The sequence below is a fragment of the Nicotiana sylvestris genome, chromosome 12 (genome assembly GCF_000393655.2).
Source record: "Nicotiana sylvestris chromosome 12, ASM39365v2, whole genome shotgun sequence".
Lineage (NCBI taxonomy): Eukaryota > Viridiplantae > Streptophyta > Magnoliopsida > Solanales > Solanaceae > Nicotiana > Nicotiana sylvestris.
This window is the reverse complement of record NC_091068.1, coordinates 7854461-7926549: the sequence shown is the minus strand read 5'-3', so window position 1 is coordinate 7926549 and position 72089 is coordinate 7854461. Positions and strand designations below refer to the sequence as shown.

Genomic DNA, 72089 nt, shown 5'->3' with positions numbered 1-72089 from the left:
GAGTTGCGCTTGTTGTAAGCAAATATGGTTCCGAAGGTTGTAATTTTGAACCCCAAATTTATTTTGTTTTTTAGCCTTTAATACCCTTTCTTTCTAGCCCTATCCAAAACCCCACATTACGGTCCAAAGGAAGACCTTTTGACCAGTCTTCGAAAGATGCCAAGTCATGCAAACGGAAGTCGGGGATAACACCCCGATCCCCAACAGAGAAAAGGATCATGGATTGGACATGAATTGATAGCCGAAAAGAATCCCCAGCAGAAAAAATCATATCGGCAACACCCCAAATCCTCAGCTGGAAAGTGATACAAATGAGAGAGTCTTATCGGTAAAAATCTTTACGGACACTATAAGGCGATGAAAGCTAAGAGAAAACCAAAATGAGAGAGGCTTGATAGTGAAAACCCTTCGGGCACTACAAGTCGAATAAGATTGAGAATCAGATGGGGAATCGCCAAGGGAAGATCTTGAAAGACGACCGACGGCAGAGGATAGGCCACATGTGCATGTCATGATTATTAGAGTCGGTATCTGTGTCTGATAGGCTTTTATTTATAGTTTCTCTTGTTAAAGAGTCATCTTTTTCCTTTGTCTTTTATTCGGTTCCCTTTTTGTTTATCTTTCTCCTTTCGTAGAAAAATTCCCCGGTAGAGTCTGTTTGGTCAGAGCAAGTGAGAAATGACTTGAAAATCTGCCATCAGCTTTCCAATTATGCAAGACCAGATTCGATTAGAACATCCAAATGGTCTAAATCAAGAAAGAACAACGTGGAGAGCAATGGGCATGATCTGGGAAATTCATATGAGACTAAAAGGTCGGGGGAAATGCCAGTTTCACTTGCTATGCCGCAAAAGAAGAGGGATATCCCCTACAGAAAAGGTTGCTTTCAGTGACACGAATAAACAGAGATTTGGAGTGTTATCCCCAGCAGATCATCTCAATGAACATGCACGATCTTCAAGTTACATCAGCTGTCATGAAAATGCGTGAGGGACAGGGAATGCAACCGATGACGGAAAGATGCGTCGCAAGAAAGATTGTCAAAACTGGGGCAGAAAATTTTGTTCATTTCGAAAATTTTCGAGGAGTCCAACACAAGTTTGGTGAAAATCGGTATCCTCAGCGGTTCCTTTCGGGGAAAGGCAAAACGAGTCTTAAGGGAGGTAGTCTTCGAAGGAAGAAGCTAATAATAATTTTAAAAAAAAAACAGTTTTGCAAAAGGAAACAGTTTGCAGAGGAATGAAACATCCTACTTAAAAGGAAGTAGTTTTGGAAGGAGTAAGATAACATATTTTACTCAGCAGAGTTATCCTCAGCAGTGTTATCCCCAGCAGATCATCGAGATGTAGAAGCATCCTCGACAGATTTTCGACCAAGTTTCGAGAAGGTCGGACAACCCAGAGTGGGGAAGGAAGAAAAGGAAAATTCATCCCCAGCAAAATAATCCCCAACAAGTTTTGAGGTAAGACATTTTCAAGTTTGAGGATATTTTGGGTTCATCCGCCCTCGAATAGGACATTTTGGGCTCATCCGCCCTCGAATAGGATATGTTGGGTTCATCCCCCCTCAAATAGGATATGCCGGGTTCATCCGCCCTCCAATAGGATATGTCGGGTTCATCCGCCCTCGAATAGGATATTTTGGGTTCATCCGCCCTCGAATAGGATATGTTGGGTTCATCCGCCCTCGAATAGGATATGTTGGGTTCATCCGCCCTCAAATAGGATATGTTGGGTTCATCCGCCCTCAAATAGGATATGTTGGGTTAATCCGCCCTCAAATAGGATATGTTGGGTTCATCCGCCCTCAAATAGGGTATGTTGGGTTCATCCGCCCTCAAATATGATATGTTGGATTCATACGCCCTCAAATAAGATATGTTGGGTTCATACGCCCTCAAATAGGATATTAGGATATGTTGGGTTCATCCGCCCTCAAATAGGATATGTTGGGTTTATCCGACCTTAAATAGGATATGTTGGGTTCATCCGCTCTCAAATAGGATTTTATTTTCAAAGATGTTGTTGAAATCAGGAGCCCGCCTGAAGAGAGGAAAGGCGTTTAATTTTTAAAGTTATTTAAATCTCGCCAACCTAAAGAAAGGAATGGCATTTTATTTTCAAAGTTATTGTTGAAACCAGGCGCCCACCTGTATAACGAGAGGAATACATTTCAGTCTTTACATTTCATGTCCTAGGTCGCTCACCAGTATAATGAGGGTATACATTTCTGTTTTCATTTCATGTCCTAGGTCGCCCACCAGTATAATGAGGGTATACATTTCTGTTTTCATTTCATGTCCTAGGTCGCCCACCAGTATAATGAGGGTATACATTTCAGTCTATACATTTCATGTCCTAGGTCGCCCACCAGTATAATGAGGGTATACATTTCTGTTTTCATTTCATGTCCTAGGTCGCCCGCCAGTATAATGAGGGTATACATTTCTGTTTTCATTTCATGTCCTAGGTCGCCCACCAGTATAATGAGGGCATACATTTCTGTTTTTCATTTCACGTACTAGGCGCCCACCAGTATAACGAGGGAATACATTTCATATTTTTGCATTCAGGCGCCCACCTGTATAATGAGAGGAATACTTTTCAGTCTTATACTGCAGATCTTGAAATCAGTAACCCACCGGAAGGCAGAAGGTTACAACAGGAATCCCCAGTAGGAAATAATAAAAATCCCCAGCACCGTAAAGTAGAAGGTTGCAACAAGAGGTCCCAGCATAAATCCAAGCGCATGAGTCAAATGGAAGAAAAGACTCGTCTTGAAATAAGCGGCCTGTGAACATTAAATTATGCCCAGCATAACAAATCTGATGAAGAAAGCCGTATCCCCAGAGGAACAGCCGAAAAGCTTAATGAAGGAAGCCATGTCCCCAGCGGACCGAACAAAATGATGAAAACTGGTATTCGGAAAAGCAAAAGGACAGTGTCATCCCCAAATTCTCGGAAGAAAAGCACCGGAAGAAACACAAGCCGACAAGAAAGCAAGGCAACAAGAACAAGTTGAAGATAGATGAGATCTTATGATCCGTAGTCTAGCCTAGCTTCTTGTTTTCTTTTAAGCACGGTGTAACAAGGAGATCGGTAAGCAGTGATAACAGCATGCAACAACAGTAATACTGCAGTCCTATGGTAGTCCCAGCTACCAAAACTTCTCAAACTACATTAACCTGATTCCCCTTTAGTCAGGGATATGTAGGAAATCTTTGAAGCAAAGGTTCGGTTAAATCTTTTTCAAAAAATACTTCACACGGAGTACTCGGATGGGCAAAAAATTGCTCGCTTTATCTTTGCACGTAAACACTTCGTGTCTTCGGGCAAAGAAGGGCAGCTGTAAGCACGTGATTTTTGCCCTATGAAAGAATTACTCCCAAAAAATTAAAAATAAAATGATTATCCTTGGTGTGCAATTTTGAGAATTTTGTGACATTTTGAATAATTATTTGTATTTGTCTGTGCATGTTTATTTGTTAAAATTAATAAAACATACAAAAATATGTCGCATTTGCATGTAGGATTTAATTCTACAATTAGGAATAATTAAGCTTGTTTTACAAGAATGAAAATTACAAAAAATATGCATCGTTTGCATTTTTAGCATTTAATGTCTAATTGTACAATTTTATACTTAATTATTACTTAATTATGTGTTAATTGTTATTGGGAGTTAATTTGCGCTTTTATAAATTAATTTAGTTCTATACAATAATTTAAAGATTTTTAGAATTTAGTTTTAGAAAAATAAAAGAAGAAAAGAGAGCAAAAATATAAAGAAAAACGGAATTGGGCTCTTCTTCAAATTCAAGCCACAGGCCCAAAAAATACCCAACCTTCCCCATGACCCGGTCCACTTCAAACCGGGCCGACCCAGTCCATAACCCAAATACCCAACACCCCTATCTTCTTATCTTACACTTCACAAAACAAAACAAAAAAAAAAGAAAAAAATCCTAAACCTAACACTAACCAATCCGCCCCCCACCCACTCTTCTTCTTCTCCAAGACAACACCCCAAGCCCCTCCAATGGCTGCTCAAGCTCACTCCAAACAGCCCCTCCCTCGTCCGCCATTAAAGAGCAAACGACCCCCATTACTGTGCATCTTCTTCTTTGACCAGCTGCTGCCCCAAGCTTCGTCTTCATCAACGAACAACATCCGCTATTTACGAGCTCGTCAAGCTCCCATGGTTGCTGCGTTGCTGCGTCTTCTGCTACGTCCAAACAGAACCCGCTGCTTATGCCTTCATCTTCTTCGTCAAGATCGAGCTTGAGCTAGACACCCATGGCTGTCGCTGCGTCTTCGTCGTCAACCCGTCGCCATGGCTGCCATGGCTAGCTCCCTGCTGCTTCAAGACTGCTGCTTCGTCGTCGTCACGTTAGCTCCCTCCTGTAGCTTCCTCGTCTTCACGCATCGTCGACCACTCACTTCCAGCATCTGCTTCCTACTGCTTCTGCAACGTCCAAACAGACCACGCCTCTGCTTCTGCTTCATCTTCTTCGTCTCCGTCGAACTCGAGCCCGAGCTCCCATGGCTGCCCTTTGCTGCTTTGTCTTCCCCATGGCGAGCTCAAGCTCGTCCATGGACTGCCCTCCACCACAATCTCCTTTGAACCCACAAACAACCCAAACGACCACTCAGCTTCATCTCACGACGCCCATGGCTACTGCCCTTCCAGTTGGGCAGCATTTGTTGCCATTGCTTCGTTCTTCTTCTTGCTGAAACAAACAAACCAGCATCGCCACTGCTGCGGTCCTACTCGTCAAGTTATTTTCCGGGCAAATTCGAGTTATGTTGGTTTCAAAGTTTCTAGGCAGATTTGTTTTCGTTCAAGTTCTTCGTCGTTTCGATCCGGTTAGTGGGTTTGAGTTTCATTTTTTGTCCGTATTTTGTTTTGATATTCTCGAATCTAAAATCGGTAAATGTTTGATTCTTGTTTTGTTCGTGTTTGTCGTTTTGTTAATTTTTTGGTTTGTTCATGTGAAATTGTTAGTTTAATTTTAATGTTGTTAGATTCAAATTGAAATTTAATTAATGTTGTTAGTTTAATTTTAATGTTGTTTCTTCTTCGGTTTGTTTTTATTTATTTAAAAGAATTTAGTTGTAATATAGAAATATGTTGGTTTAATCATTTGAATCCGTCATGTTTGTTGTTTAATATAGATTTAATTCATGTTCATTCTTTGTTTGAAGTTCGTTTTTAATCCAGTGATTTAATGTGAGTTTGTTTTTGGTTTCTGATTTGTTGATTTAGTTTGAATCATGTATCTTTGTTGTTAATATTGTTGTCTCCTTGCTCATTCATTTTGTCTAAGTTAACCAGGATTGGTTCCCAATATGGTTAACTTATTCCCATTAATTTGAAGTTGTATGATTCAATCTGTGTTCATGAGATTTGTTGTTGAATTTGTTTAGAAATTGGTCATATTTGCTGTATTTTGGTTGAAATTGATTAGGTGAGTTGGTTATAGCTGATGGGGTAGTTTGGTAAATTACAGTACATTCAGGGGTAAAATGGTAATTTCAGTAAGGTCGGAGGGGTATTTTTGGAATTGAACACTTGAACAATTATTTAATCTGAATGCTTTGTCCACTAGGCACTAACAATATTAAAATAATACATTGTGGGGGACAAGACATAAATTAGTGGGAAGATGATATAATTGTTTAATATAGTGGGGGACAAGACATAATGTAGTGGGGGGAATAATATAATTATTTATGTTAAGCATGGGGGACAAGATGTAATGGGGTGGGGTTGATATATTTGTTTAATGTAGTGGGGGACAAAACATGTGGGCATGGGGGACAAGAGTTTAAAATAAAGAAAACATTAAGTAGTGGGGACAAAGCATGCAATTGGGGGAATATTTCGGGTTGGGGATTCAAGACAAGAGTCTTGTTATAAATAGAGTCATTGGACACATTTTTAGGGGGGAGACTTAGACTAGGACTTGAACTTGAAAGACTTACTTAGAGAGAGAGGAAGACATTCTGAAAATCCTAAGAGAGTGTTGGAAAGTTTAAAAAGAGAAAACAAAAACAAAGTGAGAAACGTATTTAGTTTCGGGTTTTTAATACACGTGTGGGTTGTTGCTGTTTAGTTTGTTTACAAACTTTTGGGTTTGTTCTATAGAGTTGTTAGGTTTTTCTTCAAAGTTTTCTGGGCCTTGAATCTGGGTCGAATTGCTGATGTTGGTTTGTTGTTGCGTTGCTGTGTATTTACACTACTGCTGCTTCTACTGATCTTCATCTTCTTTCCTTGCTTTCCAAATACCAGGTACACAAACTGATACACTGGTTCATCTTGTAAGCCACTCGAAGCATGAATACAAAAATGAGAAATATTTGAAGTTGTAGTTTAATGTAGTCTTTTTTTTTCTTTTACTGTCTGTATGTAGAATATTCTATGCGCTGCCCATTGTCACACCTCCTTTCTCCGCCCCCGCGAGGGGTGAAGGAGTTTTTTCCAATTAAAGGACAATCGAAACGGGATTTATTTATTTATTTCAGAGTCGCCACTTGGGAGATTTAGGGTGTCCCAAGTCACCAATTTTAATCCCGAATCGAGGAAAAGAATGACTCCATATTACAGTCTGCGTACCAGAAATCCGGATAAGGAATTCTGTTAACCCGGGAGAAGGTGTTAGGCATTCCCGAGTTCCGTGGTTCTAGCACGGTCGCTCAACTGTCATATTCGGCTTATTTATCTGATTTTAATACAATTATGAACCGATGTGCCAATTTTAACTTTTTACCACTTTATTATTATTATTTTTAAAAGAATGTGAACATCGCTTAAAACACGTCTTTGGACTGCGTCACATGAAATGCACCCACAATCCGGAACACATTTTATTTGATGTTTTGGGATTTGGATTTGGGTCGCATGAAATGCACACCCAAGCTTAAGAAAGTAAACTATTAAACACGCGCCTAAAGAGACTATCGCATTATTATTTTGGGAAGGCCATGAAATTCGCTAAACGGCCCTCCCAAATTCTAAGTAATTAACACATATATTTTTGTGAGGGCCTCGCAATTTGTGTGTTTTATTTGGCGAGGCTCGTCTCGTTTTATTTAAAAGGATAAACCTAGAGTGACTACATTTCTTCTATTAAGTTCGTCTCTAAAAATAAAAGGAAATCCCTCAATTAATTACATGCTGAAAAAGTCGAACTTATTAGTTATTAGTTTACGGCTAATGCAAATGGAAAATTGCAATCGAGTTTGTACAAAGAGAGATTGCTTCCGTTCTATATTCTATTATTTAATAACACTGGAACATGAGATTTACGCACAATAATATCAAAACAGATTACTTGTTCTTTGATTAATTTAAACTAACATTATTAGATGAAGAAGTTATGCAACCTCGTTACTCATTAATCAGTCAACTACATTTTTATGCAAAGAAAGAAAAATTATATTCAAACACAAATCTAAACAGGAGGAATTCAACAGGAATAAAGCCGAATTAATATTTCATTTCACTTCAACCCGAGAGTGTACAAATGTGTACCTGGAAATGGCAGTACAAAAAACAAAAGAAGGAGGGATCAGCAGCAGTAATAACACAGCAACAGCAGATTCCACAACACCGCAAAACCAGTAACAACCAGTAGAATAACCCAGCAACGGATTAAAAAATCAGCAATACCAAAGTGCAATCGCAGTCAAAGCAGAAGAGAGACGGATACAAGATGCAGTAGTTTACTTATTTTTGAATAACACTCCAGAAAAGACAAACAGAATTTATTCAAGTAGAAGTTCAAGTTGTCTTTCTCTTTTTCAGTCTAAAAGCTCTCTCAAGTGTAAAAGTCTGTCTTTTAATGTTCAAGTCCTAAAACTCTCTCTCAAAAATCTTTTGTCCGTTCAAATTCCCGTCCCCAATTTTTTCAGTCCTCTAAATATGTCAAATGACCCTATATATATATAGCAAGACAAGTCTTGAATCCCCAACCCGAAATTATTCCCCCAATGGTATGTTTTGTCCCCACTACTTAATGTTTTCTTTATTTTAAACCTTGTCCCTCATGCCTACATTAAATAAATACATCAACCCCAACCCATTACAATTTGTCCCCCATGCCTACATTAAATAAATACATCATCCCCAACCTATTACAATTTGTCCCTCATGTCTAACATAAATAAATGCAATATTCCCCTCCACTACATTATGTTTTGTCCCCCATTATGTTAAACAATTATATCAAACACCACCCCATTATATTTTGTCCCCCATGCTTAACATAAAGAATTAATCAAAATGTTCAATTACCAAACTACTCATCCGACCTTATTGCAATTACCATTTTACCCCTGAATATAATACAATTTACCAAACTACCCCCATCAGCTCTAAACAATCAATTAATCATAACTTAACCAAAATATAGCCAAGATGACCAATTTCTCAACAATCTTTAACAATAAATCGCATGAACACGATGAACAACACAACTCGAAATTAATGGAATAAATTAACCATATCGGGAACTAATCCTGGTTAACTTAGTTCAAAAATGAATGAGCAAAGAAACAACAAAATACATGATTCAAACTAAATCAACAAATCAAAAACATAAACTCACATTAAATCACTGGATTAAAAATGAACTTCAAACAAAGATGAACACGAACTAAATATATTTTTAAACAACAAACATGACGGATTAAATGATTCAAACAACATTAATAATTTCTGGAAAAATACATAACACATGAAACAAATTGAAGAAATAATTAATTAGATTTCAATTTGAATCTAACAAACATTAAACTAACAAATATTTACCTAAACAATAAAACAAATATGAAATAAACATGAAAAACAACTAATTAAATTTCCATTTGAAATCTGAAAATTAATTCAACAAAACATATGAACAAACTAAAAAATTAATTTAAACGATAGACATGAACAAAACAAACATTTGCCGATTTTAGATTCGAGAATATCAAAATGAAATACGGACAAAATAAAACTCAAAATCTACTAACCGGATCGAAACGAAATATGTACGGACTGTTTTGACGACCCTCGACCAAACTCGAACAAACGACGACGAACATGAACCTACGAAGCAACTGAAGCAACAGCAACAGTCGACGCGGCAGAAGCAATACTCGAGTAGCAACAACATCCATGGATGACGACGAGGAAGGGTTAGCCATGGAGTCAGCAGCGACGGGCTGCTGTGTCGACGAAACATGAAGAAGAAAGCAGTGGTCGGACTGTTGTTCATTGGACGAAGAAGATGAAGCAGAAACATAACGTGACGGGTCTGTTTGGACACAACAAAAGCAGCAAGAAACAGCTGGTCGTTGGCGAGGCCGAAGGAGATGAAGTGAAGCAGCAGCGCGGCAGCAGCAGCTCGGAGGAAGGCAGCCATGGCGATGAGCCTCGATGAAGAACAAAGAAGACGAAGCAGCCATTACTGGTTCCTTGGGCCGTAGCAGAAGCAACAAGAAGCAGAAGGGTCGTTTGGGTCGTAGCAGAAACAGAAGAAACGAGGTGGAGGAGGGCATCCATGGACGTCGAGCTCAAGCTCGAGCTTGACGAAGAACGAAGGAGGAGGAGTAGCCATGAACGTTGGTGAAGCTGAAGACGCAGCTGGGTCTTCCATGGTGAAGATGCAGGGCAGCCATGGGAGGTCATTATTTTGGAGATGGAGAAGAAGAAGCAAGAGTTGGGGGGGATCTCTTTCTTAGTTTTAGGGTTTTTGTGAAAAAATGAAAAATGAAGATTAGGAAGGGTTAGGTCATTTTGGGGTTAATGGGGCGGACCGGGTCGACCCGTGTGAAGATGGACCGGGTCATGGGGAAGGTTGGTCAATTATTTGGGCCTGTGGTTTGAAAATTGAAGAAGTGGCCCAATCCGATTTTCTTTGTATTTTGTTCTCTTTTCTTCTTTTATTTTTCTAAAACTAAATTATAAAAATACTTAAATTATTATTAAGAACTAAATCAAGTTATAAAAGTGCAAATTAACTCCCAATAACAATTAACGCACAATTAAGTAATAATTAAGCATAAAATTGTATATTTGGACATTAAATGCTAAAAATGCAAAAGATGCCTATTTTTGTAATTTTCATTTTTTGTAAACAAACTTAATTACTAACAAATTGTAGAATTAAATCCTACATGCAAAATGTGACATATTTTTATATTTTTTTATTAATTTAACAAATAAACATGCACAGACAAATACAAATAATTATCCAAAAATGTCACAAAAATAATCAAAATTGCACACCAAGGAAAATCATTTTATTTTGAATTTTTTGGGAGTAATTCTCATATAGGGAAATAATCACGTGCTTACAGCTGCCCCTCTTTGCTCGAAGACACGAAGGATTTTCGTGCAAAGATAAAGTGAGCGATTTTTGCCCATCCGAGTACTCCGTGTGAAGCATTTTTTGAAAAAGATTTGACTGAACCTTTGCTTCAGAGGTTTCCTACATATCCTGGGCTAAACAGGAATCAGGTCAATGTAGTTCGGGAAGTTTTGGTAGCTGGGACTACCGTGGAACTGCAATGTTACTGCTGTTGCATGCTGTTATCACTGCTTACCAATCTCCTTGTTACACCGTTCTTAAAAGAAAATAAGAAGCTAGACTAGACTGAAATTTGGGAATGATACTGGCCCTTTGCTTTTCTGAATACCAGTTTTCATCGCTTTGCTCGGTCCGCTAGGGACATGGCTTTCTTCGTTAAGCTTTTCAACGGTTCCTCTGGGGGTACGGCTCTCTTCATCAGATTTGTTATGCTGAGAATGATTTAATGTTCACAAGCCGCTTCTTTCAAGACGCGTCTTTTTTTCCTTTTGACTCATGCGCCTGAATTTGTGCTGGGACCTCTCGTTGCAACCTTTTGCTTCCCGGTGCTGGAGATTTTTATTGTTTCCTGCTGGGGATTCCTGTTGTAACCTTCTACCTTCCGGTGGGGTTACTAATTTCAAAATCTGCAGTATAAGACTAAAAAGTATTCCTCTTGTTATACAGGTGGGCGCCTGAAACATGCAATGTAAAGACTGAAATGTATTCCTCTCGTTATGTAGGTGGGCGCCTGACATGAAATGTAAAGACTGAAAAGTATTCCTCTCGTTATGTTGGTGGGCGCCTGACATGAAATGTAAAGGCTGAAATGTATTCCTCTCATTATGTAGGTGGGCGTCTGACAAGAAATTTAAAGACTGAAATGTATTCCTCTCGTTATGTAGGTGGGCGCCTGACAAGAAATTTAAAGAGTGAAAAGTATTCCTCTCGTTATGTAGGTGGGCGCCTGACATGAAATTTAAAGACTGAAATGTATTCCTCTCGTTATGTAGGTGGGCGCCTGACATGAAATTTAAAGACTGAAATGTATTCCTCTCGTTATGTAGGTGGGCGCCTGATTTCAAACAAACAACTTTAAAATAAATGTCATTTCTCTCTTCAGGCGGGCTCCTGACTTTAACAACAACTTTTAAAATAAACGTCATTCCTCTCTTCAGGCGGGCTCCTGATTTCAACAACAACTTTTTCAAAATAAACGTCATTCCTCTCTTCAGGTGGGCTCCTGATTCCAACAACAACTTTGAAAATAAACGTCATTCCTCTCTTCAGGCGGGCTCCTAATTCAACAACTTTGAAAATAAAATGTCATTCATTTCTTTAGGTTGGCGAGATTTAAACAACTTTAAAAATAAACGCTATTCCTCTCTTCAGGCGGGCTCCTGACTTTAACAACAACTTTAAAAATAAACGTCATTCCTCTCTTCAGGCGGGCTCCTGATTTCAACAACTTTGAAAATAAAATGTCATTCCTTTCTTTAGGTTGGCGAGATTTAAACAACTTTAAAAATAAACGTCATTCCTCTCTTCAGTCGGGCTCCTGACTTTAACAACAACTTTGAAAACAAAATGCCACCTTTCTTCAGGCTGGCGAGATTTAAACAACTTTAAAAATAAACGCCATTCCTCTCTTCAGGCGGGCTCCTGATTTTAACAACAACTTTTAAAATAAACGCCATCCCTCTCTTCAGGCGGGCTCCTGATTCCAACAACTTTGAAAATAAACACCATTCCTCTCTTCAGGCGGGCTCCTGATTTTAACAACAACTTTGAAAACAAAATGTCATTCCTTTCTTTATGTTGGCGAGATTTAAACAACTTTAAAAATAAACGTCATTCCTCTCTTCAGGCGGGCTCCTGATTTCAACAACTTTGAAAATAAAATGCCATTCCTTTCTTTAGGTTGGCGAGATTTAAACAACTTTAAAAATAAATGTCATTCCTCTCTTCAGGCGGGCTCCTGATTTCAACAACAACTTAGGAGGAAATGCCTCTCCTATAGGTAAAACTAAACTTAGGAGGAAATGCCTCTCCTATGGGTAAAACTAAACTTAGGAGGAAATGCCTCTCCTATAGGTAAAACTAAACTTAGGAGGAAATGTCTCTCCTATGGGTAAAACTTTAATGATTTCAAACTAGGAAGTGCGTCTCCTATTAATGAAATCTTCACTTAGGAAGTGTGTCTCCTATGTGTGAACCATTTCCTTCTTCCTGAACTATTTATTTACCTGTGTTGTCTTCCCTTGAAACTGCTGGGGATTATTTTGATGGGGATGACTTTTCCTTTTTTTTTCCTTACCCACTCTGGGTTGCCCTAAACTCTGTCGAGGATGCTTCTATATCTCGATGATCCGCTGAGGATAACACTGCTGAGGATAACTCTGCTGAGTAAATATGTTATCTTACTCCTTCCAAAATTACTTCCTTTTAAGTAGGATGTTTCATTCTTCTGCAAACTGCTTCCCTTTTTTTTCTTTTTTTTTCTTTTTTTTCTTTTTTTATTCTTTTTTTTATTATTCTTTTTTATTCTTTTTTTTTTTGCATAGCTTCTTCCTTCGAAGACTACCTCCCTTAAGACTCGTTTTGTCTTTCCCCGAAAGGAACCGCTGAGGATACCGATTTTCACCAAACTTGTGTTGGACTCCTCGAAACTGCTGGGGATAACACTGTTGGGGAATTATTTACTTACCTGTTGGGGGATAAAATGTTATCAGCTGGGGATAACGCTGTCGAGGATAACTGATTCCTTTAGAACTAGCGCTTCATTCTTCGGAAGGATGTTGGGAATGATGCTGGCCTCTTGCTTTTTCTGAGCTCAAGTTTCATCCCTTTGCTGGGGAACAACTTCCTCCATTGAAACTTATTATGTTGGGGGCAACACTGGTTCTAAGACCACTTCCCTTGAGACTGGCGTTATCTTTATTCTTCCCCGAATGGGTACCTGACTTCCAGAAAATTTTTCTAAATGGAAGGAAAATTTTCTGCCCCAGTTTGATAATATCCCTTGTGCATGCATTTCTGGCATCAATGCCATTTCCTTTACCTGTTTCAAATCAAACAAAATTTGTTAGTTTAAAACATGGTGGTTAGTTGTGATACTCCTATTGGGATCGTTTTCCCTTTCTCCTTCCTTGCTCTGCGCTCCACAACTTGTTGGGGATGATATTATTTGCTGGGAATAGTCCCTTTCTTCTGAGGATATCCCTCTTCTTTTGTGGCATAGCTCGGAAACTAGCATTTCCCCGACCTTTTAGTCTCGTATGAATTTCCCACACCATGTTCACTGCTTTCCTTGCTTTGTTCACGGGCCTTGGCCTTGAGGCTTATAACCTTTGATTTCGGCAAGGGTATCCCTCTTGACACTTGTCAATCCTTTTGTCAATTCCCTTTTGCTGGGGATATATTTCTTGACACTGGCCTCGCGCTTGTTCCTTGCTGACTACACTACTTGGATGTATTAGTCAGATCTCATCTTGGAAAGCTGATGGCATATTTTGAAGTCATTTCTCACTTGTTCTGACCAAACAGACTCTATTGGGGATTTTTCTATGAAAGGAAAAAGATAAAAGGGAACAGAATAAAAAGACAAAAGGAAAAATGACTCTTTAACAAAAGAAACTATAAATAAATAAAAAACTTATCAAATGCAGATACCGACTCTAATGGTCATGACATGCATATGTGGTATATCCTCCACCGTCAATCACCTTTCAAGACCCTCAATTGGCGATTCCCCATCTAATTCTCCAATATTATTCGACTTGTAGTGCCCGAAGGGTTTTTACTATCAAGCCTCTCTCATTTTGGTTTTTCTCTCAACTTTCATCGCCTTATGGTGCCTGTGAAGGTTTTCACCAATAAGACTCTCTCGTTTTATATCTCTCTCCAGCTGGGGATTTGGAGTGTTGCCGGTATGACTCTTTCTGTTGGAGATTAGAGTCCTTTCTGCTGTGGAACAGAATGTTATGTTCGTCGGTAAGACTCTTCATTTGTCTGACTTGGCATCTTTTGAAGACTGATCAGAATGTCTTTCTTTGGACCGTAATGTGGGTTTTGGATAGGGCTAGAAAGAAAGGGTATAAAAGGCTCAAAAGTGCATCGATTCTGGGTTATTAATTACAACCTTCGGAACCAGATTTATTTACAACGAACGCAACCTCTTCCCCAGTTTCTTGCTTGGGGATATCTTAATTGATTGATTTTTTTTTCATTTTTCAAAACTATGACCGAGCCGTGAAGCACCTACGTATCCTCTTTGAGGAATCAGGTCAAACGTAGTTCCCAATTTCTCTGCTTTCTTCTGACTTTCTTTTGTTTTTGTTATCATTTTTCTCTTCTTTTTTTTCGTTTTTTTTTACATTCCAGGCTCGTATTTCCTAATCGTTGGTATTGATTCCGAACGAGGGGTATGAAAGAAAATAAATGAAGCTCAAAAGGGGTAACGAAGGATAAAGTGTTTAGGTAGCAGAACAAAATGCCTTCGTCATTCCAGTCTTCAAAACATGCCAAACGCAAACAACACATTTGAACATAGATTTATAGTCTCCTCCGATGGTGCTGGACTTGACAATTATGTTAAACACTTGCGTTTTCATCTGTCATTTCTAAAGCACTATTGGGCGACACTCTTACTCTCATGAACGACCCTCATGCCAATTTGGCGAATCTTGCATTTAAGAGTTTTCTTTATCTTTTACTTGCCCCAGTTCCACATGACTCGGGCTTCAAATAATCTCAAACCGTTCTTATTTCCTTTAAATGCTTTGATCACCTTCCCAGGGTCTTATGATTAACTTTTAAAATTAGGCCCAAACTGTGTGCGCATGTCATGTCACGAGAATCGGCGCTGAACAAAAATGATAAAAGGACTAAACAAAAAGATGACTGGAAACAATAAAAGACCGGCTTTTGTATTAGACTACTGGCGAAATGGTTTGAATAATAAAACAAACAAAACAAACCAGAATAAAATCCTAAAACAAACTGGACAAAATTTAAACAACCGCTATGACAAAACGGAAAGTTAAGACAGTTTGACACAAGACAATATCCGAATTATAACCCTAATAATCCGAACAACAGAAATGACAACAAAATAAGCCACCACAAGCTTCTCTCTTGCTAACCAAGGAATGGAGTGTCCTCCCATTTTATCAAAAATTGGCATCTTAGCCACTGAGCTTTGCATCAATACTGCCAAGACCATTACCAGCTTCAACATCATCAATCTCCGTCGGCAAGTTCTCAATGGGGTTCGAGTGCTCCATGTCACTGTTATCGATCACAATCCGCCCTTTTTGGATCATTTTTTCTACTTCCCTTTTCAGATTACGACAACTCTCAATGTTGTGCCCTCTGACATTGGAGTGGTATGCACATCGTGCTGCCGGATCAAAGTTTCTTGCACGTGGATCTGGAGTATATGCGGGGAGTGGCTCAATCAGGCCAACATGCCTTAGCCTTTCGAACAGACTTGCATAAGATACTCCGATAGGGGTGAGAGCCTTTTCTTGTTTCAGTAACCTCTCATTCCTAAATGCTTGATTGGGCCGGAAACCTGATCCAGGGGGCTTCCGGTAGGCTTGTGAGGGTGGATAGGCCTTTTGTGGTGCTGGGTATTTGGTCAGTGAAGTCCGTCCTTGGGAATCTCGTGGAGAATAGTAGCGTTGGGGAGGGGAGTAGTGCTGACGAGTGAAGGAGCTACTCGGGTAGCTGGGAAAGCTGCCATAAGTGGGTTGGGATGGAGAGTATGGGGGATCTTCCGTTATGGTGTTGGGTGCTTGGGTAATGACAGAGTTCAAGAGGCTTGGCGGTGGAGGGGGTGGTGCTCTTCCAGTTATCCATGCCTGATACATGTCTGCCACATGCTGTCTCAGTATTTTCACTTCTTCTACCAACTCGTTGTTCCGTTCGACCAATTGTTGTCGGTCATCAGTACCGACCCACTCTGTTATGAGGTTCTGTGTCATTTGCTTTGCAGGGAGGAGTTACCACAACCAACCACTTTTCTATATATGAACACAGCAAGGGAAGCCATCACGTTAGGGCATTTGATAGACAATCATGTATCAGAGATGCAATACACCTAAGCAGTTAAACAATTGTGCCCCTCTGAAAATCTCCCACACTTTCCTTTATTTATATATATATATATATATATATATATATATATATATATATATATATATATATATATATATATATATATATATATATATTTTAGTGGTGGTCGAATCTTATGGAGATTGCCTACGTATCATGACCCCACATGAATCAGACCGAGCGTAGTTCGTTACCAATAAAAGATAAACAAAACTCAACATTTTTTTTAATTTTCATATTAAAACAAATTGGGTTTCAAAGGTTTGAAGATGACCTACAAACTCGAAAATCAAACAACCCACGTATTCTAATTAAAAGATTTACAAACTCCAAAGCAAATGGCCAGCTTCCTTTCTCCGTTTGACAAATGCAACCGAACGGTTATTTTTGCAAACGTGGCCCCTTCCAAATCTCACATGAATTTTGAGGCCGGGGAGGATTATTTTGACACTTTACCAACTTGCCCATTCTTTTACGAAAATAGCCTTTCGACAATTGAAAGATACTCTAAGGCTATTTCGGCAAGAACGGTTTAAGACGCGGCCGAAGCTGGCTCGGCTTATTATGACAAAATTCAAACGGTATTCACCTAACCGCCGACTCTTTATTTTTTTTTCAAATTACAATAAAAACCTGGTGTTGCAAACACGGTCCTTCAGCGCCTCGGGGACGAAAATTTTCAAGGTTGTGTGGATCAACTGGATCAAAATCCTAAAAAAATGACCCAAAGGTGGCTGTTTATGCAAAGTCAGCCTTCCGGCATCCCTTTCGGGAACATTTCGCTATTTATGACAAAACAACATCATCTGACTTATTCATGATTCTTTTTATCGTTTTTCAAATTAGCAAACTCAATATTGCAATCACGACCTTTCAACGTCTCGGGTACGAAGATTTTTAAGGCTGTGTGGGTCAACTGGACCAAATCTTAAAAATGACCCAAAGGTGGCTGTTTATGCAAAGTCAGCCTTCCGGCGTCCCTTTCGGGAACATTCGGCTATGTCTTGATAAAACAGCGTCACCCGACTTCTTTATGACAAAATTAAAATTTGACATGTTTTTTATTGGCTATTTTTAGCAAAAGGGGAGGTTGGACACCACTAGACTTATTTATGACAAAATGGGGGGGTTGGACCCGATGAGGTTTGCCTACGTATCTCACATCCGGTGAGAATCAAACCCGCGTAGTTCGGGCAATCATGAATAAAGTAAATAAACTAATCCTTTTTCTTTTTATTATTATTATTGTTTTTATTTATTTTTGAAGGAAAGACTTATAAAGAAGAGCTTCTTTTTTTTAAAATTTTGAAAGAGAAACTTCTAAACAAGAAAGAAAATATTTTTGGAATTTTATTTTTAATGAAAGAAATGCTTCTAAAAATATTTTTAAATTTTGACTTTTCTTTTCAATTTTGAAAGAAGAATGAAAATATTTTCGGATTTTTTTTTTGGAAGAAATTAAAAGAAAATATTTTTTTATTCATTTAAAACAATTAAAAAGAATTTCTAAAGACATTAATAATGGAAAATATTTTTTGGATTTGTTTCTAGAAAATTGGTGTCTCAAAAAAACTTTTCTAGAAAGAAAATAAAGAAAAACAGTATATATATATATTGCAACAAATAATAAAACCACGACGCAAGACTCTTTTTATTTTTATTTTTATTTTTGGCGTTTTCATAAACAACTAAATAAAAAAAACCATTTTAAAAACAAGACTTTTTTTCATTTTCATTTTTCAGGAAAGACAAACTATTTTCTTTTTCTTCTTTTTCATTTTTATTTTGAAGACAAGACAAAGTGAAGATTTTTTTTAGTTTTAACAAAATGACCAACCTATTCTTCAACCTAAAAATAAGGGACTCTTTTCTATATTTTTTCTTTTGCTTTTTTGAGCGAAACAAACTATATATAAAAATATTTTTTTTTGTTTTCTTTTCATTTTTCCCAAAATTTCAACAGAATTTCGCCAGTATTTGGACATTGTTATTTTTTTCAAAACAGAAGAGTAACCCTATACACTGCTATTTTCCTTTCTTCCTCTTTTTTTTTTTTAATTTTTTCCCCATACTCAAAACCGGTCATCATGCAAGTTCAAAGCAAATAAATGTACAAGCAGTGAGTAGGATGCATCAGGATGGTCTTTTCTATTTCAGGTTGCTATTCCTAGACGGACTCAACCCCTGTGTTGAGTCCCCTAAGTCAAAAAATGCACATGATGCAGATAAGCGTTCCTACTAGGGATCCGGCATGAAGTTGAGTTATTCTAGGTTCAGAACCTAAGTATTTGTTCTAGACCTAGCTTACCCGAGCGGACAGCTCGAGTCGAGGAGGAGGCGGCAGTCCGGGAATACAGAAGCTTCACCGGCTTTGCGACTTATCCAAATCTCGTTCTAAATTGGGACTTGACACTATACATAAAATAAGTCGTACGAAGTACACCCTTCTTCATGATTCAGAAGACTCAGAGAGAAGATGGGTTTCGGCACAGTTTATATACAGTTCACAAAATATCAAAGCGGTAAAAGCAATTAGTTAGCACATTAAGCACAGATCATGTAACAAAATCAGATAAAGCTGAACATAACAATTTATTCTAAGCTCGATTTCTAACCCTGAACCAGTGGTTCTGGGTTGTTGTCCCCAGCAGAGTCGCCAGAGCTGTCAGACCTCCTTTTTCGCCCCCGCGATGGGGTGCAAGGGAGTTTTTTCCAATTAAAGGACAATCGAAACGGGATTGGTTTAATTATTTCAGAGTCGCCACTTGGGAGATTTAGGGTGTCCCAAGTCACCAATTTTAATCCCGAATCGAGGAAAAGAATGACTCCATATTACAGTCTGCGTACCAGAAATCCGGATAAGGAATTCTGTTAACCCGGGAGAAGGTGTTAGGCATTCCCGAGTTCCGTGGTTCTAGCACGGTCGCTCAACTGTCATATTCGGCTTATTTATCTGATTTTAATACAATTATGAACCGATGTGGCAATTTTAACTTTTTACCACTTTATTATTATTATTTTTAAAAGAATGTGAACATCGCTTAAAACACGTCTTTGGACTGCGTCACATGAAATGCACCCACAATCCGGAACACATTTTATTTGATGTTTTGGGATTTGGATTTGGGTCGCATGAAATGCACACCCAAGCTTAAGAAAGTAAACTATTAAACACGCGCCTAAAGAGACTATCGCGTTATTATTTTGGGAAGGCCGTGAAATTCGCTAAACGACCCTCCCGAATTCTAAGTAATTAACACATATATTTTTGTGAGGGCCTCGCAATCTGTGTGTTTTATTTGGCGAGGCTCGTCTCGTTTTATTTAAAAGGATAAACCTATAGTGACTACATTTCTTCTATTAAGTTCGTCTCTAAAAATAAAAGGAAATCCCTCAATTAATTACATGCTGAAAAGTCGAACTTATCAGTTATTAGTTTACGGCTAATGCAAATGGAAAATGGCAATCGAGTTTGTACAAAGAGAGATTGCTTCCGTTCTATATTTTATTATTTAATAACGCTGGAACATGAGATTTACACACAATAATATCAAAACAGATTACTTGTTCTTTGATTAATTTAAACTAACATTATTAGATGAAGAAGTTATGCAACCTCGTTACTCATTAATCAGTCAACTACATTTTTATGCAAAGAAAGAAAAATTATATTCAAACACAAATCTAAACAGGAGGAATTCAACAGGAATAAAGCCGAATTAATATTTCATTTCGCTTCAAGCCGAGAGTGTACAAATGTGTACCTGGAAATGGCAGTACAAAAAAACAAAAGAAGGAGGGATCAACAGCAGTAATAGCACAGCAACAGCAGATTCCACAACACCGCAAAACCAGTAACAACCAGTAGAATAACCCAGCAACGGATTGAAAAATCAGCAATACCAAAGTGCAATCGCAGTCAAAGCAGAAGAGAGACGGATACAAGATGCAGTAGTTTACTGATTTTTGAATAACACTCCAGAAAAGACAAACAGAATTTATTCAAGTAGAAGTTCAAGTTGTCTTTCTCTTTTTCAGTCTAAAAGCTCTCTCAAGTGTAAAAGTCTGTCTTTTAATGTTCAAGTCCTAAAACTTTCTCTCAAAAATCTTTTGTCCATTCAAGTTCCCGTCCCCAATTTTTTCAGTCCTCTAAATATGTCAAATGACCCTATATATATAGCAAGACAAGTCTTGAATCCCCAACCCGAAATTATTCCCCCAATGACATGCTTTGTCCCCACTACTTAATGTTTTCTTTATTTTAAACTTTGTCCCTCATGCCTACATTAAATAAATACATCAACCCCCAACCCATTACAATTTGTCCCCCATGCCTACATTAAATAAATACATCATCCCCAACCCATTACAATTTGTCCCCCATGCCTAACATAAACAAATGCAATATTCCTCTCCACTACATTATGTTTGGTCCCCCATTATGTTAAACAATTATATCAAACACCACCCCATTATATTTTGTCCCACATGCTTAACATAAAGAATTAATCAAAATGTTCAATTACCAAACTACCCCTCCGACCTTATTGCAATTACCATTTTACCCCTGAATATAATACAATTTACCAAACTACCCCCATCAGCTCTAAACAATCAATTAATCATAACTTAACCAAAATATAGCCAAGATGACCAATTTCTCAACAATCTTTAACAACAAATCACATGAACACGATGAACAACACAACTCGAAATTAATGGAATAAATTAACCATATCGGGAACCAATCCTGGTTAACTTAGTCCAAAAATGAATGAGCAAAGAAACAACAAAATACATGATTCAAACTAAATCAACAAATCAAAAACATAAACTCACATTAAATCACTGGATTAAAAATGAACTTCAAACAAAGATGAACATGAACTAAATATATTTTAAACAACAAACATGACGGATTAAATGATTCAAACAACATTAATAATTTCTGGAAAAATACATAACACATGAAACAAATTGAAGAAATAATTAATTATATTTCAATTTGAATCTAACAAACATTAAACTAACAAATTTTTACCTAAACAATAAAACAAACATGAAAAACAACTAATTAAATTTCCATTTGAAATCTGAAAATTAATTCAACCAAACATATGAACAAACTAAAAAATTAATTCAAACGATAGACATGAACAAAACAAACATTTGCCGATTTTAGATTCGAGAATATCAAAACGAAATACGGACAAAATAAAACTCAAAATCTACTAGCCGGATCGAAACGAAATATGTACGGACTGTTTTAACGACCCTCGACCAAACTCGAACAAACGACGACGAACATGAACCTACGAAGCAACTGAAGCAACAACAACAGTCGACGCGGCAGAAGCGATACTCGAGCAGCAACAACATCCATGGACGACGACGAGGAAGGGTCAGCCATGGAGTCAGCAGCGACGGGCTGCTGTGTCGACGAAACATGAAGAAGAAAGCAGTGGTCGGACTGTTGTTCATTGGACGAAGAAGATGAAGCAGAAACATAACGTGACGGGTCTGTTTGGACACAACAAAAGCAGCAAGAAACAGCTGGTCGTTGGCGAGGCCGAAGGAGATGAAGTGAAGCAGCAGCGCGGCAACAGCAGCTCGGAGGAAGGCAGCCATGGCGATGAGCCTCGATGAAGAATGAAGAAGACGAAGCAGCCATTACTGGTTCCTTGGGCCGTAGCAGAAGCAACAAGAAGCAGAAGGGTCGTTTGGGTCGTAGCAGAAACAGAAGAAACGAGGTGGAGGAGGGCAGCCATGGACGTCGAGCTCAAGCTCGAGCTTGACGAAGAACGAAGGAGGAGGAGTAGCCATGAACGTTGGTGAAGCTGAAGACGCAGCTGGGTCTTCCATGGTGAAGATGCAGGGCAGCCATGGGAGGTCATTATTTTGGAGATGGAGAAGAAGAAGCAAGAGTTGGGGGGGATCGATCTCTTTCTTAGTTTTAGGGTTTTTGTGAAAAAATGAAAAATGAAGATTAGGAAGGGTTTGGTCATTTTGGGGTTAATGGGGCGGACCGGGTCAACCCGTGTGAAGATGGACCGGGTCATGGGGAAGGTTGGGCAATTATTTGGGCATGTGGTTTGAAAATTGAAGAAGTGGCCCAAACCGATTTTCTTTGTATTTTTGTTCTCTTTTCTTCTTTTATTTTTCTAAAACTAAATTATAAAAATACTTAAAATATTATTAAGAACTAAATCAAGTTATAAAAGCGTAAATTAACTCCCAATAACAATTAACGCACAATTAAGTAATAATTAAGCATAAAATTGTATATTTGGACATTAAATGCTAAAAATGCAAAAGATGCCTATTTTTGTAATTTTCATTTTTTGTAAACAAACTTAATTACTAACAAATTATAGAATTAAATCCTACATGCAAAATGTGACATATTTTTATATTTTTTATTAATTTAACAAATAAACATGCACAGACAAATACAAATAATTATCCAAAAATGTCACAAAAATACTCAAAATTGCACACCAAGGAAAATCATTTTATTTTGAATTTTTTGGGAGTAATTCTCATATAGGGCAAAAATCATGTGCTTACACCCATGCAAACTCTTTAAACGACTCACTTTCGAAACTTAACTATAATAACTCGAAAGTATATAAATAAAGTAGGACCTTTTCTTCATTTACTTTAGAAAACGAAAAATAGAAAATATATTCATGCTAAGATTATCCTTTTAAAAATAATGAGACGAGCCTCGTCAAATAAAAAGATGCAAATTGCGGGGCCCTCAATAGTTGGTCATAATAAATACTTAGAATTTGGGATGGACTGTTTAGTGAATTTCACTGCCTTCCCCAAAGATAATAACGCGTTAGACTCTTTAGACGCGATTTAATTAAATTACAATCTTAAACTCGGGTGCACGTTTAGGTGACCCAAATCCAAATCTCAGCGGAGTTGAAATATGCCAACAACCACGGGTGCATTGATTGTAACGTGGTTCGAGATGTGTTTCCACGATGTTGCAATCTTGATAATAATAATAATAATAATGACAAAAGCGGTTAAAAATTAAAATTCGCACATAGGTTCAAAAATGTATTAAATCAGATAATCAAGCCGAATATGACACTGGAGCGACCGTGCTAGAACCACGGAACTCGGGAATGTCTAACACCTTCTCCCGGATTAATAGAATTCCTTATCCGAATTTCTAGTTCGCAGACTGTAATACAGAATCATTCTTTTCCTCGATTCGGGATTAAATTGGTGACTTGGGACACCCTAAATCTCCCAAGTGGCGACTCTGAAACAAATAAACAAATCTCGTTTCGATTGTCCTTTAATTGGAAAAACTCCTTCACCCCTCGCGGGGACGGAAAAAGGAGGTGTGAAATATGTATTTCTGATTTCTTCAATACAATTTGAGAGGAATGAGGAGGGAATTATGTTTAAATGGAAGTAACAATCGAGATAAGAATTACCCTAACCTTTGGAGTCTGTATACAAACTTTTTTTTAGGCAAATATATGTGTACAAACTTAGAGCCCGTTTGGTCTTTTTTTTTTTTTTTTTTTTTTTTACTTCGAAATATTTACTTTTTTTTTTAAAATTATTATTTGATCATAAAATTTTCAATTTATCACTTGAAAGTGAATTTTAGAATTCTTCAAAAGTTTTAAAAATTTTAAAAAATTATTTTTCAAAATTTTCATGCAGATCATTCAAAAAATTCAAATTTATATTTATATCCAAACACAACTCTAATTTCAAATATTATTTTCAGTTAAACAAAATTAATTTTTTTCCACGCCGAGTTAGGTATTTACAATATTCTATAATAAACTACTCCTATAGTAAACTAATTGGAAATCGAGTTCAGTGCTAGTATTTATTTGCTCTTGGAATTGACCCGTTACTTTACTTTTCCCTCTTCCCTATCTCACCCTTTAAAATGGAGCATTCTACATTATTCCTTTATCATTTCCTTTCTCTTCTTTCCTTTCAATCAACAAAATACACAGATCCACTCTTAGATTCAACGGGCTGTGGATTTCTCTCTTCGATTAACCTGCTCATGATTATGCTCGAGTTTTTTGTTCAGATCTTTATAGATTCATCGGCTTTGGTAAGATTTAGCACTCTTTATTTCTGAAATCCTGTATATTCTAGATCTGGTTGGTTCAGATCTTTTGTATCTGACTCGACCCTTCCGATTGAGCTGAGTTTTTACTGAAGCTGAAACAAAGTGTCGTGATTGTTCCATTTTAGCTGTGAACAGCAGCGTCTTGATTTCTTCACTCCATTTGATCACTATTTGACTACAAAGTATATGACTTCTCACTCTGTTTAAAATTTGTAGATATAAAGTATAGGGTTATTTCTTCTTCAGCAAAGTACCGAATACACAAATTTTCTGTTTCGGTACGGTAATTCGATATTTACCAAATTATGCATAGCCCTAGTTGAACACTCCAACTTATCTAACGATCATTTAGACACCTTTCGTTTCCGTAAGTGTACCGTGTGCACACCTAGATCTGATAGACCTCAAGCGTGAGTTGCACTCGCCAATGACATGGTAAAGTAACAAATAGAAAAATGATACGTGTAATTTTGAGGAAAAAATAAAATTTAACTGATCACTTCATGGACTTCAAAATTTTTGTCCTATGTGGGAAGGCTACAACTGATAAAAGTGTTCTTTTTCTCTATGTAAACGTTTCGGTGCCAGATATTTATCATGCCAAAAAAATCATACAACAAATTGATACAACAAATTGAAGTTGTGTGTAAAAGATTTCTCTGGACTGGAGGAAATGAGATAACCAGGAAGGCATTAGTTTCACGGAACAAAATATGTTATCCCAAATCAATTGGAGGTTTTAATGTGATTGATATCTATATATGGAATAAGGCTTCTATATGCAAACACTTTTGGGATTTATACAAGAAAAAAGACAGATTATGGATCAAGTGAATCCATAACTACTATGTGAAGATCAATCACTTGTGAGAGGTTAAACATCGAAATGCTTCTTGGATGGTGATCAAGATGTTTAAGGCAAATGAGACTGTCAAAACTGCTGGCTATACATATGAAGTTAAGAAGTTCTATCACAGGTTATGAGGTGACTTCCACAAGATTAGCTGGAGAAGACTAGTGTGTAATAATCCCGGATGCAACTAATGGACTTTTATCTTGCAACTGGTAGCTCTTGGGAGAATATATACGACAGACATGCTACTTAAGTGGGGTGTACTAACAAACTTAGAGTGTCCTCTATGCAACACTAAAGATAAATCCATAGAACATATGTTCTTCAACTTCAAGTTCTCTACAGAATTGTGGACCAAACTCAACTGCCAAGGCATCAACAGATTACCTATGGGATGGAGTCAAGAAGTTAACTGCGCAATCAATTATGCTAAAGGAAAAAATGCCAAAGCTGTCATATTTAGGATGGTGATGGCTGGTTGTATATACTATCTGTGGCAAGAGAGGAACCAAAGGACTTTCTTGGGCAAATAAAGAAGTGTTGCATGCCTCTGCAAATTGATAATACAAGACTTACATGGAAGCGGACAATGGAATAGTAGGATAGCTGAAGTTTTGAGAAAAATGAACTATTACCCCTAGGTCTGCTTGGAAACATGTTGTAAAAAGCGATGGGGGAGGTTAAGGAGATAGTTGTGCTAAAGTTGGGGCTGTCCAGCTTTAAGGGTTTTGATTTTTTTAACATATTTTTCCCCTTGGTAAATAAAATTTGACTAATTACCAACCAAAAAAAAAATGTTAAAAGAGACCTCTCCCCTGTGGCCCATTTTCTACTTCTTCTTACGCCGAATTCCAAACAAATAGAAAAATGATATGTGTACAAAAATATATATACTTATTAAAAAAGCCCTTGCTTCAATTCTTTCCACTCCCTCCTCCTCCTTTCTAATTCATCCAAACCTCTCCCTCTTTTACTGTTATCTAAAGCCTAATGTTCTATAAATTTCTATCCTGATATATAAAATACAACTAATTGGATTGAGTGGATTGTATTATATTTTTTGGAAGAGAGAGAGAGAATAAAATTGGGTTAAGAGATAGTGGGGTTCCTGTGAAAAAAATAAGTATAATTATAAGGGCCTTCATGTTGCAGGGAAAATAAATATTTTGCCATGTCAGCGGAGAGGTTCACGAGATGCACTAGCGTCAAGTTGAGATCAATGATCATTAGGTAAGTTGGAGTGTTCAAGACAGTTGGAGCCCAACTTCAAATATTTGTTTATGTATTTTTGCCATTTTATAAAGGTAACATAATTTTGCGCTGACATCAATGAGACATAGTTGAAGAAGAGAAATATTAAACTTTGTGACATCATGGGCAATGTGGTTACTAAACTTCCCTTAAATTAAAAGAAGAATATGTAGTTAGAGCTGTCAGTTAAAAGAAATTGACAAATTGTTTTAACGCATAATCACAGAAAAGCAGAAGCCACACATACTTGCTGAAAATTTTCGTTGCACGCTATAGGAATTAGGGGCAGCCTCTGCTGAAACCATACTATAACATGGAGCAAAAGGTGTCACAAAAGTTAAAGGAAAGAAAAAGAACATAACCCAATAACAAATTAACAAAGTAACAATTCACTGTAGGCCTCTATATTGAAGATTTATGGGAATCAACTGAAGACCCTTAGTTGGACAGAATTGAGATAAGAGAGGAAAAATGAGCTTAGCTCTGTATTTCTGAAATTAATGAAGAAGAAGTATTGTTACATTGCCTAACTAATCCCCTATATACGCATCTCCCTTCTAAGTAACAAACTAACTCCCATGTGTACAAATACATATCTCATTTAATAAAATGTAATAACAAATATTCTACTCCTATTCTATTTCTATTAACAGATATTGACAACTCATGTAATCCCCATTTCATCACTCCCCCTCAAGCTGGTAGGTGCAAAGACATTGAGCACTCCCAGCTTGCCAATTAGACACTCATGTTGTGGTCTTCCTAATCCCTTCGTTAGAACATCTGCCAACTGGTCCCTTGAAGGTACGTATTGAGTTTTCACTAGTCCCTCGTGTATCTTCTGTCTAATGAAATGACAGTCGATCTCTATATGCTTTATTCATTCGTGAAACACTGGATTTGCTGCTATTTGCATTGTAGCTCTGCTATCACTATGTACATTTACTGGGAGTTTCACCTCTGTTCCCAGCTCCTTTAGTAATGTTGCTAGCCAAACAACCTTTGAAACTGCACTTGCCATGCTTCTGTATTCAGCTTCAGCTGAGCTTTTTGAAACTGTGTTTTGCTTCTTTGACTTCGATGAAACTGGTGATTCTCCAAGCTTGATTAGGTATCTTGACACTGACTTTCTAGTGTTAGGACATGAGGCCCAATCAACATCACAAAAAACATTGATTTCACTTGAATTTTGACTGCTCAACAAGATTCCCAGTCCTGGTTCCATTTTAATATATTTCACTACTCTTATGGCTGCATCCCAATGAAACTTCTTTGGCTACTGCATAAATTGGCTGAGGGTTTGTACTGAGAATGCAATATCTAGTCTGGACATAGTTAGGTACAATAAATTCTCAATAAGCTTCTAATATTGACCTACATCTGCCAACATTTGATCTTTTGTTATGCCCATCAGCTTGTCCAGTTCCGGAACTGCCAGCTTGATATTTGTCTCTAAAGGTGTCCAGGCTGATTTTACTCCACTTAGTCCCATGTTTGAAATTATTTCCAATGCATACTTTCTCTGATTTATCAGAATACCCTTGTTGGATCTGTTGAACTCCATGCCAAGAAAAAACTTCAGTTCACCCAAGTCTTTGATCTTAAAAGCCTGCTGCAAGAAAGCTTTGGTGGTTTCAATCAGCTCCAAATTATTTCGTGTAACCAACATGTCATCAACATATATTAGTATCACCACTATATCTGCTCCTTATTTCTTGATGAATAATGAATGGTCTAAATTGCTTTGCTTGAACTCAGCCTGCACCAATGCCTCTGTCAGCTTTAAGTTCCATTGTCTGCTTGCTTGTATTAGACCATATAGAGATTTTACAAGTCGACGAACCAATCTAGAGTCCCCCTGACTTGTAAAACCCTGTGGTAGATGCATATAGACCTCATCATGTAAGTCTCCTTGCAAGAAGGCATTGTAGACATCTAATTGTTGGACTGGCCAATTATGCATAGCCACCAAAGAAAGGATTGTTCTCACAGTGGTAATTTTCACTACAGGTGAGAAGCTCTCATTGTAGTCAAGACCCTCTCTCTGATTGTAGGCTTTGGCTACCAACCTTGTCTTTAATCTCTCCACATCACCATTAGCCTTAATCTTGACTTTGTAGACCCATTTACAACCTATAGCTATTTTCCCTTGAGGCAGTGGAACTAGTTCCCAAGTGTTGTTGGCCTGTAGAGCTTGAATTTCATCTGCATAGCTTCTACTCATCTTGGATCCCTAGAAGCTTCCTGAAAAGTCCTAGGCTCAACAACCGAGGAGAATATACCCAAGTATGCCTGATAAGAAGTAGAAAGATTAGCATATGTAACATAATTGTGGATATGGTATAAGGCAGTGTTGCATGTCTTCCTTGTGGTTACATAATCTGTCAACCAAACTGGTTCTTTAGGTTCCCTCTGTGATTTTTTTAGAGTGTTAGGATGTGTCTGTGCCGCATGAGAATCAAGAATCTCTGAGGTGATGGCCTCTGAGTCTTGGACTTCAGTGGCATTGTATTGATTTGCAGCATGCAAGATGTTGTCTAAACTTTGCAAATCTTGTGTAAAACTGTCTGAATTCTGTAAATCCGTTGCATATTGTATAATGTATTCTGCATTGCCATTAGAGACATCTAGCTGTTCTGTGGCTGTAGCAGCAGGGCCATCTATATTTCCACCTTCAAAACTATAAGCATCATTAGCAGTACTAGGAATACAAGGCCTGATTTAGTCCCTAGGACCATCAGCTATATCTTGAAAAAGAAATATAGACTCCTTGAACACCACATCCCTGTAGATAAAGAACTTGTCCTTATCCAAATCATACAGTATGTACCCTTTATTGACACTAGAATATCCCATAAACAAAGCTCTACTGGCAAACTTGTCTGCTTTGGGTAGTGCACTTGCAAAGCAAAGACATCCTAGTGTGTTCAAATGAGAAATGAAAGGTTTCCTACCAAAGAACAATTCTTATGGTGACTTACCACTGAGTGTTTGTGATAGTAGCCTGTTAATAACATAGGCTGCAACCAGAACACAATGGTCCAAAAACTTTATAGGGATATGACCTTGAAATTTGAAAGCTCTTGCAACTTCAAGCAAGTGTCTATGCTTTCTTTCAGCCACACCATTTTGTTGTGGTGTGTAGACACATGTTCTCTGGTGAACTATCCCTATAGATGTGTGTAAGTCCTGCATAGCTGAGTTTACAAACTCTCCACCATTATTACTTCTAATTGTTTGTACTATTCCATTAAACTATGTCTGTATTAGCTTAAGGAATGATTTAAAAACAATCATAACATCATTCTCAAATTGCAAGAGAAAGATCCAAGTTATACGAGAGTAATCATCTAAACTGTGAGAAAGAACTTATTACCATCAAAGGTTGGAAAAGTACAAGGTCCTCATATATCTAAATGCAACAGTTGAAAGATTTTAGTAGTTCTAGTACTGCTCAATAGAAATAACTGCCTCACATGTCTAGCCATTGGATAAATATTACAACTATCTATTACACACTTGCAATCCTCCAATTTATATCCCAGAAGCTCCTTCAATGATCCTCCAGATGCATGTCCTAATCTTTTGTGCCACAGAGATATATCCTCCTTAGTAATCTGAACATTCAATCCTTTGACTGTTGGTACATTGTTATCAGTATTTAAGGAAGCTCTTGGTACTAGCAAAAAGAGTCCATCTTTCTTTTTACCAATCCCCCTCACTTTCCCATTTGAGAGGTCTTGGAACAAGCACAAGTCAGGATAGAAAGAGGCAAAACAATGTAAGTCCCTTGTTATCTTTAATACTGAAAGAAGATTGTATGCAAACTCTGGGACATACAATACATCTTGCATTTCCCCTATTTCTGTGATTTTACAATTCCCAACATGTGACACAATTGTACATTCTCCATTAGGTAAATGAACTATTTTGTCTCTAGTAGGACTAATGTTTTTAACATTTGTTAACATCCCTAAATTTGCTACCATATGGTTTGTTGCTCCTGTATCAACTATCCAACTGCCTTTTGACATATTAGCCATAAAGGAATAAGTTGTACCTGCCATGTTTGCCATCACATCCTTTGGAGTGTCTTTGTTGAGTAACTTCATGATCTGATCATACTAATCTGATTTGAGTTGTGGTGCTCTTTGCCAATTTCTTCCTTTATGCTTCTGGTATCTCTCCTCTTTTATCATCAACACCTGCAAGATTAGGATTAAAATTTTCAACCTGGACATTATATGCAGTGTTTGTGCTCCCTTTCTTCTTAGTTTTGAAATCTTGAGGATAACCAATTATCTTGTAGCATCCTTCTTTTGTATGACCTTTCATGTGACAAAAATCACATTGCACATTCCAGTTTCTCTTTTGTTTTTGATAATTCTGATAATTTCCTCCTTTACCAGCTAGCAGTTCAGCTAAATCTACTCCTTCACCCACAGTAGAAGTATTAGCCACTGATCTTTGAGTTTCCCTCTCAATAAACATTGAATATGCCTTATTGATACTTGGCGTTGGGCTAGTCATAAAAATTTGACTACGAGCCTGCTCATAACTGTCATTTAGACCCATTAGGAACTTCGGCACCTTATGCTTTTCCATAAACTCAATGAAGTTCTTCGATCTAGCACATCCACATGGAGGAGGAACCATACTGTCAAATTCATCCCATATATTTTTGAGTTTGGAAAAATACATTGAGACACTGTCTGTTCCTTGAGTTATTGTTGATATGGCCTTTTGCAATTGCTAGACTCGCGATGTGTTTAACTTATCGAATCGTTCTTTCAGATCTTCCCACACCTTTCTCGCATTCCTCGCATATGGTATGCCAGTAATCAATTCTCTTGATACTGAGCTCATAATCCACCCTAAGGATAATTGCATTGCACCTATGCCATTGATGACCTAGTCTTGCATCAAAATCCCCCTTTTTCAGAGTGTCGTCGATCAAACCTAGCTTGTTCTTTCCTAACAGTTGGATCTCCATCGCACGACTCCAGGTGGAGTAATTTTCTGAACCAGTCAACTGAATCGAGATAATCGGAGCTCCGGTGGTATCCGATGGGTGAAGAAATAGAGGGTGATTGTGGTCAAGATTTGTTTGTGCCGCCATGGTTGACTCTTACTCTCAAGCTGTGATTCAAGGTTGAGGTTACTGTGGATTCACCAGGATCTTTAGATTCGATTCGCAATCGGGATTTGAAGCTCTGATACCATGACGATTTATGTGAATCAACTGAAGAACCCTAGTTTGACAGAATTGAGAGAAGAGAGGAAAAATGAGCTTAGCTCTGTATTTCTGAAATTAATGAAGAAGAAGTATTGTTACATTGCCTAACTAATTCCCTATATACACATCTCCCTTTTAACTAACAAACTAACTCCTACGTGTACAAATACATATCCCATTTAACAAAATATAATAACAAATATTCTACTCCTATTCTATTTCAATTAACAGATATTGACAACTCATGTAATCCCCGTTTCATCATATATCACAATTTAGTTTCACAAAACCACAAACTATTCAAACTTCCTTAATCAACTTCCTATTGTAATTCCACGCCAGCAAAACGCAAGCCTAATAATAATAATAATAATAATAATAATAATAATAATTGAATTACATTATGGTATTAGGCTCTTGGCACTAGAGGCGGGGTAGGATTTCAAGGTAGCTAGCGGGGCACCACTGCCAAATAAAGTTTGAGAAAAGCTAGAGTGGGAACCAAGTCGGCAGCGCACTTTAATCTAGTTATGCCTCAAATCGATCAATGCAACTGTCTTATATATATATATATATATATATATATATATATATTACTCCCTCAGGTCCATAATAAGTAATTTTTTGGCTTTTTTCTTGTGGTCCAAAATAAGTGATTTTTTAGTTGTTTTCATACATATTGAGAAATTCACCTCTTAACATTAATTAGCAATGAAATTGACCATATTAATCTTTATTGTCTCTTCACATAAACACTCCTAATACATATTTCAACATTAATTACTCCAAGGGCAATGTAGGAAACATAAAAATTACTGCGGTGTTTTGGCCAAACGGTTACTACTATGTGAAACCTTGAAATTAAAAGATTAAAACGTTGTTGAACTTCTATATTCATAGACTTAGAGGGTGTTTGGCTAAGCTTATAAGCTGGTCAAACTAGCTTATAAGTATTTTTCGGCTTATCTACGCGTTTGGTAAAGTTAAAAGTGCTTATAAGTCAAAAATAAGCCAAAAGTCATAAGCTAGTCATCCCCAGCTTATGAATTTTTAGCTTATAAGCACTTTAAGTTTGATCAAGATTTTTACTATTTTATCCTTAAAATATTCCTTTTTAGAACAAAACTCCCACATCGATACTTATCGCCTCAAGTATTTTTTTTCAACCTTTCAAGTCCTCAATTCTCATTGACTATTTAAGATAAGCAAATCTCTCTTCCTTTGCATATTTATATCTATGTGATTGTGTATTAATCTTTGAACTGTATGTAATAAATGAGGACATATCAAATTTTTGATGTATTGCTTTTAAGTGTTGTGGTGATGAAAACAATATTTGTTTCTCTTCAAATATTTTATCCTATTTATGTTTATTTTTAGTGAGAAATTTTTGTCAATTTATTAATTATTATGACTTATGATTATATGCTTATCATAAAATAAATTATATTTATTATAAAAATTATCTTATCTAAGCACAATTGTATTTAAAATAAAATGATAAATAGAATATTTTGTATTTGAATTGATCTGGAATCTAAAATTTTAAAGAAATTACGCCCTTATAAACAGTTCTAAGGTTATTTAAGTTATTTTAATAGAAAAAGAGCTTATCAACACTTTTTATCAACGTAAAAGTGCTAGATATGCCCCTCTACTATCAGAAATTAGTCATAAGTAGCATCCGTTATACTATTCGAAGGTTTTTGTCCCTGCCGTTTCGAATAGTATAATGGAGGCTACTTATAACTAATTTCTGATAGTAGAGGGACACATCTAGCCCTTATCCGTTTTATCAAATATTGCAATAACTTATTATCAATTTTAGCATTTGTACCCAAACACGTAACTGCTTATTTATTAAATTAATTTCAGCACTTAATGCCTATCAGCTACTTCAAATCAGCTAATCCAAACAAGTTCTTATTACTCACCTCTTTTGTGAAGAAAAAAAACAAACAATTTTTTTTTATCTTAACTTAGAAGAGTGATTACATTGCCTCTTCCTTCAACCAACTAAATTAGAAAAACTATAAGAGCTTCACATTTTCAAAGTTACAGATTATAAAGTTAGAAATGGTAGAGCAATATAATTCCAACCCTTTAGTGATTGAATATCAAATTGAGATAAGGTAAAATATATAACTTTTATAACAAGTGATATTTAACGTCACACGAATCTATCTATATTATATTAAAAGCAGGAAGGCCTTTAGCAAAATATCGTTCGCATTTTTTACCTTTTAAAATATAAAGTTCCCATAGGACAATATAGTAATTTAAGTATTTCATAAATATTTAAAAATATTCACTTAATTAATTTAGTTTTCAGATTTTTTGGTAAATATTTCTTCAATATTTGTTATTAAACTTTGCCTTAATTAATTGGTTGAATTTTGTCACGTTTCTTACCCAAGGAAACTTAACAAAAAAAAAAATTCATAAACTTTCACTCTCATATTTTGTCACGTTTCTTACCCAAGGAAACTTAACAAAACCTAAACTTTCACTCTCATTAAATAATAGATTCTCTTTACTCTTTGGAATATTAAATGAGTTATTATGTTGCCTTAATTATTTGGTAATAAAAAATTTCTACTGTTGCACAAGAAAAGTTTATTGTGAAATTGCTCAAGGAAAGTTTAATGCACGGGTAAAATGGAACCATCATTATTGTGGTTCCGTTGCACAAGGAAAGTGTTTAAAGAATTTGACTTGCTGGACGACACAAGAAAATATTTTGGTAGAAGTTTTTATTATTTGGTAAATTTTTCTTATATCTTTGACCTGCACACAAATTTACTTTATATAATTCCTTTCATGTGTCAAATTGTGTACCATGATACTTCTATAAAAGGAGCTATAATGTCACAATTTAATCATCAAAATTCTCCCTATTCCAACATCGCAATTTCAGGTGTTGTTTCTTTTACTAATATCAACATCTTTTGCTACTTCGTATTTTGCAAGCACATTTGCATGCACCAGTTTGTAGTGTTGCATCAATAATTTTTTATTATATAGTTTTTGTTTCATGTTTTTGACTTGGCTAATTTCACATCTCGCTTAATTTACAAATTTAGTACAGGTTATTGAAGAATTGCAATTCATCACAGAAAATCGGTTAAACATTCGTTCTGAGTCTTATCACTTAAATATTAGTATTATTTATTTCCTTTGTTGTATAATTAATAATACTTATAATTGCTATGCCAGCTCAAGTTGCTTGTTTTAAAAAGGCAAAATACATAAGTTACCCCCCGAACTATGACCCAAATCCCTGTTACATACTTTCTAGGAACGAATATTACTTTACACACCCAACCTTTCCAAAGTGTAGCTAAGACACACCACTTTTTTCTTGACCAGTTTTTCAGAATATGTGCAATATCATGCACTAATCAAACAGTGACAAGTGTCATTTAAAAAAATATAAAAAATTAAAATTACAATTATACCCCTCATCTTCCTCATCTAAACTACCATGGCCGTCTTCCTCCTCTCTTACCATCAAACACTATAGCTTCTTCCTCCACCTTTTACTTAATAACAAAGTCACCATTAACTAACAAAAATCACCAGAAAATACACCCAAAACTCCATCTTTTTCGCTGAAATTGAATCAAAATTTTTGAGCCCAGATCCAACTCATTTTTCATTTCACTTCTGTAAAAGTTCGACCACCATTAACTGTCATCGCCACAAGTCAACTATTTAAAAAATCATCCATTAATATAATTAAAGAATGTGCAAAATCTTGAGCTAAGCTTTAATGGTTGGAAAAAATTTCGAAAAATTCTCGCTTATTGAAAATTTGACTTCGCCATGGGTAAAGCTCAAGTTAAGCTTCTCTACAACAAGAAGAGATATAAGAAATCGTGGTATATCTATTTGAGAAGAAGGAGATCGGGTGGTGGAGCTCAAGGAGTAGCTATGACAGAATTTTAAAGTAGGAAGAAGATGACTCAATTTAAAATTTTAAAAAACTAAAAAAATAGACATTTGACACAAAATTCTTCTGTTCACGCGACTTATTTGTTGGGAAAAATACGCACTATCCACGTGGGCAAGTAGTATGTATTAGATACACTTTAGAAAGGTTGGGTGTGTAAAGTAATATTCGTTCCTAGAAAGTGTGTAACAGGGATTTGGGTCATAGTACGGGGGGTAACTTATGTATTTTGCCTTTTAAAAATAATTAAAAATTAGATTATCTGCTTTAATTCTGTGTTATATTAATACTACATGATTTGCGTTATTGCAATTTCCATACTTGAATCACTCATATTCCAACAATTACATCCGTTTAGGTAAACAATCTTCCTTATATCATAAAAATAATCAATTATTGAATTAGTCACTTTGATAACTTGTAAAATTCTTATGCATGCTTTATTTTTGGTACACTTGTAATGGCCAGTGAAAAGGAATTGTTATACCAATGTGTCCCAATTAATAGTCTAAGAGTATCTGTTTCATGTTGGGTAATACGAGTGTTAGTGTTTGGGAGTGGAATAGTAAAAGAGTTTAACAATAAAACAAATCAAAGCACCCGAAAAATTGTGACATTAGTTGACAAAGAGGTAATTGTTATTTTATATCAATATTTTATTTCATGTCTTTTCATAATATAGTTTTAACCATCAGATTAACTTACAGTGAAATTTTTTGCAGGGAAAAAAAATTAACGCTACACATTTCAATGGTTATATTGAGTTGTAGAAAAACTATTTACAACAAAACAAGATCTGTTATATCATAAACGGACGCATCAATAGTGCTAATCCTAATTTTCAATCAGTGCACAAGGAGCTTGAGATTAGATTTAAGAAAAATACGTTAGTTGAAGAAAGCAATAGTCACTTTTCGACCATTGGTTTTTCAAATAATTTTATTTCATTCGATGAGGCATCAAAGTGCACCAATGAAACAATTTTTGGTAAGTAGTTTAGATTTCATCCCGTAATCTTTCACTAAATATACAAACAATATTTTATTTCTATTCTCCTTATTAATTTTTGGGTAATATACATATAATTGTTTTGATATTCTTTCTAGATATAGTTGGAATTTTAGTGGATGTTAAACCCTCTACGGGAGAAGGTTCAAAGAAACGAAGGGAGATAGTGCTTGTCAACGAGATGTAAGTTGGTAGTTTTAGTTCAATATGTTAAATGTTTCTTCGTAATTAAGATATTAATGGTTTAATATATTTAATTATAAATTTCAGAGTTGATAGAAAGGTTGTAACCTTATGAAATGATTTCTCAGAGATAGACGGTCAAGTGCTACAAAAATTGATTGATGAAAAATCTGTTGTTGCGGCATGTGATGTTTGGAAAACATCATATAGAGGTAATATATCAAGAACTTTGGTAATTTTTATAAATTGCAAAATCTTTTATTATATTTAACCTCTTTTTTATCTGTGAAGGAAATTTTTCAATATCTACTACATACGTTACTAGTATAATGATAAATCCAAAGTTTGAAGAGGCGGTAGCTCTCCAAAACTGATAATATTTGCTTAGTTTTTTTTTAAGTTTAAGCAATCATAGTAAAATATAGTTATTATTATTTACTAATTACACAATATGCATACATGACTACAAGAAGGCAAAAAACATAGATAATAGTTTATTGCCAAGTACACAACTGAAAAATGCTCGGGAAGTAAAGATTGAGGACATCAAAGATGATTCATTTGACAATAAAGAGGTAAATTCTTCCAACTACTTAATATTTATACTTTTTAAAAGTGTCCTATCTAACCTATTTTTTATATATTTATTTGCAGGATACATATTTTAAATTTAATACAAGAATAAAAGATATAATGAATAAAGACGAACCATGGTATTCTTCTTGCAAGAAATGTTACAAGAAAGTGGACGTTATAAATAATATTGCAAAATGTCATCATTGTGGCGTCGAGAATGTTGATTACCAGGAAAGGTAAAACACATAAAAAAATTCAATTCTTTCTCTATATTTTCACATATCAATAAATGAGCTAATTGTTTGATTATGTATGAATTTGTAGATATATTCTAAAGCTTGAGGTGTTTGATAAGAAAGAATATTGTTATGTTACACTGTTTGAATCTACAAGATACTTGCTTGGTTGTGATGTTACAACGTATATACAATCAATATCTCAAAAGGCCATATTATCTCTTGATTTCACCATCACAAAATATACAAATTAATGATATTTATGTGGTTTGAATACCTTATCCAATCTTAACTAATTTACTCTTTTTTGTACAGAAAGAAGAATCCAAATTTTATCGCAAATTGGCGTTGAGTCGGGGAAAAGAGTTCACCTTTCTTGTCAAAAATTGATTCCAAAAATGGCAGCGATCGAGATGGAAGACGATTTATTGCGAAGGAGATCCAGGAAGTTAAAAAAAATTGCTGCAATTGAAATAGATGAACATAATTAACAAATTATGTTCTTTATAATTTTGTTAATTGCGGCATTAATTTTAAAAAAAAATATTTCTTTCTATATGTATAGATCAAGGCAATGTTTCTTATGTCATTTGGAGATTTAGCAAATATAATGCTTTACATGGGTCAAAATCAAATCATAGAAATAATAATATATATGAAGAAGAAAATTCAGGTAAAATTACTATTAGCCTGTAGTAGTTTCCTTGGCAAAATTCACTTCAAGCTGCATATTTTAACATATTACAACAGATCAATAATCACTTTTATTTATGTATGTGTATTAATTGTTTTTAAATAATTTTGGCTCCACTAAGACATTATAGGCTAAAAATGTTTATTTACTGCAACTTCTGCAAATGAAATTCTATTTCATTATAGCATAAATAGAATTTAAAGATTTATCATTTTCTGTGTCTATTTTAGGATAAAATTAGTTAGGTTAGTTATTAATTAGTTACTCTTTTTTAATTTGAATTAAAAATAATTGGATATCTATATATATTTTGGAAAATTATTAGAAAAAGAGAAAAATATATATAAATTAATAACTTCAATGTATAGATATATAAAATCATAAAACTGATTTGTTTTCTGAGATGAGATAGTTTTTGAATAATAATTCATATGATTATGTTATATGAATAAGGTCATGTAACTAAATATATTATAATAAACTAAAGATAAAAACATAAATAATAAATTATTTATGATGCCAAGTGTAACAACAAAAATTCAGCAAGTGACTATTTTATGAGAAAAATAGTTAGGCTAGTTATTAATTAGTTACTCTCTTTTAATTTGAATTAAAAATAATTAAATATCTATGTATTTTTGGAAAATCTATCTATATAAGAACAAGAGAAGTAAATCAATGTTATGATGCCAAGTGTAACAACAAAAATTCAACAAGTGTCAATTTTAGGATAAAATTAGTTAGGTTAGTTATTAATTAGTTACTTTTTTTAATTTGAATTAAAAATAATTAAATATCTATCAACTCTGTTTATTTATAGAGACTATGTGACTATGGCCCGAGGATAACCACATAATACCAGAGACTAGCATATGTCTTTATGGTGGTTATGTCTATTTAAATATGTTATGTTTAGGTTTGAATAATCTATGCATATTCAAAAGCTATTGAATATTATTTTCATCATTTAAACAAATATCACATTTTATATTAACGTCAATGTATATATTTTTAATTAATAGACACTATACACACGTGCAACACACGTATACTAATACTAGTTACTTTAATGTTGTGTGTATCGTTCACTAAAAAAAACAATTATGGAACTCTATTTATACGGTGTAATTTTTTACACAGCTTTCGAGCCGTGGAAACGTTTTCTTTCAGAAATGTAGGGTAAGGCTGCGTACGATAGACCCTTGTGGTCCGGCCCTTCCCCGGACCCATGGGCGAAGCTACATGTTATAAAGGGTGGTCAACTAATCACCCTTCGTCGGAAAATTATACTGCACATATAGGTAAAATATTAGATTTTAGAGATATATGACATATATTGAACACTTTTTCTCGGCGATTTTTTTTTACTTCTTTCAAGTTTGAACACCCTTGAATAAATTCTGGCTTCGCCACTATTCGGACTCCGCGCAAAGCGAGAGCTTAGTGCACCCGGATTGTCCTTTTTAATTTTTGAACATAAAAGATTCAATTGAATCTCCTTCCCTGGATAGGTAGCTCTGCCACTGATGATAACCCGACCCGTTTTGTCACAAACCATATCGACCACTGTCTAGAATCTAACTTTTGTGTTGGTAAATCTTAAAATTTCAATTTGCATTTATGTAAAAAATTATAAATATCTTAAGTTCTGTGACAAAAAAAGTTTAATATTCAAACTTTACACATATCTTTCCTTTGACCACTCAGTGGACACAAAACCGGACAAATCACCATCTTAACCTGTACCCGTATGGTGACCCGTTTGAATTTACCTTTACTGGTCATATTTTTCAACAAATGATTTATTCAATAATCAAAAAACACCCACAAAGTATGGCAAAATGCTAAAATTCCATCCATATGTTGACACATTACCAATAAAACAGTATATATATATATGGTCGATTGCTAGTAAGTTTCAAAATTGAGCTTATAATACATAAATCTAATACGTAGTATTTTTAAAATTACAAGTTGCAAAATTCTTTCTTTTTAAAAAAAATATATATGATCAAATACAGTCATTTAAATTGAAACGAAGGAAATAGCTATTAGATATTCTGAATTGAAAAGAAAAAAAAATAAGGAGAGCATCACAAGCCGACAGACTATCATGACAATAACATTGGGATGTGACTTGACTACCGGATTTTCCTTGAGCCGAAAGTCTATTGGAAATAACTTTTTTTACCACTACAAAGTAGGGATAAAATACACATATACATTATCCTTACCAAATCGCACTTCTGACATTTTATTGGTATGTTATTATTGTTATTAACGTAACATTGGAATGTTACCAAGTAATTTTTTTTACAATAACAAGAATGCTTCCAAAAATCAGAACAATAAAAAAAGACTATAAATTATTTACAATACTAAAATACCATCTATGTATAGACATAATGTTAAAATATCCTGGCAATATTACAGTATATCTACAATTTTGATACAAAATTTAAAAAGAAAAAGTCAAACACACAAAACCTATGTAACCACTCTAAAAGCCAAGAGCCATCATATCTGATATTTCATCATCCTATATACTATAGCATTATTATCTAATCCCAACTTCTAACTTATCCCATTTAGTCCTTGCATTTTTTCTTATTTCAACTCTCACCCTCTAACTTTTCAACTTGCCAACACTATATACATTATATTGTTCTTATAGACAAAGCTATCAAACACTAGCCTTCTTTGGAGAAAAGCACAAGTGTTTGGTATATGTGGGGGAATTATGCTAATTTTTTGGTGTATAAAAGGACTTAATATTCTATAAGTAGTCCTCCCATTGGGGATCTATGTGGAATTCCCTTTCTTCGCTTGGCCATTTTGTAATTAACTGAAGTTGGAGGGGGTGTCGACGGAGTAAAACTTTGGACCTTGTTGTTGTGGCTCTTGTACCTACCATGGCTGCTGCTGCTGTAAGAGTCATCGGAGTCCGATGCCATCGCCACCGACCGCCGCCTTTTCACAGACAATTGCTTCGGTTTCTTAACGAAATTCTTTGAGGACCCGACAACCTGCGATGATCAAGTTGGAATCGACTATATAAATCATCTATATTCGTTATGTTCTATTCGGACCAATTCAATAATTCACATAATATCTATTGTATATCAAAGATTGCTAATAATCAAGATTTGAATGTCATTTCCATTTGGGGTACTAAATAAATGCAAGAGAGTCATTGATAATTACAATGTCTAACAACTTTGAAATTTCCAATTAAAAAAAGTTGATTATGCCAAAGTTTTCCTATCAATAGACTAGTAAATATGAGTGAAATTTCCACGCCCCATTTAATTGCTTCACATTTGTCAAACCACACTATCAACGACCATTAAACCAAAATATACCTTGAAATACACGCAATTCAAGATTTTTGGACACGCCCAATTCAATTCAATGCCATTAAAAGTCAAAATTAATGCAAGGAAATTTGGTCAAGATGAAAAAAAAAATGGTACAATTTAATGAAACTGTAAGAGAATTTTTTTCAAAACAATTAACCTAAATAGCATTCACCCACACGTTTAAACTAAAAATTGCAGTTAGATGTATAATATATGCAAAATCCATGTATAATATGTGCATAACCGTGTATAAAAGGCAGACCGGTGAACTAAGCTCCCGTTATGCGCGGGATCCGGTGAAGGGCCGGACCACAAGGATCTATTGTACGCAGCTTTACCCTGCATTTCGGCAAGAGGTTGTTTCCACGCTTGAACCCATAACCTCCTGATCACTGTGTATAATCAATGTATATCGACTAGAAAAAGTAAACAGTAATGTACCTTGCAACCAAGAGAGCAGAATTTGAAGGAATCAAGAAGGCTCCTTTCACAAACTTGACAAGTATTTGTTACACCTTTGCCTGGCCTAGGTTGTGGCCTTTCATTCAAAAAGACAACCTTAGCACTGTTGATAATGTATGTTTGGACTGAAGAAATGTCCAAATACTTTTGAATTTCATTTACCCTTATCACATCATGGTATGATGACCTCCTTATCTGTCCAACCAAACAAAAACAGAGCACTCAAAATCAATCATTCATAATTTCAAGACTTATCCTTTGAAATATCATAGCTATACACTATGTAAAATGACAATTTAGGGATTCAATTGAATCACTCGTCGAAAAATTATACTGAAAAGTGGGACAAAAATATACTTTTTTTGACATTTTGAATATCTTTTACATAAAAAAGATTTTAGTATAGCGGTAAAGGTAGGTTAAAAATTGCTTAAAATAACATGATCAAAAAGTGTGACACATTAGCATTTTCTTGAACCCCATTGTTAGAATTTCTGGTTTCTGTCACCATATACAATGTGTAGCTATAAACCCTCGTTAAAATTTCTGGTTCCGCCATTGTATACACTGTGTAGCAAAAAACCAACTCGGTACACAAAATATCTTGCACTCACATAGGGTCTGGGGAAGGGCCGTACCCCTAGGAACGTGATATATCATAATACAAGCATTAGTGGATGCTAAACGGGGAGAGCTAAAGGGTGTGGAAACAATAAACCAAATACTAAATTTCTTACAAATTGACACAAAAAGTCCATTTTTTTTATTAAGGAAAAAGAAGATACCTGAATGGCAATATGGTCTTTGTGATGTGCTAAACAAAGAGAACAAAGAGGACCATTTATACAATCAAGACAATACATATTGCATTCACTCTTGTGAGAATCAGCATGTAATTTGCAATGACCAAAGAATTTTTCTTTAAGCAATGGCTTTAACCATAGTGGCCAATTATTTTCCTCTTCATCAGGTATTCCAGCTCCCTAATACCAAAAAAGAGACAGAATTTTAAAATAAATGAACAAAAAAGAGAGTTGAAAGCAATCAAATTGATGAAAAAATTATTGAAAAACACTAAAGGAGTTTTTGGGGTTGTTGGAAATTTACCATTATTCTTCTGTTCTTAGGCTTGAGTTCTAAGACTGTGGAATCTTGATTATCAATCGCCAGTTTGAAAGACTTTAGTAGTAAAGCTCTGGTTTTTGTACACCAATTTTTTTAGAGAGAGAGATGTTTGGTTTTTGGAAAGTTTAGGAAGTAAGGAGAGAGAGAGAAAGGAGGGTACTTGTAATGGAATGGAAAAAAAAGAGGTGGGGTTGGGTTTGTTTTGGGGGGTGGGTAGGAAAAAAAGTCAATAATATCTCCAAGACAAAGAAAAAAGAAATATCTCCAAGAAAATGAGAATGCTTTCATAAAATAATTTTCACTATATTATGTGGGCGTTTGGATAAGAATTGTAAAATTTCGAGAAAAAAGAATTAAAAAAATTTTTAAGTAAAAATGTTATTTTAAAATTAAAGTTGTGTTTGGACATGAATATAATTTTAGTTTTTTTTAAAAAAAAAAATTGTGATGGATTTGAAGTAAATTTTGAAAAATAGCTTTTTGAAGTTTTTCAAATTTTTAAAATTCATCTTCAAGTGAAAATCAAAAATTTTATGACCAAACACTGATTTCGAAAAAAAGTAAAAAAAAAATTATGGCCAAACGGGCCCTATATTTAAAGAAAATAGTTTAGTGAACTAGTAAAAGAGTCGGTAAAAATGATCCTTATTTATGCTACCATTTAAATTCTGCTATCGTTAGTTTAGCACAACAATATACTCAATATATTTTTTATAAGCAAAATCTAAAAATAGTAGTATGCATGCAGATTTTATCCCTATATCATATAGGCAGAGTGGCTATTTCTAATATATTTTTGGCTCAAATAAATTAAATTTATCTACGAAAAAAGAGAAATATATCAGACTAGCTTTAAAACTGAGCCAACTAAACTAATAAGGACATAATTTAAAGAGTGGACTCAAAAAAAAAATCATAGGTTGCAAATAATCCATCATTAAGGAAATGAACTCGCGCGTATAAGATTTGGTCCGGACAACCCAACTAGTAATATTGTCAGCTTTAGGTCTATATCCGCACGACTTTAAAACACGTTATTAGAGTTTAAGGTCTGTTTACTTATATATCTAATATTTCTCTCGTGTTTGTCAATATGAGATTTGTCTAAGGTGTCACATGGACCTTATGAGTTATGACAAAAATTGTGAATTTCTCTCCTTGCTCGTAAAATCTACGTGAGGCCGTTGAGTTTGCACGTAAATAAATATAATTTTTTTTAACTTAAAGACGAAAATATAATACTTATCTTAAGCATAAATTAGTAATACAAAAAAATAAAGCGATGATTTGCTATAACAAATTAAATTATATTCTTTATGTAAACAAAAGTTTGTATTATTTTTACATAATTTAAATTGCATTATATAGTTCCTTGAGGAGGTGACCGTGGGGCTGTCGACAAGTGCGTAGGTGAACAAAGTGGAAGTTCGTTTGTTCTTATCCTTTTGAAGTCACACGTAACAGAATTCCAAACCAAACTCCGAGCCAAAACCAAGAGATTCATTTGTTACAAGGAACCGAGCCGACCTCCATCTTTCCTTTTTAATTTTCCATTTCATTGTCAAAATGTTTTTTCTTTTTTGTTTTAACCATGTGGTTATATTCATTGATTCGATTAATTCAGATTTATGTTATATAATATTCATTAAATAGTCATGACTTGAATATGACATCTTTAATTAAGGACGGAGGAATTCATCCATTTTACTATTTGAGGTGGATATATCAGTCGGGCATTAAATTTACTGATTTCGGTACTTTCGACGCGAAATATAAATTTGTGCAAAAATTCACTAAAATTACAATAATATTAGGTCGGAACCATAATTTTAAGAATAAAATGGATTCAAGACTAAGAAACTTAAATTTAAGGATCCAATCCATCCCACCATTAGAGACGGATGTAGCAATCCAGCACTGAATTCACTGAACCTAGTATTTTTGGCGCGCAATATAAATTTTTGTGTAAAAAATTGCAAAAATTATTTAAAAAAATATTAGGTCAGAACCCAGAATACGATGGATTCAATACTAAGAAACTTAGAGGTTGAAACGATACCAATAGAACTTAAATTCTAATTCCGCATATGCCCGCCTCATTTCTTGATGATCAATTTCAATGTGGTACATATTCTTTCTTAGGTCTTATCAATACTATTGTTTTCCTTTTTATTCCTCCTTTTGTTTTTTAATTATATTGCATTAGTTGTAGTTCACGATATAATCATGTCCTTTATCTTTTTCTAATATTTAAGGCTAGGGGTATTTTCAATAGTGAGTTGGCATATTATTTTTTGTTAGCAAATTTGGTATCGTTAGTTCATTATTGACCATTAAGGTGTTGTTAAAGTGGGCATAGCATATATGTGGAAAAAATATTCTTCGTAATCTTTAATCATTATTTTAAAATCGGGAATATCACTTAATTCGTACTTGATTTGTTTTTTCCTTTTTTAAAAAAAAAATCTAATTCTAAATACAGTCTGATCTTTTTATAACAGCATTCCTATATAACAGTTATTCACTATAAAAGGCAAGTTTTTCTCAGAATCAATATTTATATTATGTTATAATATATGTCATCTATAACAGCACTTTACTGTAGCTGCCAAAAACTATCAAAACAAACGAGATTGTTATAAAGAAGTTTGACTGTATCATATTTTTACATTTTACTAATTTCTTTTATTCCGTCAATAAAAAGAGCTTGAAGCAAGCTAAAATGTCATTTCACGTGTAGTTCATTAACTACATATAACGACTTTTTGGTAAAATTAATTTCCGAGTATTTTTATCAATTTTTCAAAGACCAAACTAATCGACAAGATAAAGGACCATTACCTAACATTACTTTTAGAATAATGTTTTAAATAAATAAAAAATAAATTGTCACCACTAATTAGATGCAATTGATCAAACAGATATGTTTCTTTGTTGAGCAAATTAATGCCACATATTTGGTTTTAAAAGTTGGCCATTAGAATCAATTCTTTAGTTTAGGTCATTGATTAAAAAAATGCTATATTTCCTTTTCCATGTCAATAGTTTTGTGGTTTGTGACAGTTCAATCCACCTCATGAAAACAAAAGGTTTCAATTATTGGGGCAATTTGATCATTTTAGTATGGAATTCTTTTGTCATTTTAGAGTTACATTAATTAAATCTATAAGATAATGTATTAGGTTAAATATAGAGATAGAAGATAAGCACACCCGCTTTGGTCACGATTAATCCAAATTTGCCTCGGAAAGTTTCGCTTTAGGAGTAAAACACTTTCTGAGGCTCATCCGAGATCTCTAGTTAAAGATGTAGGACTATTTACCGCCACTCTATCATGACTTTTAATGATGTTTAACCTTAGCTCTATGTTATAATTTACTCCATCTATCTCATATTATGTGTCGTATTTATCTTTTACACGCCCCTTAAGAAATATTAATTAGGAAAAAGATTGGACTATTCTACCCTTATTTATATCTTAAGATATAATCTCTCTTCATTGAATATTTATTCTATTTATGTCTTATCTCCATCTTTAAGAACAATTATTACTAAGGGTAAAAAAGAAAAAAAATAATTAATTTTGTCTCGAACTTCTAAAATGATAAATAATTTGAGACAACTAATTTTAATAACCACGATTATTAATATGAGACGGAGAGAGTATAAAGGTAGATTAAAAATAAATATTGACTTAAAAATCTCCAAGCAGTGATGCTCATTCATTCACCATAATTGCACACTTATCTCTAAGAGATCATTTGCTATAGGGATAAGAAAATAATCTCAAGATTTAAATGTGAGATTATTGTATTTCGTGTTTGATTGAAATTTTTTAAATTTTGTAATAAATAATTCCAGAAATTTTTAATTTTAGAGAAATGGTCTCATTTACTGTCATCACTTGTTTTACAAGTCGATTTTGTGTCTCGAGGCCTTAAAACCTCCTTTTAATCTCACTTCAATTTGTGTGTGCAGTTCGGGTGTGTATCCGAAAACTCATTATGTAAAAATCTATAAAAAATGGTGAATTTTGCCTTTAAAAATTCATTTCCAATATAATTGGCATGACATCACTCTTCGTGCTTTTACCTCACATAATTATGGCACGGAATGATCCTTCGTGCATTATCACTCATATAAAGGCACGAAATTATATATCGTGCGGCACGGCATCATCCTTCGTGCATAAACACTCTCTCACAAATATCATACACTCGTGTTTTAACACTCCCTCACAAATATCATGCACGGCATCACCCTTCGTGCTTTAACACTCTCTCACAAATATCATGCACGACATCACCCTTCGTGCTTGTAAGCACGTGATTTTGCCCCTATGAAAGAATTACTCTCAAAAAATTCAAAATAAAATGATTTTTCCTTGGTGTGCAATTTTTGAATTTTTGTGGTATTTTTGTATAATTATTTGTATTTTTGTCTGTGCATGTTTATTTGTTTAAAAAAACTATAAAAAATAATAAAATAGGTCGCATTTTCGTTTAGTATTTATTTAAGTTTGTTTTACAAAAATGAAAAAATCATTAAAAAAATATAATAATAATGAACGTTGCATTTTAGCATTTAACGTCTAAATTGTGCGATTTTATCGTTAATTGCTATTTAAATATGCGATAATAGTTATTTGGAATTAATTAGTATTTTTTGATAAGTTAATTTAGTTTATAACTTAATTCAGAATTTTAGTTCTATTAATTAGAAAGTAGAAGAAAATAGAGCAAAAAATATAAAGAAAATCGGAATTGGGCTCTTCTTCAAATTCAAGCCACAGGCCCAAAAAATACCCAACCTTCCCCATGACTCGGTCCATTTCAAACCGGGTCGACCCAGTCCATAACCCCAAAGACCCAACACCCCTATCTTCCCATTTTTTTTCATTTTTCACTCCAAAAACCCTAACACCTAAAGCTACCCCCCCCCCCTCTCTCTTTCTTCCTCTCCATTTTCTCCAAGCTCATCCATGGCTTCCCCCTCAAGCTCGTCCATGGTTTTTCCTTGTCGACACACACACACTCACACACGCAGAGCTGCTCGTCGACCACCCTGGCTGCTCCTTCTTCTTCGTCCAACAACCTCCGCCCTTATCCGCCATTGACGAGCTTGTGAAGCTCCCATGGCTGCCTCGTCTTCATCTTCTTCTTCACTTCTACACCAAACCACCACCATCTACGCCAGGCAACTCAACCACACACAGTCGCCATGGCTGCTGCGTCTGCTGCTGCCCGTCGCTGCTGATGCTCCGCCGCTGCTGCGTCTGCTGCTGCCCGTCGATGATGCGGCTACGCCACTGCTGCGTTTGCTGCTCCTTCTGCTACTTCGTCGTCGTCTCCTTCAGTCGAACGACCCATCGTCGACACTGCCCAGTAGACCTCCAGCTCCGTCATCGTCACGACCATCATCACCCATAACCCCACTGTTTCGATCTTCGTTTTCTTCATCGCCATCAAACCAGCCATGAACGACCACAACTTCATCTTCTGTTTCTTCCAGCTTCGTCGTTGCTGCTGCGTTCTTGTTTCATCATCGTCGCTGCGTCGTCTTCAAACGATGCCAAACAACTATCTTCTTCGTCGTCGCTTCGATCCGGTTAGTAGGTTTGAGTTTTATTTTGCCCGTATTTTTGTTTTGATATTCTCGGATCTAAAATCAATAAATGTTCGATTCTTGTTTTGTTCATGTTTTAATTTTTTAGTTTGTTCATGTGTTTTGTTGATTTAATTTTTAGATTCAAATGGAAATTTAATTAATTGTTTTTCAGTTTATTTCATGTTAATTTTATTTATTTTTGTAAAAAGGAACTGTTAGTTTAATTTTAATATTGTTAGATTTAGTTTAAATCGCTTGAATCCGTTGTTTGTTGTTTAATATAGATTTAATTCGTGTTCATTTTGTTTGAAGTTCGTTTTTAATTCAGTGATTTAATGTGAAGTTATGTTTTGGTTTTTAATTTTTTTTTTGATTCAATGTATCTTTGTTATAATTTTGTTGGAATTAATTTTAAAAGATCAATTGATTATTTGAAGTTTAGTGATTTGAATATGTTTATTTGTTTTGTTTAAGCTTAATTCGAGTTTAATTCGAATTTGAATAAAACTTGCTTGTTATTGTTGTTGAATCTTTTCATTTATGTCCATACTTTGTTTGATTGTTCTTGAATCCGAAATTAGTATAAGTTTGATCTTCTTGTTTGTTGATTATCATTTTTGATTATTTCTTCAGTTTGTTTCATGATCTTGTTTAGTTTTAATATAGAAATTGTTGGTTGTAATGTTGTTAGATTTAATTTTAAGTTCAAATGATTATTGAATTTAGAAATCTGAATATACTTGTTTGTTGTTGTTGTTGTTGAATCTGAAAGTAGGTTTGTTTGTTGTTAAAAAATATTGTTCAATCAAAATAATTTTAGTTGTTTCTTTGTTGTTCATCATTTAGTTTGAATTTGTTGTTGAAAAATGTTTAGAAACTGATCATATTTGCTGTATTTTGGTTGAAATTAATTATGTAAATTGGTTATAGCTGATGGGAGTAGTTTGGTAATTTGCAGTACGTTCAAGGGTAAATTGGTAATTTCAGTAAGGTCGGAGGGGTATTTTTGGATTTAAAATTCTGAACAATTGTTTATTTTGAGTGCTCTGTCCATTAAGATTAAATAATTTGATAATAATATTAAAATAATGTAGGCATGGGGGACAAGACATAATGGTGGGGAATAATGTACTTGTTTAATCAAAAGTGGGGAACAAGACATAGTGGGATTGCGGGGCTCAAGAAAAGTTGTTTAAATAAATAATAATTGTATTTTTAACTAGTAGTGGATTTGGTAGGAGAAAGTGGTTGTTTTATTAATTGATTAAAAGGTTTGGGATGGGAATAAATAAGGAACTTGATAAGATTTTTAGAGAGGGACAGAGAAGAAAGACAGAAAAAAGAAGGAAGAGAGGGAAAAAAGGAGTTGAATTTTAAGAGAAGGAAAAATTCCGAAAATACTAAGACTCCAAAAATAAAAAGAAAAACATTCTGGAAATTCAAGAGAAGAATAGTATACACATGATATACAATTTAAATATTCTGATATACGGATTTAGAAATTAAGGGTTGAACATTAATTAGTCTTTCAAATCTGAAAAGATTCTCTTGGCTTCTGTCCGTTGATTGTTGTTGGTGTTTATGGATTTTTATCTCGAGTTTTAAAATCCTTCACTGGTTTCTCATTGCTGGTTGCTGGGTGTTGCTGTTGTTGTATGCTACTGAATTTTCGCTGATCTCCCTTTTCTTTTGCTTCCAATATCAGGTACACGACTGTAATACTAGCTATTGCAAGCTAATAATGTGGAAGCATGAATACATATGAAGAATGAAATTTTGAAGTTTTAATTTCGCTTTTTCTTTGTTCCTTTTATTGATTGTATTTAAGCTATTTCATGTATTACTGAATAATAATTGGAATAAGAAAAATAACATAAGTTAGTCTTTAATGAATCGGTTTGGCAAAACGGGTTAATTCACTAGTTATGAAGGTTTCAAGATCATCAACAGTAGGTTAATCATGAACAAGTAGCTAAATTTAGCTAAGACATGAATTTAAATTAAATTTCGTAAATTAGGCATTAAGGCATGATTTGAGTTCAAGCAAGATTAGAAGAACGTTTAAGTCTAATAAACTTTCTAATAAGCTTTAGTAATTATGGTTAAATCTAGTTTCAAATGGTTGTGAATAATTAATCTCAATAGTTTTTTTATAACAATGCTGAGTTTTAATCTAGCTATATTTGATTCTTTTGAATATTAGTTGTCGAATTTTTATTTTATTTATAATTTCGAATTTTTTGAGTAAAATTCCTTTTCATCAATATTTGTATTAATCTAGCAATTAGTATGCCATGTTTTCTTAAAATAATAATAAATAAAAAAAAAGCGTAATTAATTAGGATTTTCTTTCTTTATTTTAGAGACTAATTTTAATAGAAAAATGTTGTCGCTTTAAGATTTGTCCATTTAAAATAAATGAGATGAGCCTCGCTTAGTAAAATGTATAGATTGCGGGGCCCTCACAAATGTATGTATTAATTATTTAGAACATCGGAGTTGGCCGTCTAGTGAAATTTTACGGCCTTTCCCAAATCAACAATACGCTAGTCGCTCTAGGCGCGTCTTTAACAAATTATTTTCTTAAATATGGGTGTGCATTTATGTAACCCAAATCCAAATCTCAACGGAGTCGAAATGTGTCGATAACCACGGGTGCATTGATTGCGACGTGGTTTGAAATACGTTTTCACAATGTTGCAATTCTCCGTAAAATAATAACAATAAATAAAAAATAATAAAAGCAGCTAAAGGATAAAATTTGCACATAAGTTTATAATATGTATTATATCAGATAATCAAGCCGAATATAACAGTTGAGCGACCGTGCTAGAACCACGGAACTCGGGAATGCCTAACACCTTCTCCCGGGTTAACAGAATTCCTTATCCGGATTTCTGGTTCGCAGACTGTAATACAGAGTCATTCTTTTCCTCGATTCGGGATTAAAATTGGTGACTTGGGACACCCTAAATCTCCCAAGTGGCGACTCTGAAATAAATAAATAAATCCCGTTTTGATTGTCCTTTAATTGGAAAAAACTCCTTCACCCCTAGCGGGGGCGGAAAAAGGAGGTGTGACAGTGTTTTACCACTCTTCCTCATCCAAACAACAATCACAAAGCAATAAGGGCAAGGGAATCAATAAAATCATAATAAAATCCCGGCAAGGGAACAATAGTACTACAATCATATCCCGGCAAGGGAAACAATATCAAAACAATAACATCCCGGCAAGGGAGATAACATTAAAACAACAATATCCCGGCAAGGGAGACAATATCATAATCCTCTTTTCTTTTTCACATTTACTTCACAATTTGAGTCAACGCTCTATAATGTTCAATTGCCAATTATACTCCCACAAATCATTTTACAACTTGAGTCAACGCTCTCCAATGTTCAAATACTAATATTACTTCTACAAGCCTTGCTCAACAATAGAATCATCACATAAAGCATGAACAATAAAAACAGAGTCACATTAATCATAGTATAAGACTCACAGGCATGCTTGATACCAACGTGTAGATACTCGTTACCATGCCAATACGTCGTACTCAACAACTAACACATAGCAAATAGGATACAACTCCTAATCCCTCAAGCTAAGGTTAGACCCAACACTTATCTCGATTCCACGAACACAATTCAAGCCTCAACTACCGCTTTACCTCTTGATTCCACCACCAATTCGCTCGTATCTAGCCACAAGTTACTTAACTATATCAATAAATGCTAAATGAATCAATTCTAATGTATGAAAATAGGTTTTCTAAAGTTTTCCCAAAAAGTCCAAAAATTGACCCCGGGCCCACATGGTCAAAATCTGAGGTTCGAACCAAAACCCGATTACCCATGAACCCATGAACCCAAATATATAATTTATTTTGAAATCGGACCTCAAATCGAGGTCCAAATCCCCAAAATTTGAAAAACCTAAATTCTACCCAAATCACCCAATTTCCTCCATGAAAACCCTTGATTTTGAGTTAAAATCATGTGAAAAAATGTTAAAGATTAACAAAACGAGTTAGAAATGACTTACAATCGATTTGAAAGAGTAATTGTCTTTGAAAAATCGCCCAAAGGTGTTTAGGTTTTGAAAAAGTTTGAAAAATAAAAGATTTTCGGCTAAGTTATAATTTTGCAGGTCGCTTGCGAACCCTTCAGAACCTGTTGACTTCGCAATTGCGAAGATCTTGTCGCATTTGCGACACTGAAGAAATCCGGTCCACTTCGCATTTGTGAGGGACCCCCGCAATTGCGATATCGCTTTTGCGATGATTACGTCGCATTTGCGACCATGGCAGCCCAGGTCATCTTCGCATTTGCAATAAAGATTCGCATTTGCGAGCCAGGCTTCGAAATTGCGAAGCCTGCAGGCCTGCAACATACCAGCAATTTCCTAAGTCCAAATTTCACTCCGTGGCCTATCCAAAACTCATCCGAGCCCTCGGGGCTACAAAACCAAACATGCACGCAAGTCCAAAAATATCATACGGACTTGCTCGTGCGATCAAATCATCTACATAACGTCAATAACTATGAATTTAGCATCAAAATCAAAGAAAAATCTCATGAACTTTCAAAGTTCAAATTATAACAACCAAAGGTCCGATTCACGTTTTTACAGGCTCAACATAAATCTCATATAAGACCTGTATCGGGTTTCGGAACTAAAATACGGACCCGATACCATCAAATTCAAACATATTTCATTTCCAAAAACTCATATATATTCCAGAAAATAATTTTCTTTAAAAATTCATTTCTCGGGTTTGGGACCTCGGAATTCGATTCCGGGCATACGCCCAAGTCCCATATTTTCCTACGGACCCTCGGGACTGTCAAATCACGGGTCCGGGTTCGTTTACCCAAAATGTTGACGGAAGTCAACCTAAATTCATTTTAAAGGCAAAATTCACCATTTTTTTTTACAGATTTTCACATAATGGCTTTCCGGATACACACCCAGATTGTGCACGCAAATCGAGGTGGAAAAAAGGAGGTTTTAAGGCCCCGAGACACAGAATCAACTTGTAAAACAAGTGAAGACCTTTTGGGTCATCACATTTACTAAGAAAATTACTTGAAATTACAAGTATGCCCCTCTTTTAGATTACTTTACTACAATCAAGTAATTAAAAGAAAAATTCTTAGATTGATTTGTGGGGACATAAATTCCTTCCTATAGCTCATGATTTAAAAACTCTCACAACAACAAAATTCCCTTCAATCAAATTTTTCACATTAATTTTTCACAAAATTTTCAATTAATATTAATATTATCGACTAATGCAAATATTCACGGGTCCATTTCGTTCAAAAAAATTTTTTAAAAAGGTGAAAAAGAGTGAAATATACGGACGAGGGTAATCTTATTATAAGAAGCCAATAAATGATTTCATGTAATCAGTCATTTTATTCCTGAGAATTATTCAGAGAGAGAATATTATTGTTAAAGGAAAAATCCAATAGAGTTACTCAATTCTTTGAAAATGATATGAGCATCGTATATTGTTCATTGTTTTTTCTTTTTATTATTTTACCCAAAAGAAGACATTGGAATCTTTATTTTTGTTCTCTTTTTTTTTTTAATTATGGAAAGTTTCTAATTTGTTATAGAAATATCATTTTTTTTCAATTGCCAGGAGAATATTAGAGCTCAATAATTGAGGTGGTTTATCCAAACTGTCAACATAATTGATTGGGAGAAGTACAACATTAGAAGGCAGAGATTATCAAAGAATATTGCATCAGCTTTTTTTATTCCTTTTTTTTTCTTTTAACATTTGTTATGTTCTAAAGTTCCAGCTTTTCTAGGTTGGCCAAATCCACATTATATTATATCATGATTATTAATTAAATCCGACACGAGAGAACAAATAATAGTGCTACAACTAATAAAGCCCAAGTCCAAAGTTCCATAAATAAAAGTGAAAATAGCACGTGTTAGCCAGCTTTCGGACTGGTAATTAACAAATAGCCAGTGTTTGCAAAGTTATTGAAAAATAATTATCATTTTACTACAATACGGAAAGTTCCAGCATAATATACTGGAGATTGGAGCACATGTGTATGAACTTCCATCATATCATGTTATTATGCTAGAAGTTCATACACATGTGCTCCAATCTCCAGTATATTATGTTGGAATATTTTCTGAATTTTGAACAGTGTTTTCATTCAGATTTATCTTTACATGAAAAATGACTAAATTTCGAATACTTTTGAAACTATAGCTATTTTTCAACTACCACTTATAAATTTGGTTATTTTTGAATTTCACCCTAAAAAAATGGAAGGATTAATCGCAAATTCCATTAATGTTGTAAATATAATTTAAGAACCGTCACGAGGTGTGGTCTAAGATGGATGGGATTTCAGAGTTCGAAGTTCGAACCCTATGAATGAAGAAATATCTTATACTGAACGTTTCTCCCTTTAATAAATCTTATATGGCGTAAAACTTAATTAATCAGATCAGTAAATTTGAAATACCAAATGATAATAGCAAAAACAAAATTCAATCTAAAGACAACTTAAAGGGGGGGGGAAAAGAAAATTAATTATGGATTGGTTGTTAGATGAAGAAAATGATTGCCAAGGAAAATCAAAGGGAACTTTGGACTGGTTTCCTTTTTAATTTCGTAACAAAAATAAAGTCAGGAATAACACACTGTTCTCTTGTGATAGTCATGTAGAATAAATTCTTATAAGGAATTAAAGCTTGAAAGATACTTTTAGTTGACCAGATTAATATATTTGATAGAAGACGCACACAATAATATTAAAATAAAACAAGAGAAAATTGCTCGGTTTTACTTTTACCATATTATGTAGACCTCCAAAAACAAAAGTCAAGTAGAGGAATTAATCCAAAGATGGATTCACAATTCCAAGAAGATGGACACAAATATTACAAAGAGATAGAATCTGGATTTTATATTTGGCAGGTTCAACTTCGAGGGTGGGGTAAGGTTTCTATACACACTATCCTCCCCACTCGTAGAATTCTACTAAGTTATTGTTGTTGTTGTAAATTATACATTAAAATTAAAGATTTTCTTACAATATTCGTAATTTATAACATGTATACCTATGCTCCATATCAAAAATATTGAGATCATTGAACCCTGCTATATCATCTACTGTTATTAGTTTTAATTATATAAAATTTTGCAATGCCAAAGGGAGATTAAAGATTTCAATGTATTAGATTTAAAATTTTTGAATGAATGCAACAAATAAAAAAAATTACTTAATAGGACACAAGAGGGGACATTAGACATGCGTATAAACTGAGAATTAAATATTTAATTTCACTTGTAAAGTTACACTCAATAATTATTGAACCATAAGACGTTTTGAGTTTGGTTGCACAAATATATATTTAAGTAATTTTTAAGAAATAAAATATTATCATACATATGCTATAGCGAGAGAAGGTGAACCCTATGCTCCTAAAACATAGATACACCCCTGAATTAATCCAAGACATTATCGAAAAGAAAGAAAAACATTTTGTTTAATGTGCAAGATTAATTAAAAATGAAAAAACTATCTAGGCCCCGTTTGTCCATATTTAAAAAAAAAACCTTTTTTTCAAATAAAAATAAAAAATGTGTTTTTCCGTGACTAGGGTATGTCAACTTGTGTCATGTTAGTCAAAAAGTAACGATTTGAACCCCTAAGTCCATGGCACACCACAAATGACCTCTTCTACACACACACCAAAAAAAAAAAAAAAACTCCTTTATTCTCCTTGGGCCCCCCTCAATATCAACCACAAATCCACAATTAAATTAATAGAGGAAAAAAAGGAAATGCAATCTCTTGTTTTTGTTTTATTTTCTGTTCTTTTGTATCACTCATATATAATTTCTCGAAGTTATTCTACATCCCTTGCCCCAATCAATCATAAAAATATCTAGCTTATTTGAAATTGTTAGTACTCCCCTTTATCTCAATTGTTCATTTCGTCTCAAGAAACATAGTTGTAGTGGAAAACAATAAGTTCAAACCCACCCACAAAACTCATCATAAATCTACGTCGGCCTAGAGGAGTGAATTATATATAATGCTCTTTCTTTTTTGTACCCGTAATGTTCGAGTCAGCTTGAGTGCAATTTATTAATTATTTCAGCAGATATCTGGTATCTTTTATCACTACTGATAGCGAAAAATTCTGACCATTAAAGCTAGTCGGAGGAGAAAATAATAGTACTATTTTTTTTTCTTCGTTAAAATTTAAATCCTTTCGATGTTCAGATGGACGAATGCTGCTAAGATAATGCAGAATATACCGGTTTAACATGAAAAAGTAACATTGTCAAGCCTAGAGTTGTATCATGTAAATTTCATCTCATTTCATTGATCATTAGGTTGAATTGTGCAAACTTAAAGTGCTTTAAGCTTTCTTATGTAGTTCTCTTAATTTGAGTATTGTTTTTCAGGTGGTTGTTTCATATTCACACAAGCAGTTGACTCAACTTGCATACCCAAAGGGAAGTGGGAATATTGAAGAGTTCTTATAATAATAATATCAAACAGTGCGTCTTTATAAAGGGAACCTTAACGAAAATAGTAAAGTTATTGTCACATGACAAAGAGATCACGGATTTGAGCCGTGAATAATAGCTTCTTGCATAAATATAAGGTAATGCAGCATACAATAGACCCTTATAGTTCATCCCTTTTTCGAATTCCGTATATAACGGGAGCTTAATGTCTGGTACTGCCCTTCTAGTGGTCTTCACTTCATATTTACTTTTTCTGCAGCCGCCATGATTTCATAAAAACTACATTTCGTTGGCCGGCCATAAAAGAAAGACCTTTTCAGCAGCCTTTTCTTTTCTCCTTTGTATTTTTCTAATAACACACCTATTCCCATGACATCATATATACTTTCACTAACCTCATTTCCCTCTCTTTCTACATCCGCGAATGCTTGTGTTGGGATATACTATTAACCATGCAATTTAAATATAATACTATATTTTATTTTTTATGAAATAATTATTTATTTAATCTATTCAATTCAATAAGTACTATTTTAGATAGATCATTTGTTATATGTGTGTACTTTTAGTTATGTAGCAGACAATTTAGTGTATGGAGTCTTAGCTCATGCACAGAAGATTAAATTGTTGGTTCTCATAATTAATAAACTATGTTCACAATCAAAGATATTGTTGGACAAAATATCTTGATGATTGTAGCACAAGATTATCGTATAATTTTTCTTGATTATGGGAGTAGTTTTACTCCAACTTCTTGTGCTAGTATACTCAGTGTATATTAAACGGACCAAGTAGAGAAAAGATATTTTTTTACTGAATATATAAAATATTTTCTCTAATTCATTAAATGAGATTATACTCCTAATCTTGATATAATTATTATGATCAATGTAATTTGTTTATTGTTTTGATTTATCAAAATGTACAACTCTATTTAGAGTTAGTGTATACCTAATAGATTGGACAATAACGAATAACATTTGTGAGTAATAATTAGTTGATAGAATCCATGACTCAATTTTGAGTTTGATTATACCCCTTTATGTAAGCTTATAAGTTTTCATGTGAAAATCCGGCCGGTGGATTTTGTATCCGTCACATGAAATGGTTTCAGCGGAATTATAAAGGATTTAATTAGTTAATCGAATTAAATTTTCAGTGATTTAATTTAATTAACTGGTATTTGAAATCTTAACATGGGAAGTTAAAATAAGTGTTAATGAATTTTTGAAATTCATATAGAGGAGTTCAATTGCAGTTTTTTAGTGGAATAAATTGTAATTAGTTATAGTAAGAATTAATTCATGCTAATTTTGAATTAATACTATAATTAGTAGCCTCTTATTATTTCTATGGTCTCTGTTATACCTAGTAAAAACCTGGACAGACTTGGGTAAAAAGTAGCTTGGGAAAAAAGTTATCCTTTTGAGTTAGAGTAGGATTCTACTTGCAGAATCTTACACGTTTTTGAGCCCGTATTGTGGCTTAATTTTGGGTCTATTAAAAGAAGACTAGTTTCACCTAATAACTTACCTTAGTTGTATTGTTCTTGTCCACCCAAAAGCAAAATCGTCCAAAGGTTTTACCAGGCATATTGCAGAAGACTGCAGCCCTGAATTCTTGCTGTTTGGAGGATTTGTGCAACTATTTCAAGAGGTTAGTGCTTCTAATCCTGTTATTATTGCGTTGTCTAGTTTACATGTATTTGATGCCTAGTTTGTATGCTTGCTTTCGTTGCGCATGTTCTAACATTGTTGACACAACGACAGTTGTATTTGGATATATAGTGAACCTAAAATTGTAGGTTAGTAGAAGAGTACGTACCATTGCACCTGTTGCTTTTTTGGTACTGATTATAGATATAGAAAGAAAGAATTTTTTTTTTAATTTCATGTCCAGTCAAATACCGTTATAACAAGACAAAAGAGAGTAATAACTTTCATATGTAAGTGATTTTATTGGTATGTGAACAAAGTCCCATATTGATAACTAAAAAGATTGTAAGCCTACATATAAGTGTATGGATTTTTTAATGGTATGAGCTAGACCTTTAGAGAAAATTGTGCGAGTTTGAACTAAAACGGACAATCTTACACCATGTTAAGAGCAGTACGCTGAATTTGTGGAAAAAGTATGGTGATGGTAGGGTGAAAGTGCGTGGCCCAATTTGCTTACTTTACGAGCTTGGAGACGCATACAAGAAGAAGCTAATTGCAGGCGTCGGTTGCCAAAACACTGACGATGTGGGTGGCTCATAGTGAATCTCGAATATTGACCTGTAGATCGTAGTAATGGTCGACATAGAACTTGGTTCAAGGGAGAGATCTCGTGAATCGTGGTAGTGGGCCACGTGGAACTTAGTTCGATGGGGACATTGTTGGGAATACGAACAAAGTCACACATTAATAGCTGAAAAGATTGAAGGTCTACGTATAAGCTGTAGGAATATCTTAATGGTGTGAGGCCTTTTGAAAAAACCGTGCGAGCTAGACACATAACGGACAATATCACAAGAGTATTTATGGGCTAATTGAGCCCAAAAGGTTGATGCCGGTTTTTATATATAGAAAGTCAATATTTCGTAAATGAACAAAATTTCAGGTACTTTACGTTGAGTCTGCGAACAAAGTACCACATTGGTAGCTGAAAAGATTGGAAGCCTATATATGGTGTAAGAATTTTTTAATGGTTTGAGGTCTTTTGGGGAAAACTATGCGAGCTTGGCCCAAAGCGGATAATATAACAATATATTAAAAGTATCTATGGACTAATTGAGTCTAACAACTGATATTAAAGTCCAGACTAAGCGAGACAAGTATGGCGATGACAAGGTGAAGGTGCAGGGCTCAATTTACTTACTTTTACGAGCTTAGAGACACACAAAAAAAAAAAGCTAGTTGTGCGCTTCGCTTGCCAAAAATACTTTGATGATGTGGGTGGCACACAGTGCATCTCGAATATTGACATGTAGATTATAGTAATGGGTCAAAATTGAAAGTCTACGTATAAAGTGTAATGATCTTTTAATGGTGTGAGACCTTTTGAAAAAAAATCGTGCTATTAGGGCTCAAAGCGGACAATATTATAAGTATCTATTGGCTAATTGAGCCGAACAAGTTGATGTGCCGATTTCCTTTATAAGGATATTATCAATTATAAGGATATTATAATTGAGCCGAACTATATCGAATCCGAAAACTTTTTATATATAGAAAGTCAATGTTTTGTGTGTGAACAAATTTCGAGGCACTTTATGTTGTTACAAACAAATCGATCATAAGAAATAAGAGGCACATACCACAATAACCCATCTGATCAGTTTTACTCTATCCATGCTTAATTTAGAATTGTCTGCGTGCCGTTATGTAATCTCTTCCGTCAATTTTAAAGAAATATTTAAACTTAAAATATTAATATATAACAACAGTTTTAAGTACTCCACTGTTAAAGAAATCAACAGGAAAAAAAATGGTTAAAGATAAGGTCAAAGTGAAATAGACATTATATAAAATGAATAGTTTTCATTTTAATTTGCCCCTTAATGGAAGCAGTAAGAAATTAATTATTAATTACAAGTTGAAAATAATTAAATTAGAAAACATATCAAATGTTAAGTCATAATATCAAAACATTGTTTTGTTGATACATGACATAATTTTTGATTTATTAATTAATTTAATTGCAAGTGGATTAGATACATGGTCTGTGTTATCTTTTTGGGGAGCTTGGGGTTGTGGTGGGAAAAGAATGATGCAGGAGAAAGAAACACAATTTTTAGGTAAAAGAGTCAAATTTGCCTAAGGGCTATTTAAAGTTTGAGCAAATTTGACCTTCGTTATAGTTTGGATCTTATCTTATGCCGTCACTAGAAAAAAAAAATTCTTATTATTGCATTGACCCATGCAGCAGCAACAACAACAACAACCCAGTATAATCTCACTTAGTGGAGTCTGAGGAAGATAGTGTGTACGCAAACCTTACTCTATATCCTGAAGTAGAGAGGCTGCATTAACCCCTAATGGAACTCAAATTCGAGGGGAATATTAAACTATATTAAAAAAATAATTAAAGGGGTAAATTTGAATTTTTTATCTCAAAATATTTTAACACGTGAAATTCATTCAATCCACATTGAGTTGAATTAGTTGGAAATGCAAATACGAAAAAATTGTAAAGGCAAGAGTATGAAACAATCGAAAGTATAATAGAAGATAAAATCGAGCAACTTCGAGTAGTACAAGGGCAAGTTTAGCCTTTTCCCCAATTTTTTATATCCATAAAGAAATTTATGGCCTTATAAGAACAAATAAAAGAAGAAAAAAGGTATAAGTACCCTCTTGAATTAATACCAGATTTTTAATTACATATTTTATCTTTGTAAGATTCTTATTATCCATTTCGAAAAAGTTCAGGAGAATAGTACGGCCCCATAAAAATAAAGTGTATAACTAAAACTCAACCTTAATTTAAGGGGTTACTTATGTTATTTCCCATGAAAGAAAGAAGAAACATGCCTTTCATTATAATATAATATAATTGTTTAACTTTCTAGATATGATCAAAGATTATACATTTTTTTAATTGATGACCCTTCTATCTCAACCCTTAATCCAAGTAGCTTGCATTTAGCACTCCATTGTTGCCTTATACGTATGCAAAACCAACTTTCATTTATTTTATCGTCCTATTATCCTTGTTGAAAAAGACAGCATAAAGTATTAGAACAATAAAAATATAGTTTATGAAAATGTATTATCAACGTAGGTAAAGAGGATGCCTAACTATTACATAAAAAAAAATGCGTCATTTCCTCACAAACCAGTCAGGATTTTAGTCTTATATTTACTTAGGGGTCGTTTGGTCGAATGTATAAGAATATTACTAAATAAGGCGTATTAATAATATTGTGATTAGTAATGCTGGAATTAATTATGCTGGAATTATTTTTTTCCACTGTTTGATTTGGTGTATTAAAAATAACATGCATTATATAGGCATGTATACATGCTTATCCAACAACAACAACAACTCGGTGAGTTCCCACAAGTGGAGTCTGAGGAGGGTAGAGTGTACGCAGATCTTATCCCTACCTCGGAGAGTAGGGAGGCTGTATACATGCTTATCCATGTAATAAAAATCATGGTATTACTAATGTCATGGTTTGCCATGTATTAGTTATACATAAGATAATATCAAATAGGGTGTATAACTAATACATATATTAGTTATACGTAGGTTGAAAAATATTACCAAATAAGGAATTACTAATACCAAAGCTAATATATGTATTATTTTCCCCTCCTACCAAGGCTACACTTTTAAGTTATAAAACTAAAAGGCCAAGGTATCAACGGACAACGAAGGATGCAGAAACTGGTTCAGAAAACTAAAAGGCCAAACTTCAAAAGTTCAAACAATTCTCAGAAAACACATAATATCTAAATGAGCGCGAAGAGATATTAAGAGCCCGTTTGGACAAAAGAAATTTTTCTTCTTTTTTTTTCAAAATCAGCGTTTGTTCATAATATTTTCAATTTTTACTTGAAGATGCATTTTAAAAAATTTTAAAAAATTGAATTACTACAAAAAGCTATTTTTCAAAAATTTCGCTCACAAAACTTCAAAAACAACCCAAAATTATATTCATGTCCAAACACAACTCAAATACCATTTTCACTTGAAAAAAAATTTCACCTTTCTTTGAAATTTTACAATTCTTATGTCCAAACGCCCACTAAGAATGAACAATCCGATAAGAACCTGGTACGAAACACTTCTCCCTTAAATGACTACACGGCCCGAAACTGAATTAATTAAATAAATGTGTTTCGAGTACCACATGGTTAAACAAAAAAAATGCAAAAGTAGTTTTTCTACTGTTTGAAATAAGCTAAAATTAAACACTATAGAACTAGAATTAAGAATAAGAATTGAAGGTTATGAACAATCACATTTGTATAAGATGAAATCTCTTGTGGATTATCCACAGAATTCTTACTTAAGGCATTCTCAACCTCTGCAAACCTAAAACCATCAACCAGTTTGACATTTATCATTGCATTCCTTTCAGCGTATTTTGCATCAGAATACACTGAAGACAGAAATGCGCAAGCCTCAAATTAGAACAAATAATGAGGGGAATTGAAAAGCAACAAAAATCCAAATTGCTCTTTCAAATTTGCTATTCTTGTACTGTGGATGCAAATAGCATTTACTTTCACACTTCTCTATAACAACAATCTTGTATAACAACACTTCACTATAACAGCCAAGTATTTTTGGAACCAATTTTTCATGTTATTTTATAATATATGTTTTTTATAACATTGCGCTATAAAAAAGGACAACTTGGTGCACTAAGCTCCCGCTATGCCGCCGGACCCTTATTATACGCAGTGTTACCCTACATTTCTGCAAGAGGCTGTTTCCACACGTGACCTTCTGGTCACATGGCAGCAACTTTACCAGTTACGCCAATGCACTGCACTATAACAGCTAAAAATATACTGAGCAAACGAGATTGTTATGAAAAGACTTAATTATACTATGAAAAGATAAATCAGTGGGCAGCCAAGTAACCATAATAAATCACTACACAAAATCCCAAAATGGATTGCTGGAAGACAAATGAAGAGACATAACATTTGAAAATATGTTTTCTACAACTTAAACTTCCCTATATGAGAAAAGAGAAGCATGCTACCTACACTCCTTAAACTAGCTTCTAGTCTTGGCTGATATCTCAAAACAGCTTCTCAAATGCCTTTCAACTTCAGCTTCTACCCAAATCAGTGGCTTTACCTGAATGCATTACTAGTAAAGTTATGAACTTTATAGACCGCCTCAACTAACAAAGAAGAATAAGTCATAGGCACAATTAATAAGAACACATAATTAGCCGAGGAAGGAAAAAGCTTTTCTAGGATACAGTAAGCTCGGATCAATGGGTGGTCATTTACTAAATTCTACAGCATATTGATGAAGCAGTCACATAGCAAAAACAGAACTATATTATCGATGTAAAGAAATGATAATAAGAAAAACTTGAAGCTTATAGCTCATCAAGTCATGAAGTTTCATGTACATGGCTACTTGTGTAATTCTGCTTTCCTTTGTTTCCTTCTCTCAATGGAAAAATCAAACCTTCATTATAGTTGAAGAATACATTTAACTGATTTCTGAGTGGAAAGAACATGTGGGGATGTTTTCTGTTTGAGTATGGGGATTATTATAGTCGTTCAAGTGTGCGAAAAATGGAAAGATTTCATAGCTATATGCAATGCACACCCCACTGCTGATTAATGCATATGCTAATTATTTGATGAAATAATTAAATAACTGCTTATTTGCTATATGTTAGTTAGGCCTAAACTATTGTATGAGAAACACATGCTGCAAAATCAATGAGTTGTATCCTAAAAGAGAATCATGTGGATGCGAAAGCTACTGCCTCTGTGATTTTACTGCAGCAAATTGAGATCTTTGAATATGTACATGAATCTAAACCCTAAATCCATAGAACTAACTCAAAATCAATTTCCATTCTTCTCCTAACTCCTAACTATCAAAATCCTCAAACAATGCGGAGATCTTCTTTAAGAGATTTTGGCTAACTGAATCTCTTCAAGAAGCCTTTCCGCAATATTTGACAAACTTTGGTGTACTCTTTCCCTGTCTGAGATGCCATTTAATGGAGCCGTGTATTTGAGTAGACACAAACTTTTACCTTCCATTTTGCTTCTTTTCACAACAGACGTAGGTAGAGGACAAAAGCTGTTCATATGTACATCATTTTGCTTCAAGGAGCACACGTCAAAATTCTCCATGTTTAACATCTCTCGAAAATTCTGTAGAGCTTTTCCAGTGAAGCAACCTGAACAAAAGTTCCATTTTTAGCCATGGAATTAGGGGGCTTGAAGAAGAGTCTGAGGGCGGGAAACAGAACATGCTGAATCGACCATTCGCGTTGAGCCCAGGCATTTTCAGCCTCCGAAAGTAATTCTTCCTCATATTCAGACTCCATGATATCATTCTCTATGTTTTCCATAGAAGCTGTTCCTACTGAACCACTCGAAAGCACTTTCTTTTTGTAGAATTTCAAGCCATCACCCGAGGGATTAGGCAGTAATGGTGGATTCATGGCATACAAATTTCCAAGGGCAGCGGCAATTGTCTGAAAACAAACTTTCTCATCCTCCCAATCAACATCATTGCCCAAACAAAGTACAAATTCTGGGATGCGGTCCATGTCAGGTGTGTATTGATCAAGTATAACAGGAAGTCTAGACAAATTGCCATTTGAATCGATATAAACACTAAAATACTCCTCTAGCATTTCAGCTTTTTCCTTGAGCAGTTCTGTATTCATCTCGGCAATCTTTCCTCTTAGCTCATTGCTTTCATTGCCTTGGGGATCTATACCCTCTCCTTCTTTCAAAGCAAGCATTATTAGCTCGGGTAATGACGCCGGTTCACTCAGTTGAATCGCATTGAAATGTGCAAACCGACGTAAAACTTGCTGATACATAAGCTCTTTACTCAAGTTAATCACATTAACAAGATAAAGGTGTGTGTTGTGTTGAATCAATGCAAAAACCTCATCCGCCATCCCAATATACGTACAATGCCTAACAACATCTAATAGACCAGAGTGACAATCATTATCAATCTCATTAACTAGCTCTTGGATGCTAGTGAGGTCCGCGGTTTCACTAGGATTCCTCCTTTGTCTAATAGAAGACCTCACTGAACTCAAGCAAGAACCTCCTCTTTCTGAACTACTAGGAGGCTTCATTTGCACGTATGCGTGCAACCTTCCAGAAGGGTCCAGCGTATCCGTTCGTACCATTTTATGTGGCGCTTTTTGCGACTTTATCCCAGACGAAGACGGACAATCTTTACTGGAATCTTTAATTGTGGCCACTGGACTTGAAGAACAAAAATCCATGGTCTGTTCCTGGAATCTCCTTGACTCATTCGAGCTTCTCAATTTTGACTCTACCACAGACTGTATCTTCTCAATGATGAATTCTTGATTCATAAGGCTTACCTCTCTCTTTGTTGGGTGTACATTCACATCAACATGCTGAGGTGGCAAAACAATTGACATGTATATAAAAGGTTTTGATGCTTTAGGCAAGGTAGCAGTATAGACTAGCTCAATTGCCCTTTTCAAAGCACTACAATCAACGAGCCTATCATTTATAAAAAGTACCATGGTTATCTTCTTCGCAATATAATTCGAGTCAGAAATGAAACCATCCATCTTAAAATCAGTATCAGAAACTTCAATATTCATCAGATTTCGAGCAACTGAAACTCCATAAACAGATCTAATCGAATCAATCCTCGAACAAGTAGCTAGACTGTGAACATCTGCTCTACCAGCTCCATGTTTTCTACAAGAGAAGCTCACACTTGTGTGATGAAGTGCAAACCTACTAATTAGGTCAACAATTTTCGGATAATCATCAGCAGAAGAATTCTCTAGGGTTTTCCTTCGTGCCGCCATGTTATAAAACAAATTCTCAATCATTATCTGTGTACCTTTAACAGCAGCACAAGGTTTTGGTTCATCTACCATTAAACCGTCTTTATACGTTGCTCTGTATCCGTACAGCTGGCCGTCGGTAATTGTAGTGACAGTTACGTGACCGACGTAAGTCATACTAGCTAAAGCTTCACCTCTAAATCCCATTGAACTAATCGTCTGTAAATCTTCAAACTTACTCAGCTTAGACGTCGTGTGCCGCTCGCATAATATTGGTAAATCTTCGTAATGAATGCCGTGGCCGTCGTCGGAAACTTGGATAAGTTTAAGGCCGGAATCCTTAACGACGACCGAGATAGAGGTGGAATTAGCATCTAAGCTGTTTTCGATGAGCTCTTTCACTGCAGATACTGGCCGTTGGATTACTTCCCCAGCTGCGATTCTGTTCACTACTGATTCCTCCAGCCGCTTTATCTTCGGTGGCTCCTTCGGTATCGCCGCCGCCGTTGCTATGGGTTCCATTTCCACTTCGTTAATAGCCTCTTCGATTTCCATGGCGGCGGATTCTGCACTGTTCTGCTCTGTATTCTGTGGGAAGCAAATTGCAATGTTATTTGGGTTTTTAGGGTTTAGAGACTATTTGGGCGGGAAGAGAATGGGCTGGTCTAGCTGAAAATTTACGGATCTTCACTGTGATTTTTTTTGAAAAAATTACATGTAACTAACTTATATACTGTATTTATCATATATAAATATATTTTAAAATAATTACAATTTGTAGTTATTATAGAGTGTATAGAGTATGGAGTCACATATAATGATATAGTAACTATATGTATCACTATATTTTAGTGTATTGTATACGTTGATACAACCATTTAAAGTGAATGAATACAAGTAATACATGCCGATAATAATTGAACAGTAATTACGAATGGTATTTAGTCAAACTATAGTTATTAGGATCTAAATATAGTGTTTTATGAAAAATTCTTATTTTTTTGGTACGTTAGAAGAAAAAAAATTACTTAAATCTCTCGTAATTACATTGATTGAATGGGCCACGAGAAGAAACTCTAATTTCATGAGCTGTACCTCCCAAATTATTATAGCTTCTACATGGTTGTGACTTTTGTTAGCCAAAAAGTATGCACATTTGTTCGCTTCCCTCCAAATATGTGCAATAATAGTCTTGTTGATTTCCGATAAATACTTACAATCTTCAATAATAGTCCTAAGTGGGTGACACTATATGTCGTCCTTGTTAATAAGTGTCATGTTGCTCTTCCTTTAACCAGAAGTCTCGAGTTCGAGGCCTGAGTGTAAAAAAATCCTTGGTAGGGAGAGTTTCCCCTGAATAGGACCTTATGCGACGCAAATCCAGATATAATCGGGCTCCAACGTGAGTACCAAACACCGAATTAAAAAAACAAAAACAAAAAAGTATCATGAATGATATTGGACTTGGGCCAAATGAAAGTAACGGACAAGTTGGGGTTGATGATAATGGGCTTGGAAAGCCACTAACCGAAAGGAAAGGATTGAAGAAACCATCACAAAGGATGGAAAGTTACATTTGGGACCCGGGTTATGGGCTTAGCATGTGAAATGTGAAATGGAGTTTGGTTAATTAAATAGCACGGTTCTATGATAGTGAGACATGCTGAATATTGTTAGAAACTTCGCCTCTCTAGTCTCTCTCTCCCTCGTCTATTATCTTTGTGGCTCTATTTCTTCCCCTACTTTCTTTCTGGAGTAAATTTTATGGATGGTCATCCAACTTTTAGCTTCATTACACAAAAGTCATTATTCTTTCCTTTGTTACACAAAAATTATTTAACTTTGTTTCGGTTATCACAAAAATTATTTTGGCCGAATTTGACAAAGTTCCCACCGGTAAAGTGACGTGGCAGCCTTAATTAGTGTTTTATATTGATTAAGAAAGTTAAATGTAATATTAAATCATACCTTGACCCATAAAATACTTGACCTAATTGCCCGAATGGAGCTCATTTTTCTCCATACTCTGCACCTGTCATGATTTACCTATACCTTGACCCATTTTAAGTGCAACTTAAGAAAATTTTCAGTTCATTTAATAAAACTATTTAAAATGCAAAAATGGGATACCTTAAACAGCAAAATAAAAAAGGGACTAAATAAAGTAAAACCATTTCATAATAGTGTTTTCTAATATATGTCAAAATGTTGGCTATTAAGCAAGACTAACCCAACAAAATACTGCTTAATAAGCCAACATAAATAGTTAGAATGCATTGCATAGTGGAAACTACAAAATGCACATTCTGTGCCGTTCAAACTATATATTTAATACAAAAACACAAAAATACTCCTTCATAATTTTCTACTTTCTAACCCTAGACTTCTTTTTAATCACGGCAGAAACATAGTCAGTCATAATTTTTTTCTTCACACTCCGGCCTCTCTTAGAAACACCAATAGCAGCAGCTTGAGAAACTTCATCACAAATAGCAGTTCCAGAAACTTCAGCACACACAACAACTCCAAGTTCAACAATTCCAAATTTAGCAACAGAATCAGTACACATAGCAGCCACCTGAAAGACCAAAATTTAATTGCAATTTACTTAAAATTCAACTAAATAAGCCATAGCAGAACCAACAAACCTCAGTAATAGTAGACTGATTTGTCAAGTTAAAGTTCATTCTTCCATCTTCATTAGTACCAGAATTACAACACATTTCAGAGTGATACAAATTTGAATATCCCCAAAAATCATCATTTTCTTCTTGAATTGAAATTGTGGTTGTTTCTTTTTGAATTGGAATCTGAGTATTTTTTTTTGAAAAACTTAGAATGTCCTCTGGCATTATGACCAACTTCTTTGCAGATTGAGCAAGTTATGGAAGGGCTGCCCTTTTTAAACAATTTTCCAGCTGCCATGCTTTCTTTTAATGCTTGTCTTTTTGGTTTTATCTCTTTAGCTTCCTTCCTCCTGGATTTAGCAGGTCTTCCCCTTTTTTTCTTATCCAATTTAGGTGGAATTACGATACCACCATTAATAACTTCTGGCCAATGCGACTCGGGGTTAGTGGGGTTGATAAAGTGTGACTATACATTCTTAAAGGTCACAACATGATAATAGACCACTACAAAATCCTCTACCCTCTCATTGTTTCCTAAGATACTCACAACACCATGCGGACATGGTAAACCCGTCAAATCCCATCTCCTACATGTACAGGTCCTGACAACCAAATCAACTATGAAGGGCCCTCCAGGACCTTCAACTAGAACCTTCGGACCACCTGAAAATCTGGTTTAAAAGGTGCACATTCATTTCTTATATTGTTCATTTTTTGACAATCTTGGGGCATATCGCCCCTTGGTATCTATCAATCTACTCTCTTTTTTTTTTGCACAATTTCCTCATCAATTGATTTTTTATCATCTCCAAGATAGTGGATTATGGGCTTATCTGTGGCATCAAGAATATATCTAAAAAAATTATATTTGTTAGAATAAATATCTCATTAAAAATTAAACGGCAAAAATCATAAGAAAATATTTAACAATTATTACCTGTTAAAACTCTCACACAATTTTTTTAATAGCATATCATATTTTGTATGAGTCCTGAACATTGATCTAGTCCATGTATTGAATGGTCTTTCTGGATGATTGAATCATTCTCTAGTAGCCTTGTCCTCATTTTCTAACTCCTCCATGCATTTTCTAAATATCACATTATTGCTTGCCCAAGCAGCATTCCAAACCATGTCCTTTAATGCTTTTCCTTTGTGTCTTGTCTTGAAATTTTGGTACATATGCCTCACACAATTTCTATGCTCAGCATTAGGGAATAAGTATCTAACTGCTGCTATCAAACCCTATAAAAAATAACAATAACAATTTGTTATGCACGTGAACTCAAACAATTAATAAAATTATATAAACATTAGGAAAAACAAGTAATCAATGACTGACCTTTTGTCTATCTGACATAAAAGCAATGTGATGGATGTTATTGATCTCCAAATCCTGGCCAACATTAGCAAGAAACCAACTCCAAGTTTCCCTACTTTCATTTTCAGATATGACTGCATAAACTATATATTGGGAATATGTAGTCATTCGGGTCTATAGCAACATCACTCAATAAGTTTCCACCATAATTTCCTTTTAGCCAGCAGCCATCTAAACTAATTAGTGGCCTACAACTTGATTTAAAAGCAACTTTAAGTGCACTAAGACATCCATAGAATCCTAAAAATCTCCCTTCATCTCTCCAAGTAGTGACAGTTGAGCCAGGATTAGATTTTAATAGCTCAGCTCTATAAGATAAAAGTATTGCATATTGAGCACCCTCTTCTCCATATATCTATTTCAAAGCTAACCGTTTGGCCCTCCAAACTTTAGTCTTACTTATGGTATAACTATGATCATCAGTTACTCTCTTTATGATGCCATTCAAACTCCATGCAGGATCAACCCTAAAAGTACTGAAATACCTCTTAGCAATCCATTGAGCATCCATATGAAAATTCTGAAGCACATACCCACTAGTATGTGCCATATCAATAGATTTTATTTGAGTTGTTGGATCCACATTACTCACAACAGTAGCATACACCCTAAATGGACATCCATCTAATTTACAAGCACATATCACCCGCGTCTAGTCATTTGTAGGAAAATAAAGTTGGCGCCTATTCTTAATACCCCAATTCCGGCAGGCTTCTTTAAATTGCCCAATACTTCTAAATTGCATTCCAAGTTCCAAGCTTGGATTATACTTATACTTTTCTTCTTCATACTCTAGATATGTCACCTCATCCTTCTCCTTATTTTCTCTATCAGACTTAACATCATTTAGTTCTTCTGATGAGGCAAAATCAAAGCCATATTTGTCATTAAGTTCATGTATTAGAATACTAGTGGATGATGGCAACCTGTTTGTTGTTTTCTTAGGTCTT

The 72089-nt window shown here is 34.7% G+C and overlaps 4 protein-coding genes and 1 long non-coding RNA gene across 8 annotated transcripts in view; 2 read left to right on the top strand and 3 right to left on the bottom strand.

The window, feature by feature from the left end:
• Positions 1-24326: 24326 nt before the first annotated feature.
• On the top strand, positions 24327-26662 carry LOC138884384 (uncharacterized). The gene is made up of 2 exons (XR_011404580.1): positions 24327-24557; positions 25164-26662. It is a non-coding gene; the product is annotated as an uncharacterized lncRNA (long non-coding RNA).
• Positions 26663-37006: 10344 nt separating this feature from the next.
• LOC104238216 (uncharacterized) lies at positions 37007-38310 on the top strand. Its single transcript, XM_070163196.1, has 5 exons — positions 37007-37058; positions 37146-37270; positions 37532-37633; positions 37713-37870; positions 38186-38310. The coding sequence occupies exons 2-5, from the start codon at positions 37220-37222 to the stop codon at positions 38220-38222; spliced, it is 348 nt and encodes a 115-aa protein (XP_070019297.1). The 5' UTR covers positions 37007-37058; positions 37146-37219; the 3' UTR covers positions 38223-38310.
• A 2599-nt stretch (positions 38311-40909) lies between these two features.
• Positions 40910-43644, bottom strand: LOC104238217 (protein RGF1 INDUCIBLE TRANSCRIPTION FACTOR 1-like). The gene is made up of 4 exons (XM_009792517.2): positions 43493-43644; positions 43171-43368; positions 42365-42580; positions 40910-41590 (listed from the first exon to the last, which is right to left on the bottom strand). Exons 1-4 carry the CDS (start codon positions 43493-43495, stop codon positions 41333-41335), a joined length of 675 nt encoding a protein of 224 aa, XP_009790819.1. The 5' UTR covers positions 43496-43644; the 3' UTR covers positions 40910-41332.
• A 20572-nt stretch (positions 43645-64216) lies between these two features.
• On the bottom strand, positions 64217-67807 carry LOC104238218 (DNA mismatch repair protein MLH1). Its single transcript, XM_009792518.2, has 2 exons — positions 65368-67807; positions 64217-64442 (listed from the first exon to the last, which is right to left on the bottom strand). Exon 1 carries the CDS (start codon positions 67684-67686, stop codon positions 65470-65472), a length of 2217 nt encoding a protein of 738 aa, XP_009790820.1. The 5' UTR covers positions 67687-67807; the 3' UTR covers positions 64217-64442; positions 65368-65469.
• Positions 67808-69287: 1480 nt separating this feature from the next.
• Positions 69288-72089, bottom strand: part of LOC104238219 (uncharacterized) — a 3543-nt gene continuing 741 nt past the window's right edge. The window contains exons 2-4 of one of the 4 annotated variants that reach the window (XR_713832.2): positions 71101-72089; positions 70696-71003; positions 69288-69709 (exon numbers count right to left, since the gene is read on the bottom strand). The exon at positions 71101-72089 is cut by the window's right edge and continues 175 nt beyond it. Coding sequence is in view for 2 of the 4 variants with exons in the window: in XM_009792519.2 (XP_009790821.1) it covers positions 69497-69709; positions 69780-69983 (417 nt within the window). In the remaining 2 variants the exon portion in view is untranslated. Of the gene's footprint in view, positions 69710-69779; positions 70672-70695; positions 71004-71100 lie in introns of those variants that run through there. The other 3 variants (XR_713833.2, XM_009792519.2, XM_009792520.2) reach the window with 3 other exon arrangements.

What these genes read in the sequence shown, in the direction of transcription:
- LOC104238216 (XM_070163196.1), top strand. Translation starts at nt 37,220, where the DNA reads ATGAAAAATCTGTTGTTGCGGCATGTGATGTTTGGAAAACATCATATA. An exon ending in ATTCATTTGACAATAAAGAG is followed by an intron (nt 37,634 to 37,712) that starts GTAAATTCTTCC and finishes ATTTATTTGCAG; the next exon opens with GATACATATTTTAAATTTAA. An exon ending in AATGTTGATTACCAGGAAAG is followed by an intron (nt 37,871 to 38,185) that starts GTAAAACACATA and finishes TTTTTTGTACAG; the next exon opens with AAAGAAGAATCCAAATTTTA.
- LOC104238217 (XM_009792517.2), bottom strand. An exon ending in AAGACCATATTGCCATTCAG is followed by an intron (nt 42,581 to 43,170) that starts GTATCTTCTTTT and finishes TTGGTTGGACAG; the next exon opens with ATAAGGAGGTCATCATACCA. An exon ending in TCTGCTCTCTTGGTTGCAAG is followed by an intron (nt 41,591 to 42,364) that starts GTACATTACTGT and finishes TGATCATCGCAG; the next exon opens with GTTGTCGGGTCCTCAAAGAA.
- LOC104238218 (XM_009792518.2), bottom strand. Translation starts at nt 67,686, where the DNA reads ATGGAAATCGAAGAGGCTATTAACGAAGTGGAAATGGAACCCATAGCA.